The sequence below is a fragment of the Phyllobates terribilis genome, unplaced genomic scaffold (genome assembly GCF_046119375.1).
Source record: "Phyllobates terribilis strain yellow unplaced genomic scaffold, ASM4611937v1 Scaffold_5__5_contigs__length_657084704, whole genome shotgun sequence".
NCBI lineage: Eukaryota > Metazoa > Chordata > Amphibia > Anura > Dendrobatidae > Phyllobates > Phyllobates terribilis.
In genome coordinates this window covers 607,734,332-607,806,420 of record NW_027362765.1, presented here as the reverse complement: position 1 = coordinate 607,806,420, position 72,089 = coordinate 607,734,332, and positions in this window count along the sequence as shown.

Below are 72,089 nucleotides of genomic sequence, written 5' to 3'. Positions count from 1 at the left end.
TGTTTAAAAGAGTCTGGTGTTGGCCAGGTAACTAGAACTGTGGTTTTCCTCTTCCACGGTTCAAATCTCTGTGTTATCCACTTTTTTGCCTTTTTTCAATAAGAAAAAACATTTTCAGTGTCTCGCTGACTGTTCAGACACAAATATATCTGTTTAAAACAGTCTGGTGTAGGCCATATAACTAGAGCTGTGGTTTTCCTCTTCCACGGTTCAAATCTGGGTGTAATCCACCTTTTTTCTTAAATAAAAACATTTTGAGTGTCTTGCTTACTATGCAGACCCATATATATCTGTTTAAAAGAGTCTGGTGTTGGCCAGATACATAGAACTGTGGTTTCCTCTTCCACAGTTCAAATCTGGGTGTAATCCACCTTTTTGAATAAAAAAAAAAGCATTTTGAATGTCTCGCTGACTCTTCAAACACAAAAATATATGTTTAAAAGAGTCTGGTGTAGGCAAGATACCTACAACTGTGGTTTTCCTCTTCCACGGTTCAAATCTCTGTATTATCCACATTTTTCCCTTTTTTCAATAAAAAAAACATTTTGAGTGTCTCGCTGACTGTTCAGACACAAATATATAGTGCCTACAAGTAGTATTCAACCCCCTGCAGATTTAGCTGGTTGACACATGCGGAATTAACTTGGCATTGTGACATTTGTACTGTAGATCAGCCTGGAAGTGAGAAATGAACTGCAGCTAATTTTTTTTTTTTTTTTTTTTTTTTTTTTTTTTTTTTTTAAAACGTTAAAAGTTAATTCAGAGTGTCATTTATTATTCAACCCCTCAAACCAAAGAATTCTGTTTGGTCCCCCTAAAGTATTAAGAAGTAGTTCAGGCACCAAGAATAATGAGCTTCACATGGGTGGATGAAAGATCTCTTTTGCCAGCCTTTTCTGACTATTTAAGACCCTCCCCAAACTTGTGAACAGCACTCAGACATGGTCAACATGGGAAAGACAAAGGAGCATTCCAAGGCCATCAGAGACAAGATCGTGGAGGGTCAAAAGGCTGGAAAGGGGTACAAAACCCTTTCCAAGGAGTTGGACCTACCTGTCTCCACTGTTGGGAGCATCATCCGTAAGTGGAAAGCTTATGGAACTACTGTTAGCCTTCCACGGCCTGGACAGCCTTTGAAAGTGTCCTCCCGTGCTGAGGCCAGGCTTGTCCGAAGAGTCAAGGCTAACCCAAGGACAACAAGGAAGGAGCTCCGGGAAGATCTCATGGCAGTGGGGACATTGGTTTCAGTCAATACCATAAGTAACGTACTCCACCGCAATGGTCTCCGTTCCAGATGAGCCCGTAAGGTACCTTTACTTTCAAAGCGTCATGTCAAGGCTCGTCTACAGTTTGCTCATGATCACTTGGAGGACTCTGAGACAGACTGGTTCAAGGTTCTATGGTCTGATGAGACCAAGATCGAGATCTTTGGTGCCAACCACACACGTGACGTTTGGAGACTGGATGGCACTGCATACAACCCCAAGAATACCACCCCTACAGTCAAGCATGGTGGTGGCAGCATCATGCTGTGGGGCTGTTTCTCAGCCAAGGGGCCTGGCCATCTGGTCCGCATCCATGGGAAGATGGATAGCACGGCCTACCTGGAGATTTTGGCCAAGAACCTCCGCTCCTCCATCAAGGATCTTAAGATGGGTCGTAATTTCATCTTCCAACAAGACAACGACCCAAAGCACACAGCCAAGAAAACCAAGGCCTGGTTCAAGAGGGAAAAAGTCAAGGTGTTGGAGTGGCCTAGTCAGTCTCCTGACCATAACCCAATTGAAAACTTGTGGAAGGAGCTCAAGAATAAAGTCCACATGAGACACCCAAAGAACCTAGATAACTTGGAGAAGATCTGCATGGAGGAGTGGGCCAAGATAACTCCACAGACCTGTGCCGGCCTGATCAGGTCTTATAAAAGACGATTATTAGCTGTAATTGCAAACAAGGGTTATTCCACAAAATATTAAACATAGGGGTTGTATAATAATTGACCCACACTTTTATGTTTAAAATTTAATAAAATTCAACTGAGCAACATAACTTTTTGGTTTGTAAGATTTATGCTTCTGTTCATAAAACCTACTCTCGTTTGCAGTTTGAAGGCTCTAACTTATTTGCATCTTATCAAATCAGCTAAATCTGCAGGGGGTTGAATACTACTTGTAGGCACTGTATCTGTTTAAAAGAGTCTGGTGTAGTCCAGCTAACTAGAACTGTAGTTTTCCTCTTCCACGGTTCAAATCTGGGTGTAATCCATCTTTTTGCATAAAAAAAAACATTTTGAGTGTCTCGCTGACTGTTTAGACACAAATATATCTGTTTAAAAGAGTCTGGTGTAGGCCAGATAACTACAACTGTGGTTTTCCTCTTCCACGGTTCAAATCTCTGTGTTATCCACTTTTTTGCCTTTGTCAGTAAAAAAAACAATTTCAGTGTCTCGCTGACTGTTCAGACACAAATATATCTGTTTAAAAGAGTCTTGTGTAGGCCAGTTAACTAGAACTGTGGTTTTCCTCTTCCACGGTTCAAATCTGGGTGTAATCCACCTTTTTGCATAAAAAAAAAACATTTTGAATGTCTCGCTGACTGTTCAGACTCAAATATGTCTGTTTAAAAGAGTCTGGTGTAGGCCAAATAGCTACAACTGTGGTTTTCCTCTTCCACGGTTCAAATCTCTGTATTATCCACGTTTTTCACTTTTTTCAATATAAAAAAACATTTTGAGTGTCTCGCTGACTGTTCAGACACAAATATATCTGTTTAAAAGAGTCTGGTGTTGGCCAGGTAACTAGAACTGTGGTTTTCCTCTTCCACGGTTCAAATCTCTGTGTTATCCACTTTTTTGCCTTTGTCAATACAAAAAAACATTTTCAGTGTCTCACTGACTGTTCAGACACAAATATATCTGTTTAAAAGAGTCTGGTGTAGGCCAGTTAACTAGAACTGTGGTTTTCCTCTTCCAAGGTTCAAATCTCTGGTATCCACTTTTTTGCCTTTTTTCAATAAGAAAAAACATTTTGAGTGTCTCGCTGACTGTTCAGACACAAATATATCTGTTTAAAACAGTCTGGTAAAGGCCATATAACTAGAGCTGTGGTTTTCCTCTTCCACGGTTCAAATCTGGGTGTAATCCACCTTTTTTCTTAAATAAAAACATTTTGAGTGTCTCGCTTACTATGCAGACCCATATATATCTGTTTAAAAGAGTCTGGTGTTGGCCAGATAAATAGAACTGTGGTTTCCTCTTCCACAGTTCAAATCTGGGTGTAATCCACCTTTTTGCATATAAAAAACATTTTGAGTGTCTCGCTGACTGTTCAGACACAAATATATCTGTTTAAAAGAGTCTAGTGTAGGCCAGATAACTAGAACTGTGGTTTTCCTCTTCCATGGTTCAAATAAGGGTGTAATCCACATTTTTGCATAAAAAAAACATTTTGAGTGTCTCGCTGACTGTTCAGACACAAATATATCTGTTTAAAAGAGTCTGGTGTAGGCCAGATAACTAGAACTGTGGTTTTCCTCTTCCACGGTACAAATCTCTATGTTATCCAGTTTTTTGCCTTTTTTCAATAAAAAAAACATTTTGAGTGTCTCGTTGACTGTTCAGACACAAACATATCTGTTTAAAAGAGTCTGGTGTAGGCCAGGTAACTAGAACTGTGGTTTTCCTCTTCCACGGTTCAAATCTCTGTGTTATCCACTTTTTTGCCTTTGTCAAGAAAAAAAAACATTTTGAGTGTCTCGCTGACTGTTCAGACACAAATATATCTGTTTAAAAGAGTCTGGTGTAGGCCAGATAACTAGAGCTGTGGTTTTCCTCTTCCACAGTTCAAATCTCTGTATTATCCACTTTTTTGCCTTTTTTCAATAGAAAAAAAAAATATTGAGTGTCACGCTGACTGTTCAGACACAAGCATATGTTTAAAAGAGTCTGGTATAGGCCAGATAACTAGAACTGTGGTTTTCCTCTTCCACGGTTCAAATCTGGGTGTAATTCACCTTTTTGCATAAAAAAAAAACATTTTGAGTGTCTCGCTGACTGTTCAGACACAAATATGTCTGTTAAAAAGCGTATGGTGTAAGCCAGATAACAAAAACTGTGCTTCTCCTCTTCCACGGTTCAAATCTCGGTATTATAAACTTTTTTGCCTTTTTTCAATTAAAAAAACATTTTGAATGTCTCGCTGACTGTTCAGACACAAATATATCTGTTTAAAAGAGTCTGGTGTAGGCCAGGTAACTAGAACTGTGGTTTTCCTCTTCCACGGTTCAAGTAAGGGTGTAATCCACATTTTTGCATAAAAAAAAAACATTTTGAGTGTCTCGCTGACTGTTCAGACACAAATATATCTGTTTAAAAGAGTCTGGTGTAGGCCAGATAACTAGAACTGTGGTTTTCCTCTTCCACGGTTCAAATAAGGGTTTAATCCACATTTTTGCATAAAAAAACATTTTGAGTGTCTCGCTGACTGTTCAGAAACAAATATATCTCTTTAAAAGAGTCTGGTGTTGGCCAGGTAACTAGAACTGTGGTTTTCCTCTTCCACGGTTCAAATCTCTGTTATCCACTTTTTTGCCTTTGTCAATAAAAAAAACATTTTCAGTGTCTCACTGACTGTTCAGACACAAATATATCTGTTTAAAAGAGTCTGGTGTAGGCCAGTTAACTAGAACTGTGGTTTTCCTCTTCCAAGGTTCAAATCTCTGTTATCCACTTTTTTGCCTTTTTTCAATAAGAAAAAACATTTTGAGTGTCTCGCTGACTGTTCAGACACAAATATATCTGTTTAAAAAAGTCTGGTGTAGGCCAGATAACTAGAGCTGTGGTTTTCCTCTTCCACGGTTCAAATCTGGGTGTAATCCACCTTTTTTCTTAAATAAAAACATTTTGAGTGTCTCGCTTACTATGCAGACCAATATATATCTGTTTAAAAGAGTCTGGTGTTGGCCAGATAAATAGAACTGTGGTTTCCTCTTCCACGGTTCAAATCTGGGTGTAATCCACCTTTTTGCATAAAAAAAAAACATTTTGAGTGTCTCGTTGACTGTTCAAACACAAATATATTTGTTTAAAAGAGTCTGGTGTAGGCTAGATAACTAGAACTGTGGTTTTCCTCTTCCACGGTTCAAATCTCTGTATTATCCACTTTTTTGCCTTTTTCAATAGAAAAAAACATTTTAAGTGTCTCGCTGACTGTTCAGACACAAATATATCTGTTTAAAAGAGTCTGGTGTAGGCCAGATAACTAGAACTGTGATTTTCCTCTTCCATGGTTCAAATCTGGGTGTAATCCACCTTTTTGTATAAAAAAAAAAGCATTTTGAATGTCTCGCTGACTCTTCAGACTCAAATATGTCTGTTTAAAAGAGTCTGGTGTAGGCCAGATACCTGCAACTGTGGTTTTCCTCTTCCACGGTTCAAATCTCTGTATTATATACTTTTTTCCCTTTTTTCAATAAAAAAAAAACATTTTGAGTGTCTCGCTGACTGTTCGGACACAAATATATATGTTTAAAAGAGTCTGGTCTAGTCCAGCTAACTAGAACTGTAGTTTTCCTATTCCACGGTTCAAATCTGGGTGTAATCCATCTTTTTGCATTAAAAAAAACATTTTGAGTGTTTTGCTGACTGTTTAGACACAAATATTTCTGTTTAAAAGAGTCTGGTGTAGGCCAGATAACTAGAACAGTAGTTTTACTCTTCCTCTTTTCAAATCTGGGTGTAATCCACCTTTTTGCATAAAAAAAAACATGTTGAGTGTCTCGCTGACTGTTCAGACACAAATATATCTGCTTAAAAGAGTCTGGTGTAGCTCAGATAACTAGAACTGTGGTTTTCCTCTTCCACGGTACAAATATGGGTGTAATCCACATTTTTGCTTGAAAAATTTTTTTTAAGTGTCTCGTTGACTGTTCAGACACAACTATATCTGTTTAAAAGAGTCTGGTGTAGGCCAGATAACTAGAACTGTGGTTTTCCCATTCCACAGTTCAAATCTCTGTGTTATCCACTTTTTTGCCTTTTCACAATAGAAAAAAAAAAATATTGAGAGTCACGCTGACTGTTCAGACACAAGTATATCTGTTTAGAAGAGTCTGGTATAGGCCAGATAACTAGAACTGTGGTTTTCCTCTTCCACGGTTCAAATCTCTGTGTTATCCACTTTTTTGCCTTTTTTCAATAGAAAAAAAAAATATTCAGTGTCACGCTGACTGTTCAGACACAAGTTTATCTGTTTAAAAGAGTCTGGTATAGGCCAGATAACTAGAACTGTGGTTTTCCTCTTCCACGGTTCAAATTAGGGTGGAATCCACATTTTTGCATAAAAAAAACATTTTGAGTGTCTCGCTGACTGTTCAGACACAAATATATCTGTTTAAAAGAGTCTGGTGTAGGCCAGATAACTAGAACTGTGGTTTTCCTTTTCCACGGTACAAATCTCTATGTTATCCAGTTTTTTGCCTTTTTTCAATAAAAAAAACATTTTGAGTGTCTCGTTGACTGTTCAGACACAAATATGTCTGTTTAAAAGAGTCTGGTGTAGGCCAGGTAACTAGAACTGTGGTTTTCCAGTTCCACAATTCAAATCTCTGTGTTATCCACTTTTTTGCCTTTGTCAAGAAAAAAAAAATATTTTGAGTGTCTCGCTGACTGTTCAGACACAAATATATCTGTTTAAAAGAGTCTGGTGTAGGCCAGATAACTAGAGCTGTGGTTTTCCTCTTCCATAGTTCAAATCTCTGTATTATCCACTTTTTTGCCTTTTTTCAATAGAAAAAAAAATATTGAGTGTCACGCTGACTGTTCAGACACAAGTATATGTTTAAAAGAGTCTGGTATAGGCCAGATAACTAGAACTGTGGTTTTCCTCTTCCACGGTTCAAATCTGGGTGTAATCCACCTTTTTGCATAAAAAAAACATTTTGAATGTCTCGCTGACTGTTCAGACACAAATATATCTGTTTAAAAGAGTCTGGTGTAGGCCAGATGACTAGAACTGTGGTTTTCCTCTTCCACGGTTCAAATATGGGTGTAATCCCTCTTTTTGCATAAAAAAAACATTTTGAGTGTCTCGCTGACTGTTCAGACACAAATATATCTGTTTAAAAGAGTCTGGTGTTGGCCAGGTAACTAGAACTGTGGTTTTCCTCTTCCACGGTTCAAATCTCTGTGTTATCCACTTTTTTGCCTTTGTCAATACAAAAAAACATTTTCAGTGTCTCACTGACTGTTCAGACACAAATATATCTGTTTAAAAGAGTCTGGTGTAGGCCAAATAGCTACAACTGTGGTTTTCCTCTTCCACGGTTCAAATCTCTGTATTATCTACGTTTTTCACTTTTTTCAATATAAAAAAACATTTTGAGTGTCTCGCTGACTGTTCAGACACAAATATATCTGTTTAAAAGAGTCTGGTGTTGGCCAGGTAACTAGAACTGTGGTTTTCCTCTTCCACGGTTCAAATCTCTGTGTTATCCACTTTTTTGCCTTTGTCAATACAAAAAAACATTTTCAGTGTCTCACTGACTGTTCAGACACAAATATATCTGTTTAAAAGAGTCTGGTGTAGGCCAGTTAACTAGAACTGTGGTTTTTCTCTTCCAAGTTTCAAATCTCTGGTATCCACTTTTTTGCCTTTTTTCAATAAGAAAAAACATTTTGAGTGTCTCGCTGACTGTTCAGACACAAATATATCTGTTTAAAACAGTCTGGTAAAGGCCATATAACTAGAGCTGTGGTTTTCCTCTTCCACGGTTCAAATCTGGGTGTAATCCATCTTTTTTCTTAAATAAAAACATTTTGAGTGTCTCGCTTACTATGCAGACCCATATATATCTGTTTAAAAGAGTCTGGTGTTGGCCAGATAAATAGAACTGTGGTTTCCTCTTCCACAGTTCAAATCTGGGTGTAATCCACCTTTTTGCATATTAAAAACATTTTGAGTGTCTCGCTGACTGTTCAGACACAAATATATCTGTTTAAAAGAGTCTAGTGTAGGCCAGATAACTAGAACTGTGGTTTTCCTCTTCCATGGTTCAAATAAGGGTGTAATCCACATTTTTGCATAAAAAAAACATTTTGAGTGTCTCGCTGACTGTTCAGACACAAATATATCTGTTTAAAAGAGCCTGGTGTAGGCCAGATAACTAGAACTGTGGTTTTCCTCTTCCACGGTACAAATCTCTATGTTATCCAGTTTTTTGCCTTTTTTCAATAAAAAAAACATTTTGAGTGTCTCGTTGACTGTTCAGACACAAACATATCTGTTTAAAAGAGTCTGGTGTAGGCCAGGTAACTAGAACTGTGGTTTTCCTCTTCCACAGTTCAAATCTCTGTGTTATCCACTTTTTTGCCTTTGTCAAGAAAAAAAAACATTTTGAGTGTCTCGCTGACTGTTCAGACACAAATATATCTGTTTAAAAGAGTCTGGTGTAGGCCAGATAACTAGAGCTGTGGTTTTCCTCTTCCACAGTTCAAATCTCTGTATTATCCACTTTTTTGCCTTTTTTCAATAGAAAAAAAAAATATTGAGTGTCACGCTGACTGTTCAGACACAAGTATATGTGTAAAAGAGTCTGGTATAGGCCAGATAACTAGAACTGTGGTTTTCCTCTTCCACGGTTCAAATCTGGGTGTAATCCACCTTTTTGCATAAAAAAAAAACATTTTGAGTGTCTCGCTGACTGTTCAGACACAAATATGTCTGTTAAAAAGCGTATGGTGTAAGCCAGATAACAAAAACTGTGCTTCTCCTCTTCCACGGTTCAAATCTCGGTATTATAAACTTTTTTGCCTTTTTTCATTTAAAAAAACATTTTGAATGTCTCGCTGACTGTTCAGACACAAATATAACTGTTTAAAAGAGTCTTGTGTAGTCCAGGTAACTAGAACTGTGGTTTTCCTCTTCCACGGTTCAAGTAAGGGTGTAATCCACATTTCTGCATAAAAAAAAAACATTTTGAGTGTCTCGCTGACTGTTCAGACACAAATATATCTGTTTAAAAGAATCTGGTGTAGGCCAGATAACTAGAACTGTGGTTTTCCTCTTCCACGGTTCAAATAAGGGTTTAATCCACATTTTTCCATAAAAAAACATTTTGAGTGTCTCGCTGACTGTTCAGACACAAATATATCTCTTTAAAAGAGTCTGGTGTTGGCCAGGTAACTAGAACTGTGGTTTTCCTCTTCCACGGTTCAAATCTCTGTTATCCACTTTTTTGCCTTTGTCAATAAAAAAAACATTTTCAGTGTCTCACTGACTGTTCAGACACAAATATATCTGTTTAAAAGAGTCTGGTGTAGGCCAGTTAACTAGAACTGTGGTTTTCCTCTTCCAAGGTTCAAATCTCTGTTATCCACTTTTTTGCCTTTTTTCAATAAGAAAAAACATTTTGAGTGTCTCGCTGACTGTTCAGACACAAATATATCTGTTTAAAAAAGTCTGGTGTAGGCCAGATAACTAGAGCTGTGGTTTTCCTCTTCCACGGTTCAAATCTGGGTGTAATCCACCTTTTTTCTTAAATAAAAACATTTTGAGTGTCTCGCTTACTATGCAGACCCATATATATCTGTTTAAAAGAGTCTGGTGTTGGCCAGATAAATAGAACTGTGGTTTCCTCTTCCACGGTTCAAATCTTGGTGTAATCCACCTTTTTGCATAAAAAAAAAACATTTTGAGTGCCTCGTTGACTGTTCAAACACAAATATATTTGTTTAAAAGAGTCTGGTGTAGGCTAGATAACTAGAACTGTGGTTTTCCTCTTCCACGGTTCAAATCTCTGTATTATCCACTTTTTTGCCTTTTTCAATAGAAAAAAACATTTTAAGTGTCTCGCTGACTGTTCAGACACAAATATATCTGTTTAAAAGAGTCTGGTGTAGGCCAGATAACTAGAACTGTGATTTTCCTCTTCCATGGTTCAAATCTGGGTGTAATCCACCTTTTTGAATAAAAAAAAAAGCATTTTGAATGTCTCGCTGACTCTTCAGACTCAAATATGTCTGTTTAAAAGAGTCTGGTGTAGGCCAGATACCTACAACTGTGGTTTTCCTCTTCCACGGTTCAAATCTCTGTATTATACACTTTTTTCCCTTTTTTCAATAAAAAAAAAACATTTTGAGTGTCTCGCTGACTGTTCGGACACAAATATATATGTTTAAAAGAGTCTGGTCTAGTCCAGCTAACTAGAACTGTAGTTTTCCTCTTCCACGGTTCAAATCTGGGTGTAATCCATCTTTTTGCATTAAAAAAAACATTTTGAGTGTTTTGCTGACTGTTTAGACACAAATATATCTGTTTAAAAGGGTCTGGTGTAGGCCAGATAACTAGAACAGTAGTTTTACTCTTCCTCGGTTCAAATCTGGGTGTAATCCACCTTTTTGCATAAAAAAACACATGTTGAGTGTCTCGCTGACTGTTCAGACACAAATATATCTGCTTAAAAGAGTCTGGTGTAGCTCAGATAACTAGAACTGTGGTTTTCCTCTTCCACAGTACAAATATGGGTGTAATCCACATTTTTGCTTGAAAAAAATTTTTTAAGTGTCTGTTTAAAAGAGTCTGGTGTTGGCCAGATAACTAGAACTGTGGTTTTCCCCTTCCACAGTTCAAATCTCTGTGTTATCCACTTTTTTGCCTTTTCACAATAGAAAAAAAAAATATTGAGAGTCACGCTGACTGTTCAGACACAAGTATATCTGTTTAGAAGAGTCTGGTATAGGCCAGATAACTAGAACTGTGGTTTTCCTCTTCCACGGTTCAAATCTCTGTGTTATCCACTTTTTTGCCTTTTTTCAATAGAAAAAAAAAATATTCAGTGTCACGCTGACTGTTCAGACACAAGTTTATCTGTTTAAAAGAGTCTGGTATAGGCCAGATAACTAGAACTGTGGTTTTCCTCTTCCACGGTTCAAATTAGGGTGTAATCCACATTTTTGCATAAAAAAAACATTTTGAGTGTCTCGCTGACTGTTCAGACACAAATATATCTGTTTAAAAGAGTCTGGTGTAGGCCAGATAACTAGAACTGTGGTTTTCCTCTTCCACGGTACAAATCTCTATGTTATCCAGTTTTTTGCCTTTTTTCAATAAAAAAAACATTTTGAGTGTCTCGTTGACTGTTCAGACACAAATATGTCTGTTTAAAAGAGTCTGGTGTAGGCCAGGTAACTAGAACTGTGGTTTTCCTGTTCCACAATTCAAATCTCTGTGTTATCCAATTTTTTGCCTTTGTCAAGAAAAAAAAATATTTTGAGTGTCTCGCTGACTGTTCAGACACAAATATATCTGTTTAAAAGAGTCTGGTGTAGGCCAGATAACTAGAGCTGTGGTTTTCCTCTTCCATAGTTCAAATCTCTGTATTATCCACTTTTTTGCCTTTTTTCAATAGAAAAAAAAAATATTGAGTGTCACGCTGACTGTTCAGACACAAGTATATGTTTAAAAGAGTCTGGTATAGGCCAGATAACTAGAACTGTGGTTTTCCTCTTCCACGGTTCAAATCTGGGTGTAATCCACCTTTTTGCATAAAAAAAACATTTTGAATGTCTCGCTGACTGTTCAGACACAAATATATCTGTTTAAAAGAGTCTGGTGTAGGCCAGATGACTAGAACTGTGGTTTTCCTCTTCCACGGTTCAAATATGGGTGTAATCCCTCTTTTTGCATAAAAAAAAAACATTTTGAGTGTCTCGCTGACTGTTCAGACACAAATATGTCTGTTAAAAAGCGTATGATGTAAGCCAGATAACAAAAACTGTGCTTCTCCTCTTCCACGGTTCAAATCTCGGTATTATAAACTTTTTTGCCTTTTTTCAATTAAAAAAAACATTTTCAGTGTCTCGCTGACTGTTCAGACACAAATATAACTGTTTAAAAGAGTCTTGTGTAGGCCAGGTAACTAGAACTGTATTTTTCCTCTTCCACGGTTCAAGTAAGGGTGTAATCCACATTTTTGCATAAAAAAAACATTTTGAGTGTCTCGCTGACTGTTCAGACACAAATATATCTGTTTAAAAGAGTCTGGTGTAGGCCCGATAACGAGAACTGTGGTTTTCCTCTTCCACGGTTCAAATAAGGGTGTAATCCACATTTTTGCATAAAAAAACATTTTGAGTGTCTCGCTGACTGTTCAGACACAAATATATCTGTTTAAAAGAGTCTGGTGTAGGGCAGATAGCTAGAACTGTGGTTTTCCTCTTCCACGGTACAAATATGGGTGTAATCCACATTTTTGCATAAAAAAACATTTTAAGTGTCTCGCTGACTGTTCAGACACAAACATATCTGTTTAAGAGAGTCTGGTGTAGGCCAGATAACTAGAACTGTGGTTTTCCCCTTCCACGGTTCAAATCTCTGTGTTATCCACTTTTTTGCCTTTTTTCAATTAAAAAAAAATATTGAGCGTCACACTGACAGTTCAGACACAAGTATATCTGTTTAAAAGAGTCTGGTGTAGGCCAGATAACTAGAACTGTAGTTTTCCTCTTCCACGGATCAAATCTGGGTGTAATCCATCTTTTTGCATAAAAAAACACATTTTGAGTTTCTCGCAGACTGTTCAGACACAAATATATCTGTTTAAAAGAGTCTGGCGTAGGCCAGATGAATAGAACTGTGGTTATGCTCTTCCACGGTTCAAATCTGGGTGTAATCCAACTTTTTGCATAAAAAAAAACATTTTGAGTGTCTCGCTGACTGTTCAGACACAAATATATCTGTTTAAAAGAGTCTTGTGTAGGTTAGATAACTAGAACTGTGGTTTTCCTATTCCACGGTTCAAATCTGGGTGTAATCCACCTTTTTGCATAAAAAAAAACATTTTGAGTGTCTCGCTGACTGTTCAGACACAAATATATCTGTTTAAAAGAGTCTGTTGTAGGCCAGATAACTAGAACTGTGATTTTCCTCTTCCACGGTTCAAATCTGGGTGCAGTCCACCTTCTTGCATAAAAAAAAACATTTTCAGTTCTCGGTGACTGTTCAGACACAAATTTATCTGTTTAAAAGAGTCTGGTGTAGGCCAGATAACTAGAACTGTGGTTTTCCTGTTCCACAATTCAAATCTGGGTGTAATCCACCTTTTTGCATAAAAAAAACATTTTGAGTGTCTCGCTGACTGTTCAGACACAAATATATCTGTTTAAAAGAGTCTGGTGTAGGCCAGATAACTAGAACTGTAGTTTTGCTCTTCCACGGTTCAAATCTGGGTGTAATCCATCTTTTTGCATAATAAAAAACATTTTGAGTGTCTCGCTGACTGTTCAGACACAAATATATCTGTTTAAAAGAGTCTGGTGTATGCCAGATAACTAGAACTGTGGTTATGCTCTTCCATGGTTCACATATGGGTGTAATCCACCTTTTTGCATAAAAAAAAAACATTTTGAGTGCCTCGCTGATAGTGTTGAGCTACCCCCGTAGTGTTCGAGTACGGTTCGGTTCGTCGAACACACGTATGTTCGCCGAACTGTTCGTCGAACTGTTCGTCGATCACATTCGAACACCGTTAAAACCAATGGCAGGCAAACAAAAACACATAGATACACATAGAAAACACCTTCAAAGGTGTCCAAAAGCTGACAAACTCCTCAGAAGACACAACTAACACATGGAAAAGTGACAAGTACACATAGTCATGCGAAAAGAAAAGAGGTGGAGGAGTAAAAGGAGGGGGAGACACAGATATAGGCATGTCATGCCCTTCTAAAACCAAAAAAGTGGAAGCCAACACGGCCAATCCGTTCCTGCCCATGCGACCTCCGTGTCGCAGGGTTTGTGCCAGAGCTGCGGTGGACTCTGACGGCCAGCCCCCCTCTCCCAATACTGGTGCCTGTCCGCTGGTGGGTCGAGCGAGCCCCCCTGTGGTGGAGGCAGCTCTAAGCTTTTTAATTTAAATTGTCTCTCTAATTTGAATGAGTACACTTTAAATCCTTTTACAAGGATCTATTGGAGGGCAAGTCTCATGCCAGCAGCCGCATAATTCCAGCTCCAGTAGCGTCCACTAAAGCTGCTGCAATTGAAAACCTTTTATAAGGATCGATTTCGGCGGTCCACCGCAAGGCATCCTACCGCCAGTCCCAGCCCCTATGCCTTGGGGTGCCTACCCGATGCTCTTCACTGAGTGTCCCGGGGGCCCGAACCGTTTCCTTTGAAAAAATTAAGTGTCCAAACTACAGGTGGTGTAGCTTGCTTAACAGCTGGGATAATCCGCTGACTAGCAGACACTGCTACTAGGCATAAAGTATTTCCTGGGCTAGATGCAGTTAAAAATTTGTAATTAGATACTCTCTCTGGATGCTGAGAAAGTACTCCATAGAGTCTCCTGGCACGCCATATATTATTCCCTTAAAAAGCTTGGGGTAGGGGTCTAGGGGACCCTTTTATAGGCAAAATCACGGCCCTGTATCGGAATACGTCACCTAGGCTGAAGATAAATGGAACATTTTCATCACCTTTCATAATCACCAATGGGACAAGGCAGGGATGTCCTCTGTCCCCTCTCTTATATATCCTAGTGATGGAGCACCTGCTCTCATCAATTCGCCATAACCCCAATATTAGGTGGATTGAGGTGGGAGGCACCGAGTACAAGTGCTCTGCATTTGCTGATGATGTCCTAGTATATATCACTCAATCACATATATCTATCCCTGCTGTTTTGGCTGAAATAGATCACTTTGTTACATGGTCAAATTTTAAAATCAATGCAGCGAAGTCTGAGGCCCTCGATGTCTCCCTCCCCAAATCCATACAGGATTCCATCCAGTCCAACTTTCCCTTTGCCTGGCCCTCACAGGGTATCAAATACTTAGGAATTCCTATTCATAGAGACCTCTCCCGTCTATGTTATCTTAATTTTGGGCCCTTTATTGAACAACTCCATACAGACCACGGTTGGCAAGTTAGAACTGTAAGATTCACTACATGAACCACTGGTGTTTTGTGGAAAAGCACATGTACACTGTGTTCCAAATTATTCTGCAAAAAGTGTTTAGGAGTGATAAGGGAAGAATTTTTTTGTATGTCAGTTAAACTCATTGATGGTGATGTGTGTCCGGGCTCTTTATATCACTGTAAGCAATTGCAGACACCTGTGCTAATTAGTTTGGCAGGTGTGTCCAATGAAAGGCAAGACTACTTAAGAAGGCTGTCCCACATTATTAAGCAGCCTACATTTTCTGCCAAAATGGGAAAGAAAAAGGATGTGTCGGCTGCTGAGAAGCAACAATTTGTGGAGTGTTTAGGTCAAGGCATGACTACAATCAACATTGCCAAGACACTTCATCCTGATCATTGCACAATCAAGAAGTATGTAGCTGATTCACAGTACACACGTGTGCGTGCTGATAAGGTAAAATTGAGGACTCTTTCCTCCAGGCAATTACGTCAGGTTAAAAGAGCAGTGGCAAAAAAGCCTTGTCATAGCAGCAGACAAGTTTTTGAAGCTGCTGGTGCCTCCAACATCCCCCGAACAACAAGATGCAGAGTCCTTCAGAGGTTTGCAGCTGTGCGTAAGCCATCCTGTCGACCTCCTCTATCCACTGCACACAAGCAGAAACGGCTCCAGTGGACCAAACAATACATGAAGACTGACTTCAAAACTGTTTTGTTCACCGATGAGTGCCGTGCAATGCTCGATGGTCCAGATGGATGGAGTGGAGGATGGCTGGTTGATGGACACCCCACGCAACAAGGAGGAGGTGGAGTAATGTTTTGGGCTGGAATCATGGGGAGAGAGATTGTCGGCCACTTTAGGATCCCTGAAGGCGCTAAAGATGAACTCCATAATGTATGTGGAGTTTCTCAAACAGCACTTCCTGCCATGGTTCAAGAAGAAGAACCATGTATTCTGCAGCAAGATCATTTTCATGCATGATAATGCACCGTCTCATGCTGCACATAACACATCTGCATCTCTGGCTGATATGGGCATAAAAGGGGACAAATTTATGGTGTGACCCCCATGCTCCCCTGACCTCTACCCCATTCAGAACCTCTGGAGCATCATCAAAAGGAGTGTCGATGATGGCGGGAGGCAGTTCACATCTAAGCAACAGCTCTGGGAGGGTATTCTGTACTCATGCAAAACAATTGAAGCAGAAACCATCCAAAACCTGACAAATTCAATGGACGAGAGAGATGAGAAGCTCCTTTTTAACAAGGGGTCCTATGTGCAAATGTAACATCACCTAGAATAAAGTTTTGAGTTGAAAACTGTTTGATTCCAGTTTCTAATAACCTGCTAATGCTTATAATATCAAAAATGACCATTTTTTTGTTCTTTATTAAAATGAAAAGGTTGATCGAAGAGTGTGGGGGATCTAAGAGTGTGGCAACCCAGTAGTCAGGATTACTTCGAATTCTGACAATCTGAGGGTCATCTTGCAGGTAGTGCAGCAAGAAGGCACTCATGTGTCTTGCTCATCTAGGAGCCCCAAAATTATTTTCCGGGCTAGATGCAGCTAAAAATTATTATTAATTTGAAAGCTGGTGGAGCTTAGTATAGATGGGCTAATAGAATCAGTACTGCAAACTGCTACAAAGCCCAAATTATTTTCCAGCCAAGATACAGATAAACATGATTAGTAATTTTAAATCTGGTGGAGTTTAGTATAGATGGCCTAATAGAATCAGTACTGCAAATTGCTACAAAGCCCAAATTATTTTCCAGCCAAGATACAGATAAACATGATTAGTAATTTTAAATCTGGTGAAGTTTAGTATAGATGGACTAATAGAATCAGTACTGCAAACTGCTACAACGCCATTTATCCAGATTGGAAGCCCAAAAAGAGCAAGGGTCCAGTGACACAGTCATGGCTTCAATGTTTACTTGGAGATACTGTTGTACCATTGTCTCTAGGCGTTGACTATGTGTCAGACTTCTTGTCTCCTGTGGCCTTGCAAAGGATGGACTAAAAAAGTGGTGAAATGATTCCGCAAAATTGATGTTACCAGCAGATATTGTGTTTCTGTTATGTTTTGAGAGCTGAACACTCGACGGTCCCACGGTTGGCAAGTTGGAACTGTGAGATTCACTACGTGCACCACTAGTGTTTTGGGGAAAAGCACATGAAAGATTCTGCAACAGTCTCTGCTGATACTCCTGCATGCGTGCATCTCTTTCTATGGCAGGAATAATTTCTGCAAATTTACTTTTGTACCGGGGACCTAACAGTGTGGCAACCCAGTAGTCAGGATTATTTCTAATTCTCACAATTCGAGGGTCATGTTGCAGGTAGTGCAGCAAGAAGGCACTCATGTGTCTTGCGCATCCAGGAGCACCAAGTCCCTGTTGTGTTGGTGGCGAGGTAACAATCATGCTTCCTTCCTCTGCCCTCTCCCCCCAACATCGCAGAACAGAAATGTGATCAAGGTCTCCCTCATCTGATGAGTCTTCCATCAGTTCGTCCTCCACTTCGTCCTGGGCTCCTGCACCTTCCTCACTAGTTTGGCTGCTACCATGCGCCCTGGTAAAACCATCTCCCCCACCCTTACATGCCTGCCGCCTTGGTGCTGCCGACCGTCTGGACCTTGCAGATGTTAGCCCTTCCGCATACAACTCCTCCTCCTCTACTTCCTCCACCTCCACTTGTGCCACCACCTGACTCCGAATTCTGTTTAACATGTGCTCCAGCATGTAAATCACCGGAATAGTCATGCTGACAATGGCATCGTCAGCACTAAACATCTTCGTCGCCATTTCAAAACTGTGCAGAAGGGTGCATAGGTCCCTGATCTGAGACAACTCCTCCAGCGTGATTTGCCCCACCTCTGGATCTCGTTGGCCCAGGCTATACGTCAGAACGTATTGCACCAGGGCTTGTCGGTGCTGCCACAGTCGCTGCAACATATGCAGAGTTAAATTCCACCGGGTAGGCACATCGCATTTTAGCCAGTGAAGTGGCAGGCCCAACGACTTCTGTAGAGATGTAAGTCGCTGAGCTGTGGGATGCGAACGGCGGAAGTGAGCACACAGCGACCGTGCCTCTGCAGAAGGCCATCTAGTCCGAGATAGTGGGCTAAAAATTGCTGGACAACCAGGTTCAACACGTGAGCCATACAAGGCACGTGTGTGACATTGCCCTGGCGAAGGGCCGCACCCAGGTTTGCAGCATTGTCGCACACGGTCTTCCCTGGTTTCAGGTCCAGTGGAGACAACCATTCATGAAACTGGTTCTCCAGAGCTGACCACAACTCCTCAGCTGTGTGACTCACATTTCCCAGACATTTCAAAGTAAAAACCGCCGGATGACGTTGAGCCCTGCTGCCAGCATAGTAAGGAGGTGTGCAGGATCCCTTCTGCGCAGTTAGAAAGCTTGTGGCTTGACCAGACAGGCTTTGGGTGCAGGTGGGGGACCGAGAGGAGGTTGAGGAGGCAGAAGCAGTGGAAGAACTTTGAGATAAAGAGGATTGACGCACCACTCGTGGGGACGGCAAGACTTGGATAGCAGCCCCTTGTCGTGCTGTCACCATAGTTACCCAGTGCCCAGTCAGCGACATGTAACCCCCCTGTCCATGCCTACTCATCCAAGTGTCTGTGGTGAAATGCACCCTGTCACACACAGAGTTTCTGAAAGAAGCGGTGATGTTGTGTGCGACATGCTGGTGGAGCGTAGGCACACCTTTCTTTGAGAAGTAGTGCCGACTGGGCATCTGGTACTGGGGCACTGCGACGGACATAAGGTCTCGAAAATCCTCTGTGTACACCAGGCGGAAAGGCAGCATTTCTGTAGCCAAGAGCTTGCAGATGGTGAAATTCAACCTCTTAGCTTTCTCATGGCTAGGAGGAAATGGTCTTTTACTTGTCCACATCTGAGGGACCGAGGGCTGGCTGTTGTGCTTAGATAGGGATGAGAAGGGTGTCCCCGGCAAACTGCCTGTCTGTGAGGAAGTTGCAGGCGGACATGTTAGGTTGCCTTGATACAAAGGTGGTGCTATCGATGTCGGACAGCGCTGAACACCAGCTGGTGTTTCCACCTCCAAAGAAAATGATGACCTGCCAATCACGCTGTTGCGGGTAAAGAGGTGGCAGGTCTGTGTCCCAAAACAGGTGTGACTGCTGTCCCCCCAGTCACAGAGGATGAAGAGGCTGTGGATGCACAAGATGTGGGAGACGGTGGTTGGCCCGGCCGGCTAGGCCGCATTGTAGCACAGTGAGCTTCCCACTGCAACTTATGCTTCATATCCATGTACCGGTTCATGCATGAAGTACTCAAACTATGTATTTTTTGGCCTCTACTTAGCTTTTGCTGACAAATGTTACAGATAACACGAGTTGGGTCATCTTTATCGATCTGAAAAAATACCCAGGCTATGCAAGGCTTAGCACCCATGCGACCTGAAGAGCCACCACGACTTGTGGTCAGAGGCAGAGTTGTGTTTGAGGATGCAGTTGTTGACGTGCTTCCAGTACTACGTCTCTGTCCAGGAAGGCGCAACCTGACCTCGTCGTCACTAGCAACCTCCTCCACCTCCTCTGCTGACCTCATCTCTTGGCTGACTGTGGGTTGACAGTAAGTGGGATCTCCAACCTCGTCATCATCACCCTGTGTGTTATCACACCCGTCGTCCTCAGAGCCAACCTCTTCCTGCCCTGACAAAAAACTAAAGTTGTCGCTCCAATCAGGTATTTGAGTCTCATCATCGTCTTCCTCATTGTCTCCACCAACAGGAGTTACAGTTTGGGAACGAGGGTCTACATTATGGTCAGAACCTTCTGCGTCTGGTCCTGGATCCGACTCATAAAGATTCTGGGCATCAGTGCAAATCATTTCCTCATCTGGATTCACAGAAGCTCTGGAGCCGACCTCTGATTCCCAGGCTATAGTATGATTAAACAGCTCTGCAGACTCAACCATCTGTTCTACCCCATACTCAGACGGGCAGCTGGAGAATTGGGAGCTGTGAGGAAGCAAGTGCGATTGGGCTGACACCTCTGAGGACTGGAGTATTTGTGATGTTGAAGTTGAGGTGGAGGAGAGCCCACTTAAAGGAGCACTTGATATCCGTTGAAGCACTTGCTGTTTTTGTGCCTCATCTGGAATTTGTAGCAATTGGCGTGGCCATAAGAAAGGGATCTTATCACATTGTCTGCTAAAAGAAGTAGACATCTTAGTTTGGCTGGAAGATGGTCTTTCTTCTGCAGATGTTACTGTTGTTTTAACACCTACCCCACGTACACAACCTTTTTTTCCCTTCCCAACATGCCTATTCCCCTTACCACCAGCAGCAGGCCTTTTTCCTCTCATTTTGGTGGTTAACTAATTCACAACTCTGGAGTTGTTTGCACAAAAAACAATGGATGGGAACTGAGCAGAGCTGAGTGGCCAAACTGTGGTATTAGCCCAAATGTATTGGCTGTGTGAGATGCAATTAAAAATTATTTTGAATTTGCAACCTGCTGGAGGTTAGTATAGATGGACTAATAGAAGAAGTCCCACACACTGCTAGAAGCCGAAAGATTTTTTCAGAGCTAGATGCAGATAAAAATTATATTGAATTTGTAACCTGCTGGAGGTTAGTATAGATGGACTAATAGAACAAGTCCCACACACTGCTAGAAGCCGAATAGTTTTTCAGGGCTAGATGCACAAAAAAATTAGATTGAATTTGCAACCTGGTGGAGGTTAGTATAGATGGACTAATAGAACAAGTCCCACACACTGCTACAAGCCGAAATATTTTTTCAGAGCTAGATGCAGAAAAAAATTATTTTGAATTTGCAACCTGCTGGAGGTTAGTATAGATGGACTAATATAACAAATCCCACACACTGCTACAAGCCGAAATATTTTTTCAGAGCTAGATGCAGAAAAAAATTAGATTGAATTTGCAACCTGGTGGAGGTTAGTATAGATGGGCTAACAGAACAAGTCCCACACACTGCTACAAGCCGAAGCCCAAATATTTTTTCAGAGCTAGATGCAGATAAAAATTATTTTGAATTTGCAACCTGCTGGAGGTTAGTATAGATGGACTAATATAACAAGTCCCACACACTCCTAGAAGCCGAAATATTTTTTCAGAGCTAGATGCAGAAAAAAATTATATTGAATTTGCAACCTGATGGAGGTTAGTATAGATGGACTAATAGAACAAGTCCCACACACTGCTAGAAGCCGAAATAGTTTTTCAGAGCTAGATGCAGAAAAAAATTATATTGAATTTGCAACCTGATGGAGGTTAGCATAGATGGACTAATAGAACAAGTCCCACACATTGCTAGAAGTCGAAATAGTTTTTCAGAGAAAGATGCAGAAAAAAATTATATTGAATTTGCAACCTGCTGGAGGTTAGTATAGATGGACTAATAGAACAAGTCCCACACACTGCGGCAAGCCGAAGCCCAAATATTTTTTCAGAGCTAGATGCAGATAAAAATTATTTTGAATTTGCAACCTGCTGGAGGTTAGTATAGATGGACGAATAGAACAAGTCCCACACACTGCTAGAAGCTGAAATATTTTTTCAGAGCTAGATGCAGAAAAAAATTATATTGAATTTGCAACCTGCTGGAGGTTAGTATAGATGGACTACTAGAACAAATGCCACACACTGCTATAAGCTGAAATATTTTTTCAGAGCTAGATGCAGAAAAAAATTATATTGAATTTGCAACCTGATGGAGGTTAGTATAGATGGACTAATAGAACAAGTCCCACACACTGCTAGAAGCCGAAATAGTTTTTCAGAGCTAGATGCAGAAAAAAATTATATTGAATTTGCAACCTGGTGGAGGTTAGTATAGATGGAATAATAGAACAAGTCCCACACACTGCTAGAAGCCGAAATAGTTTTTCAGAGCTAGATGCAGAAAAAAATTATATTGAATTTGCAACCTGATGGAGGTTAGTATAGATGGACTAATAGAATGATGCTATGCCCAAAAGGTTTTACTTCACTAGGTGCAGTAAAAAAATTTGTATTCTATACGCAGGTGGTGTAGCTTGTAACACAGATAGGCTTCTCCACTGACTAACACACACTGCAAGAGGACTAAAAGGATTAGCTTTGCTAGATTTAGCCAAATGCTGTGAAAAAAACTTGCACAGAACTGGCACAGACCTGCCTTGCAAAAAGTGATAGGAACTGATGTAACCTTGCCCTGAAAAGGACTGCAATTACAATTAGTCTTTACTCCCAACCTATCTATTTAAGAACACAGACCTGCCTGATAAAAGTGATAGGAACTGATGTAACCTAGCCCTGAAAAGGACTGCAAATACAATTATTCTTTACTCCCAACCTATCTATTAAGAGCACAGACCTGCCTGATAAAAGTCGTAGGAAATTATGTAACCTAGTCCTTAAAAGGACTGCAATCACAACTATTCCCTACTCCCAAGCTATCTGTAGAGTTGTGCGAAAAAAAAGTATAGCGCACACAGCAACAGCGGTGCCATCTAACACTCAGCTGCAGCAGTGAGAAAATGGTGGCGACAGATAAAATGACTGGGTCTTATAGCGCAAGGACATGTGACATACACTGAAAATGACACATGCCCTTGCTTGTGTGTAAAAAAGCAGTTCTCTCCGTGTGTGCGCTGCTGATAGGCTGACAGATTGCACCTCCCACTGTAACTGCGGGAAAGAGAAAAAAAAATGGAGATCTTCATTATTTCTTCAGAGATCCATCCCCTGCCCCTCCCCGCTGTACACTCAAACTGCGTATTAACATTAATTTTCAGCATTACTGAGAAAAAATCCAGTTATGACTTTGGTGCACGAACAGTTATCGAACATAACCTCGAACAGCCGAATTTTTTTCAAATCGTTCGTGTTCGCCGAACGGCTCGAACACCACCCAAAACAGCTCGAATTTGACATTCGTGAACAGTTCGAGTCGAACACTGCTCATCTCTACTCGCTGACTGTTCAGACACAAATATATCTGTTTAAAAGAGTCTGGTGTAGGCCAGATAACTAGAACTGTAGTTTTCCTCTTCCACGGATCAAATCTGGGTGTAATCCACCTTTTTGCATAAAAAAAAACATTTTGAGTGTCTCGCAGACTGTTCATACACAAATATATCTGTTTAAAAGCGTCTGGTGTAAGCCAGATAACTAAAACTGTGCTTCTCCTCTTCCACGGTTCAAATCTCGGTATTATAAACTTTTTTGCATTTTTTCAATAAAAAAAACATTTTGAGTGCCTCGCTGACTGTTCAGACACAAATGTATCTGTTTAAAAGAGTCTGGTGTAGGCCAGAAAACTAGAACTGTGGTTTTCCTCTTCCACAGTTTAAATCTGGGTGTAATCCACCTGTTTGCATAAAAAAAAACATTTTGAGTGCGTTGCTGACTGTTCAGACACAAATATTTCTGTTTAAAATAGTCTGGTGTAGGCCATATAACTAGAAATCTCGTTTTCCTCTTCCACGGTTCAAATCTCTGTATTATCCTCTTTTTTGCCTTTTTTCATAAAAAAAAACATTTTGAGAGTCTCGCTGACTGTTCAGACACAAATATATCTGTTTAAAATAGTCTGGTGTAGGCCAAATAACTAGAACTGTGGCTTTCCTCTTCCACGGTTCAAAACTGGGTGTAATCCACCTTTTTTCTTATAAAAAAAATTTTGAGGGTCTCGCTGACTGTTTAGACACAAATATATCTGTTTAAAAGAGTCTGGTGTAGGCCAGGTAACTAGAACTGTGGTTTTCCTCTTCCACGGTTCAAATCTGGGTGTAATCCACCTTTTTGCATAAAAAAAAACATTTTGAGTGTCTCGCTGACTGTTCAGACACAAATATATCTGTTTAAAAGAGTCTGGTGTAGGCCAGGTATCTAGAACTGTGGTTTTCCTCTTCCACGGTTCAAATCTCTGTGTTACCCACTTTTTTGCCTTTGTCAATAAAAAAAAAAACATTTGGAGTGTCTCGCTGACTGTTCAGACACAAATATATCTGTTTAAAAGAGTCTGGTGTAGGCCAGATAACTAGAACTGTAGTTTTCCTCTTCCACGGTTCAAATCTGGGTGTAATCCACCTTTTTGCATAAAAAAAAACATTGTGAGTGCCTCGCTGACTGTTCAGACACAAATATATCTGTTTAAAAGAGTCTGGTGTAGTCCAGGTAACAAGAACTGTGGTTTTCCTCTTCCACGGTTCAAATCGCTATGTTATCCACTTTTTTGCCTTTTTTCAATAAAAAAAAACATTTTGAGTGTCTCACTCACTGTTAAGACACAAATATATCTGTTTAAAAGAGTCTGTTGTAGGCCAGACAACTAGAACTGTGGTTTTCCCCTTCCACGGTTCAAATCTCTGTATTATCCACTTTTTTGCCTTTTTTCAATAAAAAAAAACATTTTGAGTGTCACGCTGACAGTTCAGACACAAATATATCTGTTTAAAAGAGTCTGGTGTAGGCCATATAACTAGAACTGTGGTTTTCCTCTTCCACAGTTCAAATCTGGGTGTAATCCACCTTTTTGCATAAAAAAAAACATTTTCAGTGTCTCGCTGACTGTTCAGACACAAATATATCCGTTTAAAAGAGTCTGGTGTAGGCCAGATAACTAGAACTGTGGTTTTCCTCTTCCACGGTTCAAATATGGGTGTAATCCACCTTTTTGCATAACAAAAACATTTTGAGTGTCTCGCTGACTGTTCAGACACAAATATATCTGTTTAAAAGAGTCTGGTGTAGGCCAGATATCTAGAACTGTGGTTTTCCTCTTCCACGGTTCAAATCTCTGTGTTATCCACTTTTTTGCCTTTGTCAATAAAAAAAAATATTTTGAGTGTCTCGCTGACTGTTCATACACAAATATATCTGTTTAAAAGAGTCTGGTGTAGGCCAGATAACTAGAACTGTGGTTTTCCTCTACCACGGTTCAAACATGGGTGTAATCCACATTTGTGCATAAAAAAACATTTTGAGTGTCTCACTGACTGTTCAGACACAAATATATCTGTTTAAAAGAGTCTGGTGTAGTCCAGGTAACTAGAACTGTGGTTTTCCTCTTCCACGGTTCAAATCACTATGTTATCCACTTTTTTGCCTTTTTTCAAAAAAAAAAAACATTTTGAGTGTCTCACTGACTGTTCAGACACAAATATATCTGTTTAAAATAGTCTGGTGTAGGCCAGATAACTAGAAATGTGGTTTTCCTCTTCCACGGTTCAAATCTTGGTGTAATCCACCTTTTTGCATAAAAAAAAAACATTTTGAGTGCCTCGCTGACTGTTCAGACACAAATATATATGTTTAAAAGAGTCTGGTGTAGGCCAGATAACTAGAACTGTGGTTTTCCTCTTCCATGGTTCAAATCTGGGTGTAATCCACCTTTTTCTTAAAAAAAAACATTTTGAATGTCTCGCTGACTGTTCAGACTCAAATATGTCTGTTTAAAAGAGTCTGGTGTAGGCCAGATGTAACATACCTGGCGGCGTCCTTGCATAGTGATCCATCTCCCACTGTGCAAGAGCGCACAATTGATCTCCAGTCCAGACTGCCACTCTGGCTTCTTTCCATGTTGTCTGCTTTGCTCTGCTCTTGCTGCTTAGGGCGACGCCCGCTTATCTTCCTTTTTCTTGTAGCTGCTGCTGACACTCCCCTGATGCGTCCTCAGCCTATTGCTATCTGTCCTCTGGTATTTAACCCAGCTCCTCCTTGGAATCCTTGCCTGAGCATCTTGTTCTGTCAGTTGGCTTCTGGTCGCTGACATGCCAGGTCCTGTCTATGTTTCCTGCCTATCGGTTTCAGTTCCCGTGTCTGAACTGTGTCCTGTCTGTGCACTCTAGCCAGCTGTCTCTCTGCCTTCCTGGAGATTGTATTTCCAGGCCTGTCTGAACATGCTCCTAGCCTGTTCGTCTCGCCCTCTGGGGGCCGCATACCCAGACTCACTCCTGTATTTGTTGCAGTACAGTTCCTGTCTGAACTGTCTCCTAGCTTCCTACCTGTTTTGTTTTTATGTCCGTTTGTTCGCTTTTTCTGCAGTGTCTGAACCAGCACTTGGCTTTACCTAGGCTCGTTCTTGCATTTTGTTGCAGTAACTGTTCTTGTCTGAACTGTCTCCTAACTTCTTACCTGTTTTGTTTTTATGTCTGTTTGTTCCCTTTTTCTGCAGTGTCTGAACCAGCACTTGGCTTTACCTAGGCTCGTTCCTGTATTTTGTTGCAGTTACAATTCCTGTCTGAACTGTCTCCTTATCTTTTACCTGTCTCGTCTCTATGTCCATCCCTTCCCTTTTCCTGCATTGTCTGAACCTGCACCTAACTCCTTCTCGTTGTCGCTGTACTTCCGTTTGTGAGTTGGAGTCCTCTCGCTACTTCTTTGCAAGTATCTAGGGTGTATCTGGTTCTGCCTTTCTTTCTGTTCCGTGTGAACAGAGCCCTATCCCCTTTGCTTTGTCTTTGTTTACCGCTTCGGCAATTTATCTCAGCCCTGTCCACCGCGTCTGCGGTTTTGCTCTGCTCGGCCTTGTCCACCGCGTCTGTGGTTTTGCTCTGCTCAGCCTTGTCTACCGCGTCTGCGGTTTCGCTCTGCTCAGCCTTGTTCACCGCGTCTGCGGTTTCGCTCTGCTCAGCCTTGTCCACCGCGTCTGCGGTTTTGCTTTGCTCAGCCTTGTCCACCGCGTCTGCGGTTTTGCTTTGCTCAGCCCTGTCCACCACGTCTGCGGTTTTGCTTTGCTCAGCCTTGTCCACCGCATTTGCGGTTTCGCTCTGCTCAGCCTTGTCTACCGCGTCTGCGGTTTCGCACTGCTCAGCCTTGTCTACCGCGTCTGCAGTTTCGCTCTGCTCAGCCTTGTCTACCGCGTCTGCGGTTTCGCTCTGCTCAGCCTTGTCTACCGCGTCTGCGGTTTCGCTCTGCTCAGCCTTGTCTGCCGCGTCTGTGGTTTCGCTCTGCTCAGCCTTGTCTACCGCGTCTGCGGTTTCGCTCTGCTCAGCCTTGTCTACCACGTCTGCGGTTCTGCTCTGCTCAGCTTTGACCACCGCGTCTGCAGTTTCGCTCTGCTCAGCTTTGTCTACCGCGTCTGCGATTTCGCTCTGCTCAGCCCTGTCTACCGCGTCTGCGGTTTCGCTCTGCTCAGCCCTGTCTACCGCGTCTGCGGTTTCGCTGTGCTCAGCCCTGTCTACCACACCTGCGGTTTCGCTTTACTCTGTTTGATTACCGCATCTGCGGCTCTGAACTCGTCTCCCAGTCTGTACTGGACCCTACCCAGCCTGCACTCTAGCCTGCCTGTTCCTGTATTCCCAGATGTGGGTCAACAGCCGTGTCCGGAGTCTGACCTGGAGTAGACCCTGGTCCCTCTGCTCGGTTCCTCCCTGGTGCACTGGCGTCGTATGCCGTCATGCGACCTTGGTCGGATCGAGCAGATATTTAGTTATGCCCCTCCAGGCACTCTTCGGTTCATGGCACAGTGGAACCACTAAACACGCACACGCCAGTCAGTCCGGGCGTGTACATTACACCAGATAACTAAAACTGTGGTTTTATCGTTCGACCATGACAGCACCACGAGAGAGGGGATCCGCCCACCAAGGACAGGAAACCTACAGGCTTAAAAGGGGGCGGCCCTCCCTCTCGCCTCAGTTTGGTTTCCTGTCCTTGATGGAGGGAACCTATTGCAGGCTCGTGGAAGATCTGGATGGCGACGGGTGTCGAGCAGCACCCCTATCTGGGATCTGCAGCTCCAGCGTTCTGCCTATGCGAGTGCACCCCTATCTGGGAGAGGCACAGCATTTTTTTGCACCGGATATGCAGGGGAGCTGAGCCCCTATCTGGGGTGGCAGTCCTTTAATCTGCTTCAGCCAGATTGCGCTTTCTGTAGAGGAGTCTGCCCTTGTTGGGATCCGGATTGCAGTGGGACTGCGCCCCTATCTGGGGTGGCAAGCCCACCATCGCCCTGGAGATGCGAGTTGCGTGGGGTGTTGTCCCCATCGACACCCGGCGGAGGTCGGCGCGCCGGGTCTGAGGCCGTCTGCGAACCTCCGCTCCGACCAGGAGTGGGCCGCGGGAGAGCGGCGCCCCGTTCAGAGGTAGCAGGCCATCGCTATAGGCAGGGCCTACCTGGGAGCGCCGGCGGTGTATGAGGCATCCTCGCGCGAGGCTCGTGCAGGCGCGCACTTCCGTCCTCCTGTAAGTCGCGGCCTGATGACGTCACCACGCCTCGAGGACATCATGTGACCGGAACCCGGAAGTCGGGTTACCGGCATCTGTTTGTTAGTGCGGTATTAACCGCGATGCATGCGAGCTGCTGTGGACCTGCGCCCCTGTCTGGGGTCGACAGCTCCAGTTCTGTGCATCAGTGGAGAAGCTGCTGTGGACCTGCGCCCCTGTCTGGGGTCGACAGCTCCAGTTCCGCGCATCAGTGGCTACTGTGGACCTGCGCCCTGGTGTGAACCTGCGCCCCGGTCTGGGGTCGACAGCTCCAGTTCCGTGCATCAGTGGAGAAGCCCTGCCTGGGATTGACCACCCCAGTATTGCTCAGGCATGGACGGATGGAGAGGAACAGGCCTGTGACTCGTTCCTGCCTCCGAATCCATACAGCTGGTGGTGAGTGATCTTCGTGAATGTTTACCTTGATTATGGGGCCCTTTCCTTGTTATGGATGCTAGGAAAGGCTGAAGGATGTTTGCGCAAAACTCAAAAATGGGTGTGTGTGCGCTCTGTAAGACCCCATCTGGGCCAAGGGCATCTTGCTTTAAAATTGGCTTCAGTACGGAAGCTGGACCTTAGACCTCTAGGCTAAAGTGAGCCACATGTCTGGGCCGCACAGAGCCTCATGATTGACCTTCAGAATTTACCACAGAAATGAGCCTCAATCTGCTCAGTAAATGTTAAACTAACACTGAGGGTTTTACTGTTGTCCTCCAGTCTGCTTACTCCATCCATAGGACGGCACATGGTGTTAATACAGCACATGGTCTCTGTGAAGGTCTGCTGTCCAGCTGCGTCTCATCAGTTGGCTCCTTCAGGTGGGGCTAGTCTGACAATTGAGATTTACCACCCAAGGGAAAGGTTTATCCTTCATTCAGATGGATTACGCTTTTAAATATAAATCTGAGCACAGTGCCTTATAAAGCCTCTTTGCGCTTCACAAAGAGCACATCATAGCTCTTTATATCACATCATAGTGCCTCATAGCACATCATAGTGCCTCAGAGCATAGCACTTTATAGCACATCATAGTGCCTCACCTCATGGCACATCATAGTGCCTCATTGCACATCATAGTGCGTCATGGCATAGCGCTTTATGGCACATCATAGTGCATCATAGCATAGCGCTTCATAGCACATCATAGTGCCTTACCTCGTGGCACATCATAGTGCCTCATTGAACATCATAGTGCGTCATGGCATAGCGCTTTATAGCACATCATAGTGCTTCACAGCGCCTCATGTCACATCATATTGCCTCATGGCACATCATAGTGCCTCATAGCATTGCGCCTCATGGCACATCATAGTGCCTCATGGCACATCATAGTGCGTCATAGCATAGCGCTTCATAGCACATCTTGGCGCATCATAGCATGGTGCCTCACGACGCATCATGGCATGGTGCTTCACGGCGCATCATGGCATGGTGCTTCACGGCGCATCATGGCATGGTGCCTCACGGCACATTATAGCATGGTGCCTCATGGCACATTATAGCATGGTGCCTCTTGGCATAGCTTTTCATGTCACTTAATAGTGCCTCGTGCCGCATAGCGCTTCACAGTGCCGCATAGCGCTTCACAGTGCCGCATAACGCATGTTAGTGTCTCAAAGCACATCATAATGCCGTATAGCGTCTCATAGTGCTTTATAGTGCTTTATAGTGCCTCATGGCATAGTGCCTCATAGCGCCTTATGACTCTTCATAGCATAATGTATCATAGTGACTCATAGCATACCATAGTGCCTTATGGTGCATTCATAGTGCCGTATAGCATCTTTTAGTACCTCATAGCGATTCACAGTGCCTTTTAGTACCTAATGGGGCCTCATAGTATCTCTCAGTGCTTCAGGGTGCCCCTGTGCCTTGTAGTGCTTTTATAGGGTGTCTGTACCTCATAGTCCCTCTTTGTACAAGAGGAATTTGATTGAAATCTGGTAGCGGAGGGGTGGATCAAGGCTTATTTAACTGGCCAGGCACCACTGTTCAGGGCTTCCCAGCTTCATTCTCCCTATCATGGAGTTTGATAGTGAACAGCAACAGCAGCAGCGGCTACTGCAGTAGCAAGTTGAGCAGCCACCATCTCCACCATCTCAGCGGCGGTTTGGGGAGCCCCAAAAGGTGCATCGCCCGCGTGTTTCTGGTAATGCCCGGTCCTCAGGAAAATGAGGTTCGGCTTCTAAGTCCAGTCATCATGGCTCCAGCAGGATGGATGAATCTGCAGCCTCCAGGGATGATCCCCTGGCTGAGAAGGGTCCTTCCTCCAAATCGGTACCAGCCTTTTGAGCCACCTGGATTTTGGAATGCCATCTCTTTTCCTTAACGGCCCTCTACATCAAAGGAAAAGAAAACTCCGGAAATGTGGTCTTCCGGTGGTAGATCTCTTTGCCACAAGGCTAAATCGAAAGACAAAGCCCTTTTGCTCCCTAAGTCACAGAGAAAACCCAATGGCAGTAGACTATCTCCAAATAGCTTGGGATTTCAGTCTGGCCTACGCCTCCCCCCCCATTCAATCTCCTTCCCATGATTCTAAGAAAGATCAGTGAGGACAAGGCGAGGGTCCTTCTGGTCGCCCCCTTTTGGCCCAGAAGGCCCTGGTTCTCATGCCTGAGGAACATGTCCATCTCCGATCCTTGAGATCTCCTCAGCCAGGGTCCAATACTCCATCCTCAAGCTCCTGGCCTCCACTTGACGGTGGGGAGCTTGAGAGGTCCCTATTAGAACGCAAAGGATTCTCCCGAGATCTAGTGACTACGCTAATGCATAGTAGAAAACCGGTCATGACCAGGATTTACGCTAGAACTTGGAAAAAAAAAATTTTTAATCTTTCTCTGGTTCTACAGTTGGTACGGGAGCTCCAATTAGTAAAATTTTAGAGTTTTTGCAGAAGGGCCTCGAGATGGGGTTGGCGACAAGCACCCTTAAAGTCCAAGTCTCTGCCTTAGGTGCTCTATATAACTGTGACTTGGCAGGGAATTACTGGATTTCTCGCTTTATCAGAGCTGTGTTTGAATCCAGACCGGTTATCAAAAGCAATTTGGTACCCTGGGATCTAAGTTTAGTTCTAAAAGCATTAACCGGTTCACCTTTTGAACCAATAGAGTCGGCATCTCTTAAGTTCATCTCCCTTAAAACAGCGCTTCTAATAGCCCTAACATCAGCTAGAAGGGATAGTGATATCCAGGCTCTGTCTTCAGCTTCACCTTTCACTCAAATCCTGGACGATAGAATAATCCTTAGAACGGACCCGGCATATCTCCCTAAAGTAGTTTCCCGTTTCCATAGACTCCAGAGTTCCATACCTTAGAGGTTAGAAGATGTGTGATTAAGTACCTGTCGGTCACCCAGGCCTTCAGGAAAGATAGTTCCTTATTTATCTCCTTCCAAGGGGTGAGGAAGGGGCTTAAGGTTACTAAATCCACCATAGCTAGGTGGCTGAAGGAGGCTATTTCTCTAGCCTATGTCTCCAGCAGTGAGGAAGCGCCACAGGGCTTGAAGGTTCACTCTACCCGGGCGGTGGAAACCTCAGGGGCGGAGAAGACTGGTGTCTCGATGGAAGACATATGTAAGGCTGCTACCTGGTCTTCTCCATCTACCTTCTATAGGCACTATAGACTGGATTTGGGTGTTTCATCCAACCTCACATTTGGGAGAAGGGTGCTCCAGGCTGTGGTCCCTCCCTAGACTTTTTCATCTCTGCAATTCTCTCGTGGTGCTGTCATGGTCGACCGATAAAGTCATAAGTTACTTACCGGTAACGGGATTTTTCGGAGACCATGACAGCACCCTTATATTCCCTCCCTTCACCTTATGGGAGCACTCCTCATCTATTAATTACAACCTTTTCTCACTTAGTGGTGTTGTATAAAAATGTTATTTTTATGATTGTTTTGCTATGTCTACTAACCTGGCGGTCCTCTCAATGCTCTGTAATCCAAACTGAGGCGAGAGGGAGGGCCGCCCCCTTTTAAGCCTGTAGGTTTCCTGTCCTTGGTGGGCGGATCCCCTCTCTCGTGGTGCTGTCATGGTCTCTGAAAAATCCCGTTACCGGTAAGTAACTTATGACTTTCCTCTTCCGCGGTTCAAATCACTGTATTATAAACTTTTTTGCCTTTTTTCAATATAAAAAGAAACATTTTGAGTGTCTCGCTGACTGTTCAGACACAAATATATCTGATTAAAAGAGTCTGGTGTAGGCCAGATAACTAAAACTGTAGTTTTCCTATTACACGGTTCAAATCTGGGTGTAATCCACATTTTTGCATAAAAAAAAACTTTTTGAGTGTCTCGCTGACTGTTCAGACACAAATATATCTGTTTAAAAACACAAATATATCTGTTTAAAAGAGTCTGGTGTAGGCCAGAGAACTAGAACTGTGGTTTTGCAGTTCCACGGTTCAAATCTCTGTACTATCCTGCTTTTGGCGTTTTTTCCGTAAAAAAAACAGTAATAGTTTCTCCCTGACTGTTCACACAGAAATATATCTGATTAAAAGAGTCTGGTGTAGGCCAGATAACTAGAACTGTGCTTTTCCTCTTCCACGGTTCAAATCTCTGTATTATCCACTCTTTTGCCATTGATAGTGCGAGTGTAAGCTATTTTACTTAATTTACAATGAGCAAGGCGCGTGGCAAGGGTTGTGTAACTGGACGTTCTGGTGATGGTGCGTGCAGAAGACGGGGCCGTGACCAAGGAGAAAATGTGCCACAACCAACAGCCACATCTTCTCGCTCCCAGTTCTTGACCGAATTACTAGGGAAGCACACAACTGCAGCACTACTGCGAACTGATCAGTTTTAACAGGTTATTAATTGGATAGCAGATAATACTTCCACTCACCTGGGCACCACCACCTCCGGTCTGTCTTCCACACGGTCAAGTGTTAGTAGCCGTGAGTCTCGACTGCATACTCCTCCTCACCCTCATGCTCCTTCCTCCCACCATGCCGAGTATCGTCAGACAGCAACTGATCCCACAGTTGGACACTCTGAAGAGCTGTTCACTGGTCCATTTCCATATTTGGGCAACTCTCCTGCTCCGCTTGAAGTGGTGGAAGAGGAGAGCCCATGTAGCGATGGCCAAATATTTGAACAGCCATGGCCACAGGAAGGCGATGCTGGCAATGTGTCACAAGAGGTGGACGATGACGAGACACAATTGCCAAGAAGTGAGGAGGAGGACTGTGGTGCGGAAGTGGAAGAGGAGGAGGTGGTGGATGATCTATTAACTGACCCAACGGTGCAGGAGGACATGCAGAGCAAGGCCAGAAGCACACAGGGGGAGGGAGGCAGAGTACCCCAACAGGCAGGAAGAAGCAGTGTGGTGGCCGCAGACAGAAGGCGGGCAACCGTTCCCCGTAACACCAACACGAGGGACGTTGCCAGTACAACCGGTAGGTCTTCCAGAGTCTGGAATTTTTATATAGACTCTGCTGATAACCCCAAAAAGGCAATTTGTACCACCTGCCAGGCCAGCATTAGCAGGGGTGACAAAACTGCCAGCCTGACCACCATCAGCATGATCAGGCACATGTCAGCAAAGCGCCCGACTTTATGGGGTGAACCCCAGTGTCCAAGACCAGTGTCAGCGGGTGTCACCACTGCTTCTTCCGCTGTTGTGCGTGTAAGAGAACCCCCTGTTGTGCGTGCAAGGCAATCCCCTGTCCATACTGCATGCAAAGATGCCCCCTCCTCTCAGTCTTCATTTGTTATGATAGTTTCTCAAGAAACAGCATCAACGTCCACATCCCACCGCAACGTTCAATTGTCCATATCCCAGACCTTTTAGTGAAAACGCAAATTCGCAGCCAACGCCCCACAGGCCACAGTCCTAAATTCGCACATTTCACGACTGCTTGCGTTGGAAATGCTACCTTTTAGGCTGGTGGAGACGGAATCCTTCCGCAACCTTATGGCGGTGGCCGTCCCTCAGTACTCGGTCCCAGCCGACACCAGTGTGCCATCCCCGCACCACACAAGTACGTGTCCCAAAACATCTGCCGTGCCCTCAACAACGCAGTTACTGGGAGAGTCCACCTGACAACAGACACGTGGACAAGTGCTTGTGGCCAGGGACGATACATCTCCCTGATGGCACACTGGGTAAACATAGTGGAAGCCGGGACCCAGTCGGACCTTGGGACGGAACACATCCTCCCCACACCGAGGATTGCGGGCCCTATGTCAATCAGAGTTGCCCCCACAGTGTACAGCTCCTGCGCATCATCCTCCTCCTCCTCCTCATGTTCAGCCTCCATCTCAGATATCACACCATCAGTTACAAGCTGGAAGCACTGCAGTACTGCCTCAGCCAAGCGGCAACAGGCTGTGCTGAAACTCATAAGCTTAGGTGATAAACCTCACACTGCTTGTGAGTTGTGGACAGCTGTGAAAGAGCAGGCAGATCTGTGGCTGAGACCGCTGAACCTACATCCAGGCATGGTCGTGTTTGACAATGGCCTTAACCTGGTTGCGACTCTGAGGCGAGGCGAGATCACACACGTACCATGCCTGGCTCATGTGCTTAACCTCATGGTTCAGCGGTTTCTTAAATCGTACCCCGAGATGCCAGATCTGCTCGTCAAAGTACGCCGCCTGTCAGCTCATTTTCGGAAGTCGGCTACAGCTTCCGCCACCCTTACAGTGTTGCAGCAGCGTTTGCAGCTTCCAGCACACCAACTGGTGTGTGATGTCCCCATACATTGGAACTCTTTCCTCCACATGTTGCAAAGGATTTGTGAGCAGAAAAGAGCAGTTGTGGAGTACCAGCTGCCACAAGGACGTTGATATTCAGGTCAGACTCCACACATAAGACCTCAGGAGTGGACCTGGATGTCTGACATATGTACCATCCTGACAAACTTTGAGGAGTCCAACAAGATGGTGAGTGGAGATGACGCCATCATTAGCATCAGCATGCCACTTGTCTGTCTTTTGCAACACTCTCTGAGAGAATTAAAGAGGATGCATTGCAGTCAGAGTATGATGAGATGGATCAAGAAGCGGTAGAGGGCGATGACTCACAGCCCAGCCTCATCTCATCCCAACGTGCATTGGGGGACAATGAGGGAGAGGAGGAGGAGGAGGAGGAAGAACAGGAGCTGGTATCATGCGCTGTAGACGGTAGTACCTGTACAACTGTCATACCGTCAGTTCAGCGTGGGTGGCCTGAGGACAGGGGGGAGGAGGAGGAGTAGAGCATGGTCAGTCGTCATCTTGGTGAGGACATGGAAGTCTTGCCCGTTAACAGTCTGGCACGCATGGCTGACTTTATGTTACGCTGCCTTAACCGTGAACCTCCGGTTGTCAAAATGTTGGGTGACAGTTATTACTGGTGGGTGACACTTTTAGACCCCCGCTACAAGGAGAACTTTCACTCTCTTATTCGTGAGGTAGAGAGGTCTACAAAAATGGGGCAGTACCAAAAGGCACTTGCTACAAAACTGTTAAAAAAATTCCCATCTGAACACGCTAACATCTCTTCCAAGGGGTATTGATATTGTCTTTTTATTCCACTGTGAACTCCACGTCTCTTTCAAGGGGCATTGAAACCGTCTTGTTGAACCACTCTGAACTCCACGTCTCTTTCAAGGGGCATTAAAACCGTCTTGTTAAACCACTCTGAACTCCACGTCTCTTCCTAGGGGCATTAAAACCGTCTTATTAAGCTACTGTGAAAAGAAAAGAAAGGGCGCATGTGTAGAGTCACAGGGCTATTTAAATAATTTAAAAAGTGCCAGTACACTCACCTGTGATGGTTGTGTACGTCTACACAACCAAGATTAAGCGTGTGATTAATGAGGCTCCGGGTCGCCTCTATTTCTAGTACCGTCCTGTCGGTGTTTGCCTCGCAACTCCGTGCTCCTCAAGTGGTCACACGATCCTGCTGGACCAGATACCACGTCACCGCAGGTCCTCAGTAGTTTAACCCAGTGGCTGGATAACCGCAGGTCCTCACACATCCAAATATGCCCAGCTGCTCCTGCCGCTTTGGCTCCGTATGGAGATATATCACAAGTAAACAATGGTGCAGCAGTCTCAGGGAGCGCCAAAGGAATACTGGACAATTTAATAGATGTCAACCGACTTTTATTCTTCCTCCAATACCACTGCCACAACGCGTTTCAACGGTCTAAGCCGTCTTCATCAGGTGACCCCACTGCAGCACCATTGTTTACTTGTTAAGCTACTGTGACCTCCACGTCTCTTCCAAGGGGCATTAAAACCGTATTGTTAAAGCACTCTGAACTCCACCACTCTTTCAAGGGGCATTAAAAGCGTCTTCTTAAACCACTCTGAACTCCAAGTCTCTTCCAAGGGGCATTAAAACTGTCTTGTTAAGCTACTGTGACCTCCACGTCTCTTCCAAGGGGCATTAAAACCATCTTGTTAAAACCCTCTGAACTCCAAGTCTGTTCCAAGGGGCATTAAAAACGTCTTGTTAAGCTACTGTGACCTCCACGTCTTTTACAAGGGGCATTAAAACCGTCTTGTTAAACCACTGTGAACTCCAAGTTTCTTACAAGGGGCAATGATATTGTCTTTTTATTCCATTGTGACCTCCACGTCTCATCCAAGGGGCATTAAAACAGTCTTGTTAAACCACACTGAACTCTACGTCTCTTCCAAGGGGCATTAAGACCGTCTTTTAAACCAATATGAACTCCAAGTCTCTACCAAGGGGCATTAAAACCGTCTTGTTACGCTACTGTGACCTCCACGTCTCTTCCAACTGGCATTAAAAAAGTCTTGTTAAACGACTCTAAACTCCATGTCTCTTTGAAGGGGCATTAAAACTGTGTTGTTAAGCTACTGCGACCTCAACCACTCTTCCAAGGGGCTTTAAAACCATCTTGTTAAAGTACCGCGACCTCCACCTCTCTTCCAATAGGCATTAAAACCGTCAAGTTAAACCACTCTGAACTCCACGTCTCTTCCAAGGGGCATTAAAACCGTCTTGTTAAGCTACTGTGACTGCCACCACTCTTCCAAGGGGCACTAAAACCATCTTGTTAAGCTACTGTGACCTCCACCACTCTTTCAAGGGGCATTAAAACCGTCTTGTTAAACCACTCTGAACTCCAAGTCTCTCCCAAGGGGCATTAAAACCGTCTTGTTGAGCTACTGTGACCTCCACGTCTCTTCCAAGGAGCATTAAAACCATCTTGTTAAACCACTCTGAACTCCAAGTCTCTTCCAAGGGACATTGATATTGTCTTTTTATTCCACTGTGACCTCCATGTCTCTTCCAAGGGGCATTAAAATCATCTTGTTAAGCTACTGTGACCTCCACGTCTCTTCCGAGGGGCATTAAGACCATCTTATTTAGCTACTGCGACCTCCACCACTCTTCCAAGGGGAATTAAAACCGTCTTGTTAGGCTACTGTGACCTCCACCACTCTTCCAAGGGGCATTAAAAACATCTTGTTCAGCTACTACGACCTCCACCACTCTTCCGAGGGGCATTGATATTGTCTTTTTATTCCACTGTGACCTCAACGTCTCTTCCAAGGGGCATTAAAACCATCTTGCTAAACCACTCTGAACTCCACGTCTCTTCCAAGGGGCATTAAAACCGTCTTGTTAAACCACTCTGAACTCCACGTCTCTTCCAAGGGGCATTAAAACCGTCTTGTTAAAGCACTCTGAACTCCACCACTCTTCCAAGGGGCATTAAAAGCGTCTTGTTAAACCACTCTGAACTCCAAGCCTCTTCCAAGGGGCATTAAAATGGTCTTGTTAAGCTACTGTGACCTCCACGTCTCTTCCAAGGGGCATTAAAACCGTCTTGTTAAAACCCTCTGAACTCCAAGTCTGTTCCAAAGGGCATTAAAACTGTCTTGTTAAGCTACTGTGACTTCCACGTCTCTTCCAAGGGGCATTAAAACTGTCTTGTTAAACCACTCTGAACTCCACGTCTCTACCAAGGGGCATTAAAACCGTCTTGTTAGGCTAATGTGACCGCCACGTCTCTTCGAAGGGGCATTAAAACCATCTTGTTAAATGACTTTAAATTCCAAGTCTCTTCCAAGTGGAATTAAAACTTCTTGTTAAGCTACTGTGACCTCCACATCTCTTCCAAGGGGCATTAAAACCATCTTGTTAAGCTACTGTGACCTCCACCACTCTGCCAAGGGGCATTAAAACCATCTTGTTAAGCTACTGTGACCTCCACCACTCTTTCAATGGGCATTAAAACCGTCTTGTTAAACCACTCTGAACTCCAAGTCTCTTCCAAGGGGCATTAAAACCATCTTGTTAAGCTACTGTGACCTCCACGTCTCTTCCAAGGGCCATTAAAACCATCTTGTTAAACCACTCTGCACTCCACGTCTCTTCCAAGGGGCATTAAATCCGTCTTGTTAAACCACTCTGAACTCCACGTCTCTTCCAAGGGGCATTAAATCCATCTTATTAAACAACTCTGAACTCCAAGTCTCTTCCAAGGGGCATTAAAACCGTCGTGTTAAGCTACTGTGACATCCACGTCTCTTCCAAGGGGCATTAAAACTATCTTATTAAACCACTCTGGACTTCGAGTCTCTTCCAAGGGGCAGTAAAATGGTCTTGTTAACCCACTCTGAACTCCAAGTCTCTACCAAGGGGCATTGATATTGTCTTTTTATTCCACTGTGACCTCCACGTCTCTTCCAAGGGGCATTAAAACCGTCTTGTTAAACCACTCTGTACTCTACGTCTCTTCCAACGGGCATTAAAACAGTCTTTTAAAACACTCTGACCTCCACGTCTCTTCCACGGGGCATTAAAACAATCTTGTTAAACCACTCTGAACTCCAAGTCTCTTCCAAGGGGCATTAAAACACTCTTGTTAAGCTACTGCGACCTCCACGTCTCTTCCAAGAGGCATTAAAACCGTCTTGTTAAACCACTCTGAACTCCACGTCTCTTCCAAGGGGCATTAAAGTCGTCTTGTTAAGCTACTGTGACCGCCACGTCTCTTACAAGGGGCATTAAAACCGTCTTGTTAACCTACTGTGACCTCCACATCTCTTCCAAGGGGCATTAAAACCGTCTTGTTAAGCTACTGTGACCTCCACCACTCTTCCAAGTGGCATTAAAACCATCTTGTTAAGCTACTGCGATCTCCACCACTCTTCCAAGGGGCATTGATATTGTCTTTTTATTCCACTGTGACCTTAACGTCTCTTCCAAAGGGAATTAAAACCGTCTTGTTAAACCACTCTGAACTCCACGTCTCTTCCAAGGGGCATTAAAACAGTCTTGTTAAACCACTCTGAACTCCACGTGTCTTCAAAGGGGCATTAAAACTGTCTTGTGAAACCACTCTGAACTCCACGTCTCTTCCAAGGGGCATTAAAACCGTCTTGTTAAAGCACTCTGAACTCCACCACTCTTCCAAGGGGCATTAAAAGCGTCTTGTTAAACCACTCTGAACTCCAAGTCTCTTCCAAGGGGCAGTAAAACCGTCTTGTTAAGCTACTGTGACGTCCACCACTCTTCCAGGGGGCATTAAACCCATCTTGTTAAACGACTCTGAACTCCAAGTCTCTTCCAAGGGGCATTGATATTGTCTTTTTATTCCACTGTGACCTCCACGTCTCTTCCAAGGGGCATTAAAAAAGTCTTGTTAAACCACTCTGAACTCTACGTCTCTTGCAAGGGGCATTAAAACCGTCTTGTTAAACTACTCTGAACTCCACGTCTCTTCCAAGGGGCATTAAAAACGTCTTGTTAAACCACTCTGAACTCCACGTCTCTTCCAAGGGACATTAAAACCGTCTTGTTAAGCTACTGTGACCTCCACTTCTCTTCCAAGGGGCATTAAAACCGTCTTGTTAAACCACTCAGAACTCTAAGTCTCTTCCAAGGGGCATTAAAACCGTCCCGTTAAGCTACTGTGACCTCCACCACTCCTCCAAGGGGCATTAAAACCGTCTTATTAAACCACTCTGAACTCCAAGTCTCTTCCAAGGGACATTAAAACCGTCTTGTTAAGCTACTGTGACTTCCACGTCTCATACAAGGGGCATTAAAACTGTCTTGTTAAACCACTCTGAACTCTACGTCTCTTTCAAGGGGCATTAAAACTAACTTGTTAAACCACTCTGAACTCCACGTCTCTTCCAAGGGGCATTAAAACCGTCTTGTTAAGCTACTGTGACCGCCACGTCTTTTCGAAGGGGCATTAAAACCATCTTGTAAAATGACTCTGAATTCCAAGTCTCTTCCAAGTGGAATTAAAACCGTCTTGATAAGCTACTGTGACCTCCACATCTCTTCCAAGGGGCATTAAAACCATCTTGTCCAGCTACTGTGACCTCCACCACTCTGCCAAGGGGCATTAAAACCATCTTGTTAAGCTACTGTGACCTCCACCACTCTCTCAATGGGCATTAAAACCGTCTTGTTAAACCACTCTGAACTCCAAGTCTCTTCCAAGGGGCATTAAAACCGTCTTGTTAAGCTACTGTGACCTCCACGTGTCTTCCAAGGGGCATTAAAACCATCTTGTTAAACCACTCTGAACTCCACGTCTCTTCCAAGGGGCATTAAATCCGTCTTGTTAAACCACTCTGAACTCCATGTCTCTTCCAAGGGGCATTAAATCCGTCTTATTAAACCACTCTGGACTCCGAGTCTCTTCCAAGGGGCAGTAAAACTGTCTTGTTAAGCTACTGTGACTTTCACCACTCTTCCAAGGGGCATTAAACCCGTCTTTTTAACCCACTCTGAACTCCAAGTCTCTACCAAGGGGCATTGATATTGTCTTTTTATTCCACTGTGACCTCCACGTCTCTTCCAAGGGGCATTAAAACCGTCTTGTTAAACCACTCTGTACTCTACGTCTCTTCCAACGGGCATTAAAACCGTCTTTTAAAACACTCTGAACTCCACGTCTCTTCCAAGGGGCATTAAGACCGTCTTGTTACGCTACTGTGACCTCCACGTGTCTTCCAGGGGGCACTAAAACGATCTTGTTAAAGCACTCTGAACTCCAAGTCTCTTCCAAGGGGCATTAAAACACTCTTGTTATGCTACTGACACCTCCACATCACTTCCAAGGGGCATTTAAACCATCTTGTTAAGCTACTGTGACCTCCACCACTCTGCCAAGGGGCATTAAAACCATCTTTTTAAGTTACTGTGACCTCCACCACTCTTTCAATGGGCATTAAAACCGTCTTGTTAAACCACTCTGAACTCCAAGTCTCTTCCAAGGGGCATTAAAACCATCTTGTTAAGCTACTGTGACCTCCACGTCTCTTTCAAGGGGCATTAAATCCGTCTTGTTAAACCACTCTGAACTCCACGTCTCTTCCAAGGGGCATTAAATCCATCTTATTAAACAACTCTGAACTCCAAGTCTCTTCCAAGGGGCATTAAAACAGTCGTGTTAAGCTACTGTGACATCCACGTCTCTTCCAAGGGGCATTAAAACTATCTTATTAAACCACTCTGGACTTCGAGTCTCTTCCAAGGGGCAGTAAAACTGTCTTGTTAACCCACTCTGAACTCCAAGTCTCTACCAAGGGGCATTGATATTGTCTTTTTATTCCACTGTGACCTCCACGTCTCTTCCAAGGGGCATTAAAACAGTCTTGTTAAACCACTCTGTACTCTACGTCTCTTCCAACGGGCATTAAAGCAGTCTTTTAAAACACTCTGACCTCCACGTCTCTTCCACGGGGCATTAAAACAATCTTGTTAAACCACTCTGAACTCCAAGTCTCTTCCAAGGGGCATTAAAACACTCTTGTTAAGCTACTGCGACCTCCACTTCTCTTCCAAGAGGCATTAAAACCGTCTTGTTAAACAACTCTGAACTCCACGTCTCTTCCAAGGGGCATTAAAGCCGTCTTGTTAAGCTACTGTGACCGCCACGTCTCTTACAAGGGGCATTAAAACCGTCTTGTTAACCTACTGTGACCTCCACGTCTCTTCCAAGGGGCATTAAAACCGTCCCGTTAAGCTACTGTGACCTCCACCACTCTTCCAAGGGGCATTAAAACCGTCTTGTTAAGCTACTGCGACCTCCACCACTCTTCCAAGGGGCATTGATATTGTCTTTTTATTCCACTGTGACCTTAATGTCTCTTCCGAAGGGCATTAAAACCGTCTTGTTAAACCACTCTGAACTCCACGTCTCTTCCAAGGGGCATTAAAACAGTCTTGTTAAACCACTCTGAACTCCACGTGTCTTCAAAGGGGCATTAAAACTGTCTTGTGAAACCACTCTGAACTCCACGTCTCTTCCAAGGGGCATTAAAACCGTCTTGTTATAGCACTCTGAACTGCACCACTCTTCCAATGGGCATTAAAAGCGTCTTGTTAAACCACTCTGAACTCCAAGTCTCTTTCAAGGGGCAGTAAAAACGTCTTGCTAAGATACTGTGACGTCCACCACTCTTCCAAGGGGCATTAAACCCATCTTGTTAAACGACTCTGAACTCCAAGTCTCTTCCAAGGGGCATTGATATTGTCTTTTTATTCCACTGTGACCTCCACGTCTCTTCCAAGGGGCATTAAAACAGTCTTGTTAAACCACTCTGAACTCCACGTCTCTTCCAAGGGGCATTAAAACCGTCTTGTTAAAGTACTCTGAACTCCACCACTCTTCCAAGGGGCATTAAAAGCGTCTTGTTAAACCACTCTGAACTCCAAGTCTCTTCCAAGGGGCAGTAAAACCGTCTTGTTAAGATACTGTGACGTCCACCACTCTTCAAAGGGGCATTAAACCCATCTTGTTAAATGACTCTGAACTCCAAGTCTCTTCCAAGGGGCATTGATATTGTCTTTTTATTCCATTGTGACCTCCACGTCTCTTCCAAGGGGCATTAAAACAGTCTTGTTAAACCCCTCTGAACTCTACGTCTCTTCCAAGGGGCATTAAAACCGTCTTGTTAAACTACTCTGAACTCCACGTCTCTTCCAAGGGGCATTAAAAACATCTTGTTAAACCACTCTGAACTCCACGTCTCTTCCAAGGGACATTAAAACCGTCTTGTTAAGCTACTGTGACCTCCACTTCTCTTCCAAGGGGCATTAATACCGTCTTGTTAAACCACTCAGAACTCCAAGTCTCTTCCAAGGGACATTAAAACCGTCCCGTTAAGCTACTGTGACCTCCACCAGTCCTCCAAGGGGCATTAAAACCGTCTTATTAAACCACTCTGAACTCCAAGTCTCTTCCAAGGGACATTAAAACCGTCTTGTTAAGCTACTGTGACTTCCACGTCTCATACAAGGGGCATTAAAACTGTCTTGTTAAACCACTCTGAACTCTACGTCTCTTCCAAGGGGCATTAAAACAGTCTTGTTAAACCACTCTGAACTCCACGTCTCTTCCAAGGGGCATTAAAACCGTCTTGTTAAGCGACTGTGACCGCCACGTCTTTTCGAAGGGGCATTAAAACCATCTTGTTAAATGACTCTGAATTCCAAGTCTCTTCCAAGTGGAATTAAAACCGTCTTGATAAGCTACTGTGACCTCCACTTCTCTTCCAAGGGGCATTAAAATCATCTTGTCCAGCTACTGTGACCTCCACCACTCTGCCAAGGGGCATTAAAACCATCTTGTTAAGCTACTGTGACCTCCACCACTCTCTCAATGGGCATTGAAACCGTCTTGTTAAACCACTCTGAACTCCAAGTCTCTTCCAAGGGGCATTAAAACCGTCTTGCTAAGCTACTGTGACCTCCACGTCTCTTCCAAGGGGCATTAAAACCATCTTGTTAAACCACTCTGAACTCCACGTCTCTTCCAAGGGGCATTAAATCCGTCTTGTTAAACCACTCTGAACTCCATGTCTCTTCCAAGAGGCATTAAATCCGTCTTATTAAACCACTCTGGACTCCGAGTCTCTTCCAAGGGGCAGTAAAACTGTCTTGTTAAGCTACTGTGACTTCCTCCACTCTTCCAAGGGGCATTAAACCCGTCTTTTTATTCCACTGTGACCTCCACGTCTCTTCCAAGGGGCATTAAAACCGTCTTGTTAAACCACTCTGTACTCTACGTCTCTTCCAAAGGGCATTAAAACCGTCTTTTAAAACACTCTGAACTCCACGTCTCTTCCAAGGGGCATTAAGACCGTCTTGTTACGCTACTGTGACCTCCATGTCTCTTCCAGGGGGCACTAAAACGATCTTGTTAAACCACTCTGAACTCCAAGTCTCTTCCAAGGGGCATTAAAACACTCTTGTTAAGCTACTGTGACCTCCACATCTCTTCCAAGGGGCATTAAAACCATCTTGTTAAGCTACTGTGAACTCCACCACTCTGCCAAGGGGCATTAAAACCATCTTTTTAGGTTACTGTGACCTCCACCACTCTTTCAATGGGCATTAAAACCGTCTTGTTAAACCACTCTGAACTCCACGTCTCTTCCAAGGGGCATTAAATCCATCTTATTAAACAACTCTGAACTCCAAGTCTCTTCCAAGGGGCATTAAAACCGTCGTGTTAAGCTACTGTGACATCCACGTCTCTTCCAAGGGGCATTAAAACTATCTTATTAAACCACTCTGGACTTCGAGTCTCTTCCAAGGGGCAGTAAAACTGTCTTGTTAACCCACTCTGAACTCCAAGTCTCTACCAAGGGGCATTGATATTGTCTTTTTATTCCACTGTGACCTCCACGTCTCTTCCAAGGGGCCTTAAAACCGTCTTGTTAAACCACTCTGTACTCTACGTCTCTTCCAACGGACATTAAAGCAGTCTTTTAAAACACTCTGACCTCCACGTCTCTTCCACGGGGCATTAAAACAATCTTGTTAAACCACTCTGAACTCCAAGTCTCTTCCAAGGGGCATTAAAACACTCTTGTTAAGCTACTGCGACCTCCACTTCTCTTCCAAGAGGCATTAAAACCATCTTGTTAAACCACTCTGAACTCCACGTCTCTTCATAGGGGCATTAAAGCCGTCTTGTTAAGCTACTGTGATCGCCACGTCTCTTACAAGGGGCATTAAAACCGTCTTGTTAACCTACTGTGACCTCCACGTCTCTTCCAAGGGGCATTAAAACCGTCTTGTTAAGCTACTGTGACCTCCACCACTCTTCCAAGGGGCATTAAAACCGTCTTGTTAAGCTACTGCGACCTCCACCACTCTTCCAAGGGTCATTGATATTGTCTTTTTATTCCACTGTGTCCTTAACGTCTCTTCCAAAGGGCTTTAAAACCGTCTTGTTAAACCACTCTGAACTCCACGTCTCTTCCAAGGGGCATTAAAACAGTCTTGTTAAACCACTCTGAACTCCACGTGTCTTCAAAGGGGCATTAAAACTGTCTTGTGAAACCACTCTGAACTCCACGTCTCTTCCAAGGGGCATTAAAACCGTCTTGTTAAAGCACTCTGAACTCCACCACTCTTCCAAGGGGCATTAAAAGCGTCTTGTTAAACCACTCTGAACTCCAAGTCTCTTCCAAGGGGCAGTAAAACCGTCTTGTTAAGCTACTGTGACGTCCACCACTCTTCCAAGGGGCATTAAACCCATCTTGTTAAACGACTCTGAACTCCAAGTCTCTTCCAAGGGGCATTGATATTGTCTTTTTATGCCACTGTGACCTCCACGTCTCTTCCAACGGGCATTAAAACAGTCTTGTTAAACCACTCTGAACTCTACGTCTCTTCCAAGGGGCATTAAAAATGTCTTGTTAAACCACTCTGAACTAGAGATGAGCGTTGTTCTACTCGAACTGTTCGCCAATCTCAAATTCGAGCTGTTTTGGGCGGTGTTCGAGCCGTTCGGCGAACACGAACGATTTGAGAAAAATTCGGCTGTTCGAGGTTATGTTCGATAACTGTTCATGCACCAAAATCATAACTGGATTTTTTCTCAGTAATGATGAAAATTAATGTTAATACGCAGTTTGAGTGTACAGCGGGGTGGGGGGAGGGGCAGGGGATGGATCTCTGCAGGAATAATGAAGATCTCCATTTTTTTTTCTCTTTCCCGCATTTGCAGTGGGGAGATGCAGTCTGTCAGCCTATCAGCAGCGCACACACGGAGCGAACTGCTGTTTTTCACAAAAGCAAGGGCATGTGTCATTGGCAGTGTATGTCACATGTCCTTGCCCTATAAGACCAAGCTATTTTCCCCGTCGCCACCATTTTCTCACTGCTGCAGCTGCGTGTTAGACGGCACCGCTGTTGCTGTGTGCGCTATACCTTGTTAATTTCAAGCCAATTTTCGCACAAATCTACAGATAGCTTGGGAGTAGGGAATAGTTGTGATTGCAGTCCTTTTAAGGACTAGGTTACAGCATTTCCTACGACTTTTATCAGGCAGGTCTGTGCTCTTAAATAGATAGATTGTGGGAGTAAAGACTAATTGTAATTGGAGTCCTTTTCAGGACTAGGTTACATCAGTTCCTATCAGTTTTTGCCAGGCAGGTCTGTGCCAGTGCTGTGCAAGTTTTTTTCACAGCATTTGGCTGAATCTAGCAAAGCTAATCCTTTTTGGCCTATTGCAGAGTGTGTTAGTCAGTGGAGTAGCCTATCTGTGTTGCAAGATATACCACCTGTGTATAGAATACCAATTTTTTTACTGCACCTAGTGAAGTAAAATCTTTTGGGCATAGCATCATTCTATTAGTCCATCTATACTGACCTCCATCAGGTTGCAAATTGAATATAATTTTTTTCTGCATCTAGCTCTGAAAAAATATTTGGGCTTCTAGCAGTGTGTGGGACTTGTTCTATTAGTCCATCTATACTGACCTCCATCAGGTTGCAAACTGAATATAATTTTTTTCTGCATCTAGCTCTGAAAAAATATTTGGCCTTCTAGCAGTGTGTGGGACTTTCTCTATTAGTCCATCTATACTGACCTCCATCAGGTTGCAAATTAAAAATAATTTTTATCTGCATCTAGATCTGAAAAAATATTTGGCCTTCTAGCAGTGTGTGGGACTTTCTCTATTAGTCCATCTATACTGACCTCCATCAGGTTGCAAATTAAAAATAATTTTTATCTGCATCTAGATCTGAAAAAATATTTGGCCTTCTAGCAGTGTGTGGGACTTTCTCTATTAGTCCATCTATACTGACCTCCATCAGGTTGCAAATTAAAAATAATTTTTATCTGCATCTACCTCTGAAAAAATATTTGGGCTTCTAGCTGTGTGTGGGACTTGTTCTATTAGTTCATTTATACTGACCTCCATCAGGTTGCAAACTGAATATAATTTTTTTCTGCATCTAGCTCTGAAAAAATATTTGGCCTTCTAGCAGTGTGTGGGACTTTCTCTATTAGTCCATCTATACTGACCTCCATCAGGTTGCAAACTGAATATATTTTTTTTCTGCATCTACCTCTGAAAAAATATTTGGGCTTCTAGCTGTGTGTGGGACTTGTTCTATTAATCCATCTATACAGACCTCCATCAGGTTGCAAACTGAATATATTTTTTTTCTGCATCTACCTCTGAAAAAATATTGGGCTTCTAGCTGTGTGTGGGACTTGTTCTATTAATCCATCTATACAGACCTCCATCAGGTTGCAAACTGAATATAATTTTTTTCTGCATCTAGCTCTGAAAAAATATTTGGCCTTCTAGCAGTGTGTGGGACTTTCTCTATTAGTCCATCTATACTGACCTCCATCAGGTTGCAAATTAAAAATAATTTTTATCTGCATCTTGATCTGAAAAAATATTTGGCCTTCTAGCAGTGTGTGGGACTTTCTCTATTAGTCCATCTATACTGACCTCCATCAGGCTGCAAATTAAAAATAATTTTTATCTGCATCTACCTCTGAAAAAATATTTGGGCTTCTAGCTGTGTGTGGGACTTGTTCTATTAGTCCATCTATACTGACCTCCATCAGGTTGCAAACTGAATATAATTTTTTTCTGCATCTAGCTCTGAAAAAATATTTGGCCTTCTAGCAGTGTGTGGGACTTTCTCTATTAGTCCATCTATACTGACCTCCATCAGGTTGCAAACTGAATATATTTTTTTTCTGCATCTACCTCTGAAAAAATATTGGGCTTCTAGCTGTGTGTGGGACTTGTTCTATTAATCCATCTATACAGACCTCCATCAGGTTGCAAACTGAATATATTTTTTTTCTGCATCTACCTCTGAAAAAATATTGGGCTTCTAGCTGTGTGTGGGACTTGTTCTATTAATCCATCTATACATACCTCCATCAGGTTGCAAACTGAATATAATTTTTTTCTGCATCTAGCTCTGAAAAAATAGTTGGCCTTCTAGCAGTGTGTGGGACTTTCTCTATTAGTCCATCTATACTGACCTCCATCAGGTTGCAAATTAAAAATAATTTTTATCTGCATCTAGATCTGAAAAAATATTTGGCCTTCTAGCAGTGTGTGGGACTTTCTCTATTAGTCCATCTATACTGACCTCCATCAGGTTGCAAATTAAAAATAATTTTATCTGCATCTACCTCTGAAAAAATATTTGGGCTTCTAGCTGTGTGTGGGACTTGTTCTATTAGTCCATCTATACTGACCTCCATCAGGTTGCAAACTGAATATAATTTTTTTCTGCATCTAGCTCTGAAAAAATATTTGGCCTTCTAGCAGTGTGTGGGACTTTCTCTATTAGTCCATCTATACTGACCTCCATCAGGTTGCAAACTGAATATATTTTTTTTCTGCATCTACCTCTGAAAAAATATTGGGCTTCTAGCTGTGTGTGGGACTTGTTCTATTAATCCATCTATACAGACCTCCATCAGGTTGCAAACTGAATATATTTTTTTTCTGCATATACCTCTGAAAAAATATTGGGCTTCTAGCTGTGTGTGGGACTTGTTCTATTAATCAATCTATACACACCTCCATCAGGTTGCAAACTGAATATAATTTTTTTCTGCATCTAGCTCTGAAAAAATAGTTGGCCTTCTAGCAGTGTGTGGGACTTTCTCTATTAGTCCATCTATACTGACATCCATCAGGTTGCAAATTAAAAATAATTTTTATCTGCATCTAGCTCTGAAAAAATATTTGGCCTTCTAGCAGTGTGTGGGACTTTCTCTATTAGTGCATCTATACTGACCTCCATCAGGTTGCAAATTAAAAATAATTTTTATCTGCATCTACCTCTGAAAAAATATTTGGGCTTCTAGCTGTGTGTGGGACTTGTTCTATTAGTCCATCTATACTGACCTCCATCAGGTTGCAAACTGAATATAATTTTTTTCTGCATCTAGCTCTGAAAAAATATTTGGCCTTCTAGCAGTGTGTGGGACTTTCTCTATTAGTCCATCTATACTGACCTCCATCAGGTTGCAAATTAAAAATAATTTTTATCTGCATCTACCTCTGAAAAAATATTTGGGCTTCTAGCTGTGTGTGGGACTTGTTCTATTAGTCCATCTATACTGACCTCCATCAGGTTGCAAACTGAATATAATTTTTTTCGCCATCTAGCTCTGAAAAAATATTTGGCCTTCTAGCAGTGTGTGGGACAAGTTCTATTAGTCCATCTATACTGACCTCCATCAGGTTGCAAACTGAATATAATTTTTTGTCTGCATCTAGCTCTGAAAAAATATTTGGCCTTCTAGCAGTGTGTGGGACTTTCTCTATTAGTCCATCTATACTGACCTCCATCAGGTTGCAAACTGAATATAATTTTTTTCTGCATCTAGCTCTGAAAAAATATTTGGCCTTCTAGCAGTGTGTGGGATTTGTTCTATTAGTCCACCTATACTGACCTCCATCAGGTTGCAAATTCAAAATAATTTTTTGTCTGCATCTAGCTCTGAAAAAATGTTTGGCCTTCTAGCAGTGTGTGGGACTTTCTCTATTAGTCCATCTATACTGACCTCCATCAGGTTGCAAACTGAATATATTTTTTTTCTGCATCTACCTCTGAAAAAATATTTGGGCTTCTAGCTGTGTGTGGGACTTGCTCTATTAGTCCATCTATACTGACCTCCATCAGGTTGCAAATCGAATATAATTTTTTTCTCCATCTAACCCAGCCAATAGTTTTGGCCTAATACCACAGTTTGGCCACTCAGCTCTGCTCAGTTCCCATCCATTGTTTTTTTGTGCAAACAACTCCAGAGTTGTGAATTAGTTAACCACCAAAATGAGTGGAAAAAGGCCTGCTGCTGGTGGAAAGGGGAATAGGCGTGTTGGGAAGGGGAAAAAAGGTTGTGTCCGTGGGGTAGGTGTTAAAGCAACAGTAACATCTGCAGAAGAAAGACCATCTTCCAGCCAAACTAAAATGTCTACTTCTTTTAGCGGACAATGTGATAAGATCCCTTTCTTACGGCCACGCCAATCGCTACAAATTCCAGATGAGGCTCAAAAACAGCAGGTGCTTCAACGGATATCAAGTGCTCCTTTAAGTGGGCTCTCCTCCACATCAACTTCAACATCACAAATACTCCAGTCCTCAAAGGTGTCACCCCAATCGCACTTGCTTCCTCACAGCTCCCAAAACTCCAGCTGCCCGTCTGAGTATGAGGTAGAACAGATGGTTGAGTCTGCAGAGCTGTTTACTCATACTATAGCCTGGGAATCAGAGGTCGACTCCAGCGCTTCTGTGAATCCAGACGAGGAAATGATCTGCACTGATGCCCAGAACCTTTATGAGTCGGATCCAGGACCAGACGCAGAAGGTTCTGACCATAATGTAGACCCTCATTCCCAAACTGTAACTCCTGTTGGTGGAGACAATGAGGAAGACTATGATGAGACTCAAATACCTGATTGGAGCGACAACTTTAGTTTTTTGTCAGGGCAGGAACAGGTTGGCTCTGAGGACGACGGGTGTGATAACGCACAGGGTGATGATGATGAGGTTGGAGATCCCACTTACTGTCAACCCACAGTCAGCCAAGAGATGAGGTCAGCAGAGGAGGTGGAGGAAGATGCTAGTGACGACGAGGTCAGGTTGCGCCTTCCTGGACAGAGACGTAGTACTGGAAGCACGTCAACAACTGCATCCTCAAACACAACTCTGCCTCACCACAAGTCGTGGTGGCTCTTCAGGTCAAATGGGTGCTAAGCCTTGCATAGCCTGGGCATTTTTTCAGATCGATAAAGATGACCCAACTCGTGTTATCTGTAACATTTGTCAGCAAAAGCTAAGTAGAGGCCAAAAAATACATAGTTTGAGTACTTCATGCATGAACCGGCACATGGACATGAAGCATAAGTTGCAGTGGGAAGCTCAGTGTGCTACAATGCGGCCTAGCCGGCCGGGCCAACCACCGTCTGCCATATCTTGTGCATCCGCGGCCTCTTCATCCTCTGTGACTGGGGGGACAGCAGTCACACCTGTTTTGGGGCACAGACCTGCCACCTCTTTACCCGCAACAGCCAGCGTGATTGGCAGGTCATCATTTTCTTTGGAGGTGGTAACACCAGCTGGTGTTGAGCGCTGTCCGACATCGATAGCACCACCTTTGGATCAAGGCAACCTAACATGTCCGCCTGCATCTTCCTCACAGACCGGCAGTTTGCCGGGGACACCCTTATCAACCCCGTCTAAGCACAATAGCCAGCCCTCGGTCCCTCAGATGTGGACAAGTAAAAGACCATTTCCTCCTAGCCATGAGAAAGCTAAGAGGTTGAATTTCACCATCTGCAAGCTCTTGGCTACAGAAATGCTGCCTTTCCGCCTGGTGGACACAGAGGATTTTCGAGACCTTCTGTCCGTCGCAGTGCCCCAGTACCAGATGCCCAGTCGGCACTACTTCTCAAAGAAAGGTGTGCCTGCGCTCCACCAGCATGTCGCACACAACATCACCACTTCTTTGAGAAACTCTGTGTGTGACAGGGTGCATTTCACCACAGACACTTGGACGAGTAGGCATGGACAGGGGCGTTACATGTCGCTGACTGGGCACTGGGTAACTATGGTGACAGCAGGACAAGGGGCTGCTGTCCAAGTCTTGCCGTCCCCACGAGTTGTGCGTCAATCCTCTTTATGTCAAAGTTCCTCCACTGCTTCTGCCTCCTCAACCTCCTCTCGGTCTTCCACCTGCACCCAAAGCCTGTCTGGTCATGCCACAAGCTTTCTAACTGCGCAGAAGGGATCCTGCACACCTCCTTACTATGCTGGCAGTAGGGCTCAATGTCATCAGGCGGTTTTTACTTTGAAATGTCTGGGAAATGTGAGTCACACAGCTGAGGAGTTGTGGTCAGCTCTGGAGAACCAATTTCATGAATGGTTGTCTCCACTGGACCTGAAACCAGGGAAGGCCGTGTGCGACAATGCTGCAAACCTCGGTGCGGCCCTTCGCCGGGGCAATGTCACACACGTGCCTTGTATGGCTCACGTGTTGAACCTGGTTGTCCAGCAATTTTTAGCCCACTATCCCAGACTAGATGGCCTTCTGCAGAGGGCACGGTCGCTGTGTGCTCACTTCCGCCATTCGCATCCCGCAGCTCAGCGACTTACATCTCTACAGAAGTCGTTGGGCCTGCCACTTCACCGGCTAAAATGCGATGTGCCTACCCGGTGGAATTCAACTCTGCACATGTTGCAGCGACTGTGGCAGCACCGACAAGCCCTGGTGCAATACATTCTGACGTATAGCCTGGGCCAACGAGATCCAGAGGTGGGGCAAATCACGCTGGAGGAGTGGTCTCAGATCAGGGACCTATGCACCCTTCTGCACAGTTTTGAAATGGCGACGAAGATGTTTAGTGCTGACGATGCCATTATCACCATGACTATTCCGGTGATTTACATGCTGGAGCACATGTTAAACAGAATTCGGAGTCAGGTGGTGGCACAAGAGGAGGTGGAGGAAGTAGAGGAGGAGGAGTTGTATGCGGAAGGGCTAACATCTGCAAGGTCCAGACGGTCGGCAGCACCAAGGCGGCAGGCATGTGAGGGTGGGGGAGATGGTTTTACCATTGCGCATGGTAGCAGCCAAACTAGTGAGGAAGGTGCAGGAGCCCAGGAAGCTGTGGAGGACGAACTGATGGAAGACTCATCAGATGAGGGAGACCTTGATCACATTTCTGTTGTGCGAGGTTGGGGGGAGAGGACAGAGGAAGGAAGCATGATTGTTACCTCGCCACCAACACAACAGGGACTTGGTGCTCCTGGATGCGCAACACACATGAGTGCCTTCTTGCTGCACTACCTGCAACATGACCCTCGAATTGTGAGAATTAGAAATAATCCTGACTACTGGGTTGCCACACTGTTAGATCCCCGGTACAAAAGTAAATTTGCAGAAATTATTCCTGCCATAGAAAGGGATGCACGCATGCAGGAGTATCAGCAGAGACTGTTGCAGAATCTTACATGTGCTTTTCCACAAAACACCAGTGGTGCACGTAGTGAATCTCACAGTTCCAACTTGCCAACGATGGGACCGTCAAGTGTTCAGCACTCAAACCGTAACAGAACCACAGTATCTGCTGGTAACATCAATTTTGCGGAATCATTTCACCACTTTTTTAGCCCATCCTTTGCAAGGCCACAGGAGACAAGAAGTCTGACACATAGTCAACGCCTAGAGACGATGGTACAGGAGTATCTCCAAGTAAACATTGAAGCCATGACTGTGTCACTGGACCCTTGCTCTTTTTGGGCTTCCAATCTGGATAAATGGCCGGAGCTAGCCACTTACGCCTTGGAGATCTTGTCATGCCCCGCAGCCAGCATTCTGTCTGAACGTGTGTTCAGCGCTGCTGGTGGTGTGCTGACAGATAAGCGCACGCGGCTCTCCACTGATAATGTAGACAGACTCACGTTCATAAAGATGAATAAATCATGGATCCGAAACGACTTTTCTACCCCTGTGTCATCCTGGGGAGAGTAAAAGCTTGATGATTGGTTAAAATCACCCTACCAACCGTTTTAAGCTTTCAAATTACTAATCATGTTTATCTGTATCTTGGCTGGAAAATAATTTGGGCTTTGTAGCAGTGTGCAGCACTGATTCTATTAGGCCATCTATAATAAGCTCCACCAGATTTAAAATTACTAATCATGTTTATCTGTATCTTGGCTGGAAAATAATTTGGGCTTTGTAGCAGTGTGCAGCACTGATCCTATTAGGCCATCTATACTAAGCTCCACCAGATTTAAAATTAATAATAATTTTTAGCTGCATCTAGCCCGGAAAATAATTTTGGGGCACCGAGATGCGCAAGACACATAAGTGCCTTCTTGCTGCACTACCTGCAACATGACCCTCATATTGTCAGAATTCGAAGTAATCATGACTACTGGGTTGCCACACTCTTAGATCCCCCAAACTTTTCGATCAACCTTTTCATTTTAATAAAGACCAAAAAAATGGTCATTTTTGAAATTATAAGCATTAGCAGGTTATTAGAAACTGAAATCAAACAGTTTTCAACTCAAAACTTTATTCTAGGTGATGTTACATTTTCACATAGGACCCCTTGTTCGAAAGGAGCTTCTGAACTCTCTCGTCCATTGAATTTGTCAGGTTTTGGATGGTTTCTGCTTCAATTGTTTTGCATAAGGACAGAATACCCTCCCAGAAGTGTTGCTTAGATGTGAACTGCCTCCCGCCATCATAGACACTCCTTTTGATGATGCTCCAGAGGTTCTGAATGGGGTAGAGGTCAGGGGAGCATGGGGGTCACACCATAAGTTTGTCCCCTTTTATGCCCATATCAGCCAGAGATGCAGATGTTTTATGTGCAGCATGAGATGGTGCATTATCATGCAAAAAAATGATCTTGCTGTGAAATACACGGTTCTTCTTCTTGAACCATGGCAGGAAGTGCTGTTTGAGAAAATCCACATACATTATGGAGTTCATCTTTAGCGCCTTCAGGGATCCTAAAGCGGCCGACAATCTCTCTCCCCATGATTCCAGCCCAAAACATTACTCCACCTCCTCCTTGTTGGCGCTGTAGCCGTGTTTGCGTGGGGTGTCCATCAACCAGCCATCCTCCACTCCATCCATCTGGACCATCGAGCGCTGCACGGAACTCATCCGTGAACACAACAGTTTTGAAATCAGTCGTCATGTAATGTTTAGCCCACTGGAGCCGTTTCTGCTTGTGTGAAGTGGATAGAGGAGGTCGACAGGATGGCGTATGCACAGCTGCAAACCTCTGAAGGACCCTGCATCTTGTTGTTCTGGGGACGTTGGAGGCACCAGCAGCTTCAAAAACTTGTCTGCTGCTATGACAAGGCTTTTTTGCCGCTGCTCTTTTAACCTGACGTAATTGCCTGTAGGAAAGAGTCCTCAATTTGACCTTATCAGCACGCACACGTGTGTACTGTGAATCAGCTACATACTTCTTGATTGCCAAGACACTTCATCCTGATCATCGCACAATGTTGATTGTAGTCATGCCTTGACCTAAACACTCCACAATTTGTTGCTTCTCAGCAGCCGACACATCCTTTTTCTTTCCCATTTTGGCAGAAAATGTAGGCTGCTTAATAATGTGAGACAGCCTTCTTAAGTAGTCTTGCCTTTGATTGGACACACCTGCCAAACTAATTAGCACAGGTGTCTGCAATTGCTTACAGTGATATAAAGAGCCCTGACACACATCACCATCAATGAGTTTAACTGACAAACAAACAAATTCTTCCCTTATCACTCCTAAACACTTTTTGCATAATAATTTGGAACACAGTGTACATGTGCTTTTCCACAAAACACCAGTGGTTCACGTAGTGAATCTTACAGTTCTAACTTGCCAACCGTGGTCTGTATGGAGTTGTTCAATAAAGGGCCCAAAATTAAGATAACATAGATGGGAGAGGTCTCTATGAATAGGAATTCCTAAGTATTTGATACCCTGTGAGGGCCAGGCAAAGGGAAAGTTGGACTGGATGGAATCCTATATGGATTTGGGGAGTGAGACATCGGGGGCCTCAGACTTCGCTGCATTGATTTTAAAATTTGACCATGTAACAAAGTGATCTATTTCAGCCATAACAGCATGGATGGATATATGTGATTGAGTGATATATACTAGGACATCATCAGCAAATAGAGAGCACTTGTACTCGGTGCCTCCCACCTCAATCCACCTAATATTGGGGTTATGGCGAATTGATGAGAGCAGGTGCTCCGTCACTAGGATGTATAAGAGAGGGGACAGAGGGCATCCCTGCCTTGTCCCATTGGTGATTGTGAAAGGTGATGAAAATGTTCTGATGCACCCCCTGGGCCTTGGGACACCCGGAGCCGGACCCTTTTTGGTGGATGCTGGTGGTTGTAGTCTTCATGGCGGCGACCCGGTTCCGTGGCTCAGGGTGGTCAAACCAGTGGCGGAACTATTTATGTGGTTTTGATGTTTAAATGTCCGACTACGCCACCCGTGGATTGCGGTCAGGGTGAACCGCCGCTGCAGGGCAGACCGCTGAGGCTGGTGTTGTGGGTGCAGCAGAGCGTAGCATAACTCCCCACGGGAGGAGTATAGCCTCAGGGCAGTGTATGTGGAGGATGGGGGTGATGGTGCAGGGCAGCAGCAGTAATGACACGGAGTCAGTGATGCAGTCCAGGGCCTTTACTCATAGTTCTTATTATCCAGACCACGTCTGCAGGTAACGGCTGCCCACGTCGTACTGTGCTCACCAGGTGAGGGGCTCAGACAACTCCCAGATAACTTTGGAGCGCTTCACAGGACCCCCTTTGTGTCCTTTGTCTGGCCTTTCTTACCAACCCTTCTGTCCGGCTGCCTCAGGCCTCCTCTTGGTAAACTTGGCGCCAGTTTCCCTGACCCTATGTGGTGCCTTCCTAGCGGGTGTAGCGAGGGGCTGCGCCACATAAAATGTCAGAGCCTCCGGTTTCTAGCTGAGGGTCGTTTCCTGCCTCCACTAGTTTCGGGGACCGGTCTCCCCCTTTGGCCTGACCCCTCCACGCAGGTGGATTCGGGCGTGCGGTGGCGACTCGCCCGTCCGCACCCCTGGGATCCCTTCATTCCTCGTTCCTGGAGCCTTCTCCGCTCCTCTTCCTTCCTTCTCCCTCTTCCAGGCCTGGGCCTCTGTTACTAGGCCCACCTCCGGAGCAGAGCTCATGCAGAGCCCCTGCTCCCTGCCACTTCTGCTCAGACTTCTCTGCACTGAACTAAGATGGTGCCCACCTTTTATACTCCCTTCTCAATGCACCCAGGAACTGCTTCCTCCCTGCTCCTGCACTACAGGGTTCCCCTTCCTCAGTGTTCCCTCCCCCCACTCCAGCCAGGGACAGGGACTGTCGTGCCCATCTCAGAGGCATATTGGTCGCCCTGCCCCACGGCAATGTGGTGTAATGCATGCAGGTGTCGGGTCCTGATCCACACTCCATCCTTACCTGAGAGTGAGATATCACACCTCTGGGTGAGGTGCAATACCTCTGTAGCAACCGAGCCCTCAGGGTGCTACAGTTCCATTTATCTTCAGCCTAGGTGACGTATTGTGATACAGGGCCGTGATTTTGGCTATAAAAGGGTCCCCTAGACCCCTACCCCAAGCTTTTTAAGAGAATCATATATGGCGTGCCAGGAGACTCTATGGAATGCTTTCTCAGCATCCAACGAGAGTATCTAATTACAAATTTTTAACTGCATCTAGCCCAGGAAATACTTTGTGCCTAGTAGCAGTGTCTGCTAGTCAGCGGATTATCCCGGCTGTTAAGCAAGCTACACCACCTGTAGTTTAGACACTTAATTTTTTCAAAGGAAATGCTTCGGAACCACGGGATACTCAGTGAAGAGCATCAGGAGGCACCCCAAGGCATAGGGGCTGGGACTGGCAGTAGGATGCCTTGCGGTGGACAGCCGAGCTCGATCCTTATAAAAGCTTTTTAACTGCAGCAGCTTTAGTGGACGCTACTGGAGCTGGAATTACGCGGCTGCTGGCATGAGACTTGCCCTCCAATAGATCCTTGTAAATGGATTTAAAGTGTATTCATTCAAATTAGAGAGACATTTTAAATTTAAAAGCTTAGAGCTGCCTCCACCACAGGGGGGCTCGCTCGACCCACCAGCGGACGGGCACCAGTATTGGGAGAGGGAGGCTGGCCGTCAGGGTTCACCGCGGCTCTGGCACAAACCCGGCGACACGGAGGTGGCACGGGAAGGAGCGGACTGAACGTGTCGGCTTCTCACTTTTTGGATTTTAGAAGGGCATGACATGCCTATATTTGTGTCTCCCCCTCCTTTTACTCCTCCACCTCTTTTCTTTTCGCATGACTATATGTACTTGTCACTTTTCCATGTGTTAGTTGTGTCTTCTGAGCAGTTTGTCAGCTTTTGGACACCTTTGAAGGTGTTTTCTATGTGTTTCTATGTGTTTTTGTTTGCCTGCCATTGGTTTTAACGGTGTTCGAAGGTGTTCGACGAACAGTTCGACGAACAGTTCGGCGAACACACGGGTGTTCGACGAACCGAACCGAACTCGAACACTACGGGGGTGGCTCAACACTACTCTGAACTCCACGTCTCTTCCAAGGGACATTAAAACCGTCTTGTTAAGCTACTGTGACGTCCACGTCTCTTCCAAGGGGCATTAATACCGTCTTGTTAAACCACTCTGAACTCCAAGTCTCTTCCAAGGGGCATTAAAACCGTCCCGTTAAGCTACTGTGACCTCCACCACTCCTCCAAGGGGCATTAAAACCATCTTATTAAACCACTCTGAACTCCAAGTCTCTTCCAAGGGACATTAAAACCGTCTTGTTAAGCTACTGTGACTTCCACGTCTCATACAAGTGGCATTAAAACTGTCTTGTTAAACCACTCTGAACTCTACGTCTCTTCCAAGGGGCATTAAAACCGTCTTGTGAAACCACTCTGAACTCCACGTCTCTTCCAAGGGGCATTAAAACCGTCTTGTTAAACTACTGTGACCGCCACGTCTTTTCGAAGGGGCATTAAAACCATCTTGTTAAATGACTCTGAATTCCAAGTCTCTTCCAAGTGGAATTAAAACCATCTTGATAAGCTACTGTGACCTCCACATCTCTTCCAAGGGGCATTAAAACCATCTTGTCCAGCTACTGTGACCTCCACCACTCTGCCAAGGGGCATTAAAACCATCTTGTTAAGCTACTGTGACCTCCACAACTCTCTCAATGGGCATTAAAACCGTCTTGTGAAACCACTCTGAACTCCAAGTCTCTTCCAAGGGGCATTAAAACCGTCTTGTTAAGCTACTGTGACCTCCACGTCTCTTCCAAGGGGCATTAAAACCATCTTGTTAAACCACTCTGAACTCCACGTCTCTTCTAAGGGGCATTAAATCCGTCTTGTTAAACCACTCTGAACTCCATGTCTCTTCCAAGGGGCATTAAATCCGTCTTATTAAACCACTCTGGACTCCGAGTCTCTTCCAAGGGGCAGTAAAACTGTCTTGTTAAGCTACTGTGACTTCCACCACTCTTTAAAGGGGCATTAAACCCATCTTTTTAACCCACTCTGAACTCCAAGTCTCTACCAAGGGGCATTGATATTGTCTTTTTATTCCACTGTGACCTCCACGTCTCTTCCAAGGGGCATTAAAACCGTCTTGTTAAACCACTCTGTACTCTACGTCTCTTCCAACGGGCATTAAAACAGTCTTTTAAAACACTCTGAACTCCACGTCTCTTCCAAGGGGCATTAAGACCGTCTTTTTACGCTACTGTGACCTCCACGTCTCTTCCAAGGGGCACTAAAACGATCTTGTTAAACCACTCTGAACTCCAAGTCTCTTCCAAGGGACATTAAAACACTCTTGTTAAGCTACTGCGACCTCCACGTCTCTTCCAAGAGGCATTAAAACCGTCTTGTTAAATAACTCTGAACTCCACGTCTCTTCCAAGGGGCATTAAAGCCGTCTTGTTAAGCTACTGTGACCGCCACGTCTCTTACAAGGGGCATTAAAACCGTCTTGTTAAACCACTCTGAACCCCAAATCTCTTCCAAGTGGAATTAAAACCATCTTGTTAACCTACTGTGACCTCCACGTCTCTTCCAAGGGGCATTATAACAGTCTTGTTAAGCTACTGTGACCTCCACCACTCTTCCAAGGGGCACTAAAACCGTCTTGTTAAGCTACTGCGACCTCCACCACTCTTCCAAGGGGCATTGATATTGTCTTTTTATTCCACTGTGACCTTAACGTCTCTTCCAAAGGGCATTAAAACCGTCTTGTTAACCCACTCTGAACTCCACGTCTCTTGAAAGGGGCATTAAAACAGTCTTGTTAAACCACTCTGAACTCCACGTGTCTTCAAAGGGGCATTAAAACTGTCTTGTGAAATCACTATGAACTCCATCACTCTTCCAAGGGGCATTAAAAGCGTCTTGTTCAACCACTCTGAACTCCTAGTCTCTTCAAAGGGGCATTAAAACCGTCTTGTTAAGCTACTGTGACCTCCACGTCTCTTCCAAGGGGCATTAAATCCGACTTATTAAACCACTCTGGACTCCTAGTCTCTTCCAAGGGGCAGTAAAACTGTCTTGTTAAGCTACTGTGACTTCCACCACTCTTCCAAGGGGCAATAAACTGGTCTTTTTAACCCACTCTGAACTCCAAGTCTCTTCCAAGGGGCATTAAAACACTATTGTTAAGCTACTGCGACCTCCACGTCTCTTCCAAGAGGCATTAAAACCGTCTTGTTAAACCACTCTGAACTCCACGTCTCTTCCAAGGGGCATTAAAGCCGTCTTGTTAAGCTACTGTGACCGCCACGTCTCTTACAAGGGGCATTAAAACGGTCTTGTTAAACCACCCTGAACCCCAAATCTCTTCCAAGTGGAATTAAAACCGTCTTGTTAACCTACTGTGACGTCCACGTCTCTTCCAAGGGGCATTAAAACCGTCTTGTTAAACCACTCTGAACTCCAAGTCTCTTCCAAGGGGCATTAAAACCGTCCCGTTAAGCTACTGTGACCTCCACCACTCTTCCAAGGGGCATTAAAACAGTCTTATTAAACCACTCTGAACTCCAAGTCTCTTCCAAGGGACATTAAAACCGTCTTGTTAAGCTATTGTGACTTCCACGTCTCTTCCAAGGGGCATTAAAACTGTCTTCTTAAACCACTCTGAACTCCAAGTCTCTTCCAAGGGGCAGTATAACCGTCTTGCTAAGCTACTGTGACGTCCACCACTCTTCCAAGGGGCATTAAACCCATCTTGTTAAACGACTCTGAACTCCAAGTCTCTTCCAAGGGGCATTGATATTGTCTTTTTATTCCACTGTGACCTCCACGTCTCTTCCAAAGGGCATTAAAACAGTCTTGTTAAACCACTCTGAAATCTACGTCTCTTCAAAGGGGCATTAAAACCGTCTTCTTAAACCACTCTGAACTCAACTTCTCTTCCAAGGGGCATTAAAAACGTCTTGTTAAACTACTCTGAACTCCACGTCTCTTCCAAGGGACATTAAAACCGTCTTGTTAAGCTACTATGACCGCCATGTCTCTTGCAAGGGGCTTTAAATCCATCTTGTTAAACCACTCTGAACTTCAAGTCTCTTCCAAGTGGAATTAAAACTGTCTTGTTAAGCTACTGTGACCTCCACGTCTCTTCCAAGGGGCATGAAAACCATCTTGTTAAGCTACTGTGACCTCCACCACTCTTCCAACTGGCATTAAAAGCATCTTGTTAAGCTACTGAGACCTCCACCACTCTTCCAAGGGGCATTGATATTGTCCTTTTATTCCACTGTGACCTTAACGTCTCTTCCAAGGGGCATTAAAACAGTCTTGTTAAACCACTCTGAACTCAACGTCTTTTCCAAGCGTCATTAAAACCGTCTTGTTAAACCACTCTGAACTCCACGTGTCTTCCAAGGGGCATTAAAACCGTCTTGTTAAAGCACTCTGAACTCCACCACTCTTCCAAGGGGCATTAAAAGTGTCTTGTTAAACCACTCTGAACTCCAAGTCTCTTCCAAGGGGCATTAAAAGCGTCTTGTTAAGCTACTGTGACCTCCACATCTCTTCCAAGGGGCATTAAAATCATCTTTTTAAAACCCTCTGAACTCCAAGTCTGTTCCAAGGGGCATTAAAACTGTCTTGTTAAGCTACTGTGACCGCCACGTCTCTTCCAAGGGGCATTAAAACCATCTTGTTAAACCACTCTGAACTCCAAGTCTCTTCCAAGGGGCATTAAAACCTTCCCGTTAAGCTACTGTGACCTACACCACTCTTCCAAGTGGGATTAAAACCATCTTATTAAACCACTCTGAACTCCAACTCTCTTCCAAGGGACATTAAAACCGTCTTGTTAAGCTATTGTGACTTCCACGTCTCTTCCAAGGGGCATTAAAACTGTCTTGTTAAACCACTCTGAGCTCCAAGTCTCTTCCAAGGGGCAGTAAAACCGTCTTTTTAAGCTACTGTGACGTCCACCACTCTTCCAAGGGGCATTAAACCCATCTTGTTAAACCACTCTGAACTCCAAGTCTCTTCCAAGGGGCATTGATATTGTCTTTTTATTCCACTGTGACCTCCACGTCTCTTCCAAGGGGCATTAAAACAGTCTTGCTAAACCACTCTGAACCCTACGTCTCTTCCAAGGGGTATTAAAACCGTCTTGTTAAACCACTTTGAACTCCACGTCTCTTCCAAGGGGCATTAAAACTGTCTTGTTAAACCACTCTGAACTCCACGTCTTTATCAAGCGTCATTAAAACCGTCTTGTTAAACCACACTGAACTCCACGTGTCTTCAAAGGGGCATAAAAACTGTCTTGTGAAACCACTCTGAACTCCACGTCTCTTCAAAGGGGCATTAAAACCGTCTTGTTAAAGCACTCTGAACTCCACCACTCTTCCAAGGGGCATTAAAAGTGTCTTGTTAAACCACTCTGAACTCTAAGTCTCTTCCAAGGGGCATTAAAAGCGTCTTGTTTAGCTACTGTGACCTCCACATCTCTTCCAAGGGGCATTAAAATCATCTTTTTAAAACCCTCTGAACTCCAAGTCTGTTCAAGGGGCATTAAAACTGTCTTGTTAAGCTACTGTGACCGCCACGTCTCTTCCAAGGGGCATTAAAACCATCTTGTTAAACCACTCTGAACTCCAAGTCTCTTCCAAGGGGCATTAAAACCGTCCCTTTAAGCTACTGTGACTTCCACCACTCTTCCAAGGGGGATTAAAACCATCTTATTAAACCACTCTGAACTCCAACTCTCTTCCAAGGGACATTAAAACCGTCTTGTTAAGCTATTGTGACTTCCACGTCTCTTCCAAGGGGTATTAAAACTGTCTTGTTAAACCACTCTGAACTCCAAGTCTCTTCCAAGGGGCAGTAAAACCGTCTTTTTAAGCTAATGTGACGTCCACCACTCTTCCAAGGGGCATTAAACCCATCTTGTTAAACCACTCTGAACTCCAAGTCTCTTCCAAGGGGCATTGATATTGTCTTTTTATTCCACTGTGACCTCCACGTCTCTTCCAAGGGGCATTAAAACAGTCTTGCTAAACCACTCTGAACCCTACGTCTCTTCCAAGGGGCATTAAAACCGTCTTGTTAAATCACTCTGAACTCCACGTCTCTTCCAAGGGGCATTAAAACTGTCTTGTTAAACCGCTCTGAACTCCACGTCTCTTCCAAGGGACATTAAAACGTCTTGTTAAGCTACTATGACCGCCACGTCTCTTACAAGGGGCATTAAAACCATCTTGTTAAACCACTCTGAACTCCAAGTCTCTTTCAAGTGGAATTAATACCGTCCCGTTAAGCTACTGTGACCGCCACCACTCTTCCAAGGGGCATTAAAACCGTCTTATTAAACCACTCTGAACTCCAAGTCTCTTCCAAGGGGCATTAAAACTGTCTTGTTAAGCTACTGTGACTTCCACTTCTCTTCCAAGGGGCATTAAAACAGTCTTGTTAAACCACTCTGAACTCTACATCTCTTCCAAGGGGCATTAAAACCGTCTTGTTAAACCACTCTGAACTCCACGTCTCTTCCAAGGGGCATTAAAACTGTCTTGTTAAACCGCTCTGAACTCCACGTCTCTTCCAAGGGACATTAAAACGTCTTGTTAAGCTACTATGACCGCCACGTCTCTTACAAGGGGCATTAAAACCATCTTGTTAAACCACTCTGAACTCCAAGTCTCTTTCAAGTGGAATTAATACCGTCCCGTTAAGCTACTGTGACCGCCACCACTCTTCCAAGGGGCATTAAAACCGTCTTATTAAACCACTCTGAACTCCAAGTCTCTTCCAAGGGGCATTAAAACTGTCTTGTTAAGCTACTGTGACTTCCACTTCTCTTCCAAGGGGCATTAAAACAGTCTTGTTAAACCACTCTGAACTCTACATCTCTTCCAAGGGGCATTAAAACCATCTTTTAAACCAATATGAACTCCATGTCTCTTCCAAGGGGCATTAAAACCGTCTTGTTAAACTACTCTGATCTCCACATCTCTTCCAAGGAGCATTAAAACCGTCTTGTTAAGCTACTGTGACCTAAACCACTCTGCCAAGGGGCATTAAGCCATCTTGTTAAGCTACTCTTTTTATTCCACTGTGACAGCCACGTCCCTTCCAAGGGGCATTAAAACAGTCTTGTTAAACCACTCTGAACTCTACGTCTCTTCCAAGGGGCATTAAAACCGTCTTGTTAAACCACACTGAACTCCACGTCTCTTCCAAGGGGCATTAAAACCGTCTTGTTAAACTACTCTGATCTCCACATCTCTTCCAAGGAGCATTAAAACCGTCTTGTTAAGCTACTGTGACCGCCACGTCTCTTCGAAGGGGCATTAAAACCATCTTTCTAAATGACTCTGAATTCCAAGTCTCTTCAAAGTGAAATTAAAACCGTCTTGCTAAGCTACTGTGACCTCCACATCTCTTCCAAGGGGCATTAAAACCATCTTGTTAAGCTACTGTGACCTAAACCACTCTGCCAAGGGGCATTAAACCATCTTGTTAAGCTACTGTAACCTCCACCACTCTTTCAATGGGCATTAAAACCGTCTTGTTAAACCACTCTGAACTTCAAGTCTCTTCCAAGGGGCATTAAAACCGTCTTGTTAAGCTACTGTGACCTCCACTTCTCTTCCAAGGGGCATTAAAACCGTCTTGTTAAACCAATCTGAACTACAAGTCTCTTCCAAGGGGCATTAAAACCGTCTTGTTCAGCTACTGTGACCTCCACCACTCTTCCAAGTGGCACTAAAACTGTCTTGTTAAACCACTCTGAACTCCAAGTCTCTTCCAAGGGGCATTAATACTGTCTTTTTATTCCACTGTGACCTCCACGTCTCTTTCAAGGGGCATTAAAATCGTCTTGCTAAGCTACTGTGACCACCATGTCTCTTCCGAGGGGCATTAAAGCCATCTTGTAAGCTACTGTGACCTCCTCCACTCCTCCAAGGGGCATTAAAACCGTCTTGTTAAGACACTGCGAACTCCACCACTTTTCCAAGGGTCATTAAAACCATCTTGTTAAGCTACTGTGACCGCTACGTCCCTTACAAGGGGCATTAAAACCGTCTAGTTAAAACACTCTGAACTCCAAGTCTCTTCCAAAGGGCATTAAAACCATCTAGTTAAGCTACTGTGACCTCCACGTCTCTTCCAAGGGGCATTAAAACCGTCTTGTTAAGCAACTGCGAACTCCACCCCTCTTCCAAGGGGCATTGATATTGTATTTTTATTCCACTTTGACCTCCACGTCTCTTCCAAGGGGCATTAAAACCGTCTTGTTAAACCACTCTGAACTCCACGTCTCTTCCAAGGGGCATTAAATCCATCTTCTTAAACAACTCTGAACTCCACGTCTCTTCCAAGGGGAATTAAAACCGTCGATTTAAGCTACTGTGACCTCCACGTCTCTTCCAATGGGCATTAAAACCGTCTTATTAAACCACTCTGGACGCAAAGTCTCTTCCGAGGGGCAGTAAAACTGTCTAGTTAAGCTACTGTGACCTCCACCACTCTTCCAAGGGGCATTAAACCCGTTGTTATGCACACGCCCGGACTGACTGGCGTGTGCGGGTGTTGTGGTTCCACTGGACCATGAACCGGAGAGTGCCTGGAGGGGCGTGACTAAGTATCTGGCCGATCCGACCAAGATGGCACGACGGCATACGACGCCAGTGCACCAGGGAGAAACCGGGCAGAGGGACCAGGTGCTACTCCAGGTCAAACTCCGGACACGGGGGTTGACCCACACAGGGATTACTGGAACAGGCTGGTTAGGCTGGCGCACAGACTGGAGGGTATAGGCAGGCACGACTGGTATGCAGGCACTCGGGTAAAGGCAAGCGCAGCTAGAGTGCAGACAGGGAGGCACTAGCAGGTAGGAACACAGGCGGGATAAGACCCAGTACACACTGGGACTCAGGAACAATACAGGCAGAGGGGTACAGGCAAGCACAGCTAGAGTGCAGACAGGGAGGCACTAGCAGGTAGAAACACAGGCGGGATAGGACCCAGTACACACTGGGACTCAGGAACAGGCAGGTTAGGCTGGCACAGACTGGTGGATGTAAGCAAACACGGCAGGTATGCAGATGGGTGGATACAGGCGAGTATGCAGGCAGGGAGGTACTGGCCGAAAGGACGGGCTGGAGCACAGAAAAGTTAAGACCCAGTACAGACTGGGTCACAGAACCGCAGATGCGGTAGACAACCACAGCAGAGAGGGAACGCCCGAAGCGGTGGGCAAGAACAGAGCAGGACGGGGCTGCAGGAGCAGCGAGCACAAGCAGGGCAGGACAGGACTGCCGGAGCAGCGGGCAGAAGCAGGGCAGGACAGGACTGCCGGAGCAGCGGGCAGAAGCAGGGCAGGACAGGACTGCCGGAGCAGCGGGCAGAAGCAGGGCAGGACAGGACTGCCGGAGCAGCGGGCAGAAGCAGGGCAGGACAGGACTGCCGGAGCAGTGGGCAGAAGCAGGGCAGGACAGGACTGCCGGAGCAGCGGGCAGAAGCAGGGCAGGACAGGACTGCCGGAGCAGTGAGCAAAAGGGTCAGAGCGGAGCAAGGCTGCCGGAGCAGTGAGCAAAAGGGTCAGAGCGGAGCAAGGCTGCGGAGCAGTGAGCAAGGAGTCAGAGCAGGCTAGAACCGCCGGAGCGGTAAGCAAAGGAGTCAGAGCAGACTAGAACCGCCGGAGCGGTGAGCAAAGGAGTCAGAGCAGGCTAGAACCGCCGGAGCGGTGAGCAAAGGAGTCAGAGCAGGCTAGAACCGCCGGAGCGGTGAGCAAAGGAGTCAGAGCAGGCTAGGCTGAGTAGGGGGGACAGGGCTCTGTTCACACGGAACAGACAGGAAGGGAAAGGCAGAGCCAGACACCCACAGGGTACTAGCAGAGAAGTAGCGAGTGGACCACAAACTCACAAACGGGAGTACAGAGACAACAAGCAGGAGTTAGGTACGAGTTCAGACTCTGCAGAAAAAGGAAGGGAACGGACATAGAGGCAAAACAGGCAAAGGATAGGAGAGAGTTCAGACTGGAACTGAGTGTACGGAGGAGACCGACACTGCAGCGGAATACAGGAGCGGGTCTGGGAATACGGCCCCCAGAGAGGCAGGACGAACAGGCAAGGAGCGTGTTCAGACAGGACAGACAAGATACAGGAGCGGGTCTAGGTAATCAGCCCCTAGAAGGCGGGAGGAACAGGCTAGGAGCGTGTTCAGACAAGATACAGGAATGGGTCTAGGTAATCGGCCCCTAGAAGGCAGGAGGAACAGGCTAGGAGCGTGTTCAGACAGGCCTGGAAATACAGCCTCCAGGATAGGCAGACAAGAGAACACAGAACGGGACCTGGCACCTTCAGAGTGCAAGCACACACTGAATGAAACACTATGCTCAGGCAGCAATAGATGGGAGCAGCTGAGCTATATACCAGGTGACAGACAGCAATAGGCTGAGGACGCACAAGGGGTGTGTCCCACAGCAGGTACAAAAAGCAGGAAGTGATCGGGCGCCGCCCTTAAGCAGCAGAAACAGACACAAACAGACAGCATGGAGGGAAGCCAGAGAGACATTCTGGACTGGAGATCAAGTGCGCGCTCTTGCACAGTGGGAGATGGACCACCATGCAAGGACGCCGCCAAGTATGTTACAGTACCCCCCCCCTTACGCCCCCTCTTCTTCAGGCCTGCCAGAATCTTCCGCAGGGAATTCGAGGACCAGTCGTTCACTTCAAGGAGATCACTTCCACTGTCCACAGGAAAAACTGATCTCATCTGGTTAGCTAGGATGCTACCTCCTATCCAGCCATCCTCAGCAACAGACGAAACGGGTGGAGTACCAGGAACAGCACACAAGGAAGTCTCTCTCCACATATTTTCAGGTGGCACCCCAGAGGGTACAGGAGACAACTGGAAGTCCTTCACCGGGTTGGAGGGGGACAGAGACTTGGGGGTAATCTCTGCTTCGAGGTACATCTTGTCAAGCTCACAGGAAGAAATAGACGGGTTATCAGGTACATAATGAGGAAAAGTCACTGTCTCTTTGTTATCTGGTGGTACCCCGGAGGATTCAGGAAACAACTGGAGGTCCTCCGCCGGGTCAGAAGAGTGCAGAGGCTCAGAGAAAACATCTGCTTCAGAGTACACTAGGTCGGACTCACTGGACGAAGCAGGCGAGGTATCGGGTACCGAGTATAGGAAAGTCTCTGTCCATTCACCACCAGGTGGCACCCCGAAGGGTTCTGGAGACAACTGGCGGTCCTCCACCTGGTCAGAAGGGTGTAGAGACTCACGGGTAACCTCTGCTTCAGAGTACACTAGGTTGGACTCACTGGACGAAGCGAGCGAGGTATCAGGTACAGAGTAAAGGAGAGTCTCTGTCCTTTCACTACCAGGTAGCACCCCGAAGGGTTCTGGAGACAACTGGAGGTCCTCCGCCTGGTCGGAGGGGTGTAGAGACTCGGGGGTAACTACCACTTTGGGGTACCGATTGTCAGGCTCACAGGACGAAGCGGACAAAGTATCGAGTACCGAGTGTAGAGAAGTCTCTCTCCATTTGTCATCGAGTGGTATCCCGGAGGATTCAGGAGGCAACAGGGGGTCCTCCGCCAGGTAGTAGAGGTGCACAGACTCAGAGGTAACCACAGCTTTGGAGCATCCTTGGACATGCACACCGGTTAAAGTGGGTGAAGCATCTGATGCCGGGTGCAGGAAGTTCTCCTGTGTGGAGTCTGGATGGGCAGAAGTCTCTTCGGGCAGGAGAACCGGAGCACTACCCACGCACATTACCCGTTGGGGCTTCTCCGGGATACAGGGAGATGAAGCTTCAGTAGGGACTTCAAGGTTGGGGTCAGGAGGTCTCAGGGAGGACAGACCCTGGCGTGACGGCTTGCCTCTACGTCTAGCACGTCTGGACTGCCTCTTGAGGTTGGGAGATGTATTCCGGAAAGCGTAGTCACCCTGTGAAGATTCTGGGTGGACAGTAGTCTCATTGGGCTGGAGGACTATTGCGCTACCCACACACATTACCCATCGGGGCTGCTCCGGGATATTGGGAGGTGAAGCTTCAGCAGGAGCCTCCGGGTTAGGATCATCGAAGACCATTAGAAAGGCCACCAGGAAGGCCATTAGGTCCAGGAGGATCGGATCCTGTGTTTCATATAGGGGGTTGATCCATTCCAAGGCATCACCCGCCAGGTAAGACATAATGAATGCCACCTTAACCCGATCGGTGGGAAAACATAGAGGGTAGAACTTGAAGTGTAGCATGCATTGCTCCACAAATGCACGACTTTGTCTTGGATCCCCATAGTAACGTGGCGGATCCGCAGGAACGAGAGCAGATAGAGCCATCTGGACGGGTGCGTAATTCGCCTGGAACTCAGCTGAGAAAAAAAAATAAATAAATTTTATTTATTTATTTTTAATGCATGTATTCGCTGGAAAACTTCTCAGAGAGCGAAGGCCGTGGGGCTCAACGGGAACCATGGCCTGAGCATGCTGTTATGCACACGCCCGGACTGACTGGCGTGTGCGGGTGTTGTGGTTCCACTGGACCATGAACCGGAGAGTGCCTGGAGGGGCGTGACTAAGTATCTGGCCGATCCGACCAAGATGGCACGACGGCATACGACGCCAGTGCACCAGGGAGAAACCGGGCAGAGGGACCAGGTGCTACTCCAGGTCAAACTCCGGACACGGGGGTTGACCCACACAGGGATTACTGGAACAGGCTGGTTAGGCTGGCGCACAGACTGGAGGGTATAGGCAGGCACGACTGGTATGCAGGCAGGCGGGTAAAGGCAAGCGCAGCTAGAGTGCAGACAGGGAGGCACTAGCAGGTAGAAACACAGGCGGGATAGGACCCAGTACACACTGGGACTCAGGAACAATACAGGCAGAGGGGTACAGGCAAGCACAGCTAGAGTGCAGACAGGGAGGCACTAGCAGGTAGGAACACAGGCGGGATAGGACCCAGTACACACTGGGACTCAGGAACAGGCAGGTTAGGCTGGCACAGACTGGTGGATGTAAGCAAACACGGCAGGTATGCAGATGGGTGGATACAGGCGAGTATGCAGGCAGGGAGGTACTGGCCGAAAGGACGGGCTGGAGCACAGAAAGGTTAAGACCCAGTACAGACTGGGTCACAGAACCGCAGATGCGGTACACAACAACAGCAGAGAGGGAACGCCCGAAGCGGTGGGCAAGAACAGAGCAGGACGGGGCTGCAGGAGCAGCGAGCACAAGCAGGGCAGGACAGGACTGCCGGAGCAGCGGGCAGAAGCAGGGCAGGACAGGACTGCCGGAGCAGCGGGCAGAAGCAGGGCAGGACAGGACTGCCGGAGCAGCGGGCAGAAGCAGGGCAGGACAGGACTGCCGGAGCAGCGGGCAGAAGCAGGGCAGGACAGGACTGCCGGAGCAGCGGGCAGAAGCAGGGCAGGACAGGACTGCCGGAGCAGCGGGCAGAAGCAGGGCAGGACAGGACTGCCGGAGCAGTGAGCAAAAGGGTCAGAGCGGAGCAAGGCTGCCGGAGCAGTGAGCAAAAGGGTCAGAGCGGAGCAAGGCTGCGGAGCAGTGAGCAAGGAGTCAGAGCAGGCTAGAACCGCCGGAGTGGTAAGCAAAGGAGTCAGAGCAGACTAGAACCGCCGGAGCGGTGAGCAAAGGAGTCAGAGCAGGCTAGAACCGCCGGAGCGGTGAGCAAAGGAGTCAGAGCAGGCTAGAACCGCCGGAGCGGTGAGCAAAGGAGTCAGAGCAGGCTAGGCTGAGTAGGGGGGACAGGGCTCTGTTCACACGGAACAGACAGGAAGGGAAAGGCAGAGCCAGACACCCACAGGGTACTAGCAGAGAAGTAGCGAGTGGACCACAAACTCACAAACAGGAGTACAGAGACAACAAGCAGGAGTTAGGTACGAGTTCAGACTCTGCAGAAAAAGGAAGGGAACGGACATAGAGGCAAAACAGGTAAAGGATAGGAGAGAGTTCAGACTGGAACTGAGTGTACGGAGGAGACCGACACTGCAGCGGAATACAGGAGCGGGTCTGGGAATACGGCCCCCAGAGAGGCAGGACGAACAGGCAAGGAGCGTGTTCAGACAGGACAGACAAGATACAGGAGCGGGTGTAGGTAATCAGCCCCTAGAAGGCGGGAGGAACAGGCTAGGAGCGTGTTCAGACAAGATACAGGAACGGGTCTAGGTAATCGGCCCCTAGAAGGCAGGAGGAACAGGCTAGGAGCGTGTTCAGACAGGCCTGGAAATACAGCCTCCAGGATAGGCAGACAAGAGAACACAGAACGGGACCTGGCACCTTCAGAGTGCAAGCACACACTGAATGAAACACTATGCTCAGGCAGCAATAGATGGGAGCAGCTGAGCTATATAACAGGTGACAGACAGCAATAGGCTGAGGACGCACAAGGGGTGTGACCCACAGCAGGTACAAAAAGCAGGAAGTGATCGGGCGCCGCCCTTAAGCAGCAGAAACAGACACAAACAGACAGCATGGAGGGAAGCCAGAGAGACATTCTGGACTGGAGATCAAGTGCGCGCTCTTGCACAGTGGGAGATGGACCACCATGCAAGGACGCCGCCAGGTATGTTACACCCATCTTGTTAACCCACTCTGAACTCCAAGTCTCTTCCAAGTAGCATTGATATTGTCTTTTTATTCCACTGTGACCTTAACGTCTCTTCCAAG